The sequence below is a fragment of the Notothenia coriiceps genome, unplaced genomic scaffold, assembly GCF_000735185.1.
Source record: "Notothenia coriiceps isolate Sejong01 unplaced genomic scaffold, NC01 NC01_scaffold00011010, whole genome shotgun sequence".
Classification (NCBI taxonomy): Eukaryota; Metazoa; Chordata; class Actinopteri; order Perciformes; family Nototheniidae; genus Notothenia; species Notothenia coriiceps.
The window spans coordinates 344,865-416,953 of record NW_011343711.1 but is presented as its reverse complement, the minus strand read 5'-3'; the positions used below and the strand labels follow the sequence as shown (position 1 = coordinate 416,953).

At 41.3% G+C, this 72,089-nt stretch overlaps 2 protein-coding genes across 2 annotated transcripts in view; both read left to right on the top strand.

Moving 5' to 3' along the window:
* The window catches only part of LOC104946414 (ERC protein 2-like), a 28,451-nt gene extending 8,273 nt beyond the window's left edge, over positions 1 to 20,178 (top strand). Inside the window, exons 4-6 of the mRNA XM_010772250.1 lie at positions 7,362 to 7,517; positions 9,916 to 10,083; positions 20,113 to 20,178. Coding sequence (XP_010770552.1) covers positions 7,362 to 7,517; positions 9,916 to 10,083; positions 20,113 to 20,178 — 390 coding nt within the window. The remainder of the gene's footprint in view (positions 1 to 7,361; positions 7,518 to 9,915; positions 10,084 to 20,112) is intronic.
* Positions 20,179 to 35,742: 15,564 nt separating this feature from the next.
* On the top strand, positions 35,743 to 62,429 carry LOC104946413 (ERC protein 2-like). The gene is made up of 9 exons (XM_010772249.1): positions 35,743 to 35,778; positions 36,183 to 36,320; positions 40,150 to 40,338; positions 45,235 to 45,276; positions 46,088 to 46,281; positions 46,601 to 46,606; positions 52,884 to 52,977; positions 60,709 to 60,869; positions 62,384 to 62,429. Exons 1-9 carry the CDS (start codon positions 35,743 to 35,745, stop codon positions 62,427 to 62,429), a joined length of 906 nt encoding a protein of 301 aa, XP_010770551.1.
* Positions 62,430 to 72,089: the final 9,660 nt, after the last annotated feature.

The following is a 72,089-nucleotide window of genomic DNA, read 5'->3' as shown; positions in this document are numbered from 1 at the left end:
TGGTGGTTCCATGCACTAACTGTGAGCCTAAGATATGTGTGATGGTACACACATACACACACGCTGAGGGGCATACATCTCGGCCTAATCGGCTCTCCCCAGCCACCGTGTCCCAGTAGACCCAGTAATAACAGCCGCACCACTGGTCTGTTCCTGCCCAGCTTTGACTTGCTGCCAAGGGCGAGCACACACACATGCACACTCCCACTGTGAGATATTTTACTTGCTGATGGCATATAAACGTACATACATATCGTACCGCAGATTCCAAATATACCTTGGATGAGTACGACAGAATATGTTGCATTGCCCTGGTGTTAAGCACAAAACACCTATGGCTCCTCGTCTGGCACCAGAAGCTGCTGTTTTTTTGTTTTAGCAGGCCCTCTTCTGTCTGCCCATGCATCCTCTCTTAGACTTTGATGAAAATGTCCCTATTTAAACTTTCAGACTGTTGAGGAGAAGTGGGAGATCATGTCAGCAAATCCCCCTTTGTTGTAATCTCTTTCCTCTTTTTTATTTTTTTCCCTTTCACATGCCACCTCTCTTTTTACTGATCTGCCTTCAGCCTGTTTGTGTTTGTCCGTTCATCAGCATTTCCCACTCTCTTTTTCTTGTTCCCTGGGCTGATATGCTATTATTTGTGGTTAGGTTGATTAGTGAAAAGTCTCTCCCAGGCCTGGCTTTTTAGGGCTCCTTCATCTCAATGAACAAGACAACTTTAAAGCTGTCGGCAAACATTCACACGAACACACAAAATGCTCCCTTTGCCCGGCACACCCCGGGCACCACACACTCACCACGCTCTGCTGATCCTACAGAATGTTTGAGCGGAAAGGTTTATCGTGACAAAATTACACCCTTCACACTTCTCCTCGCCCCCTCCCTATTTCTCTTTAAGGCTTTCCGTCTGATTTTTCCTTTTGTCTTTTCAAACTGCTCTTTTAAGACATTGAGCTGATAGGAAACCCATTTTCACATTTGTGGCAAGCAAATCTGTTTTCTTTTTCGCACACTGATGGAGAAAGGATGGGAATGTGATTGATGAATGTGTGTGTATGGGAGTGTGTATGTGTGCGTAGAATGTAGTAGTCTGCACATGGCATATATGACACCCTTGCCTTCAGGCTAGAATTGAACCTTTTGACCGTATCCTTCATTCAGGATGCCGGCACTTATTGCTATAGTGTTACGTTTGATCCTATTCATTCCATATGCTCGGTCCTCTGACACATGTGGAGCAGAGAAGACAGTCTTTGATGACATGCTCTCTTGCATGACTTAATTTCCCCCATTGTACTCTTAACTGTACTCCGACCGTTGTTGATAAGGGGTTAGTACACACACTCTCTCCAGGGGATAGATAAATACTAGAGACGAACAAAGATACTGACATACACACACTCGCAGTGACTCAATATTACACATATGGTCATAGGAGATTAGGCTTGTGGCAGCAGTGGGCATACCAGTCTGTGGGAGGCATGCTCTGACAGCAGTAATCCCTCCTTATCCACAACAGACATGGACAAGAGGATAAGGCCCTTGTCATTACAACTTACTGGGAGAACTGGGAAGAATGATAGCAATGGGGAACCATGGCCTCTGACTGCCTTAATATAGATGTCCCCTCTTTATGTGGTTCCTGCCTGATTTGGTGGCTTTTCTTTACCCACTGATTGTCTGTTCTCTTTTCCAAATGTGGCCATGATGGTATTGTAGTTCCTCTTGCATTGTCCCATTGGTGAGAGAATCAGGTACTTTACTTTATTCAGTACCACTCAAACAGTTTAAATGTTTTTCAAAGAGGTGCTACATTATATATTGTTTACACATTATATTTGGAATAAGTCAATATGTGAGTGCGTTATCTATTTTATGATCCTATGTAGCTCAGTTGGTATTCCATGTTTCCATGTTTTTACATTTCCCACAGCTGCCTGTAGTTCAACCATGGAGCAGCAGCAACACACACTTACTTGTGTCTCTTACAGTGCATTTTCTTTGATATGAAGCCTATGTTCCGTCCCACTGTCTACGAACTTATTATTTTCCATCCAGCATGGCTGGATAGCTGTGTACAATCCAATGGAATAGTCCTGCAATGAAACCCCTCTGAAGCTTTAAGTGGCGGCCTAAAGATTTGAGTTGCCTGGGGGTCGCATGCCCGTGGTTCAGTAAATATATATCTGGATGGGAATTCAAAGAGCAGTGCTTGCCACCATTTAGGGCCCTTTGAGCAAGGGCGACTCCCTCACGACCACAACTGAGGCGCCCCTGACCCACAATTGCTCCGATGGAGCTGCTCTAGTGGCAAGCAGATGAGACAGTGGATGAGCTGCAGAGCTTTGGGTGTCAACATGTGTTGGTGTGAACAGGGTGTTTTTAACCCTTATGTTGTGTTCGGGTCTCCCGTGACCTGTTTCGAGGTTCAAATTATATAATAACTACGCTCTAGTTTTTTTTTATAGGAACAAGGCTTCATGATATCCTCCACAACGGCAATATAAACTCTACAAAACTGATTTTGATAATGTTTGCCAAGTCTGAAGGTCTCTAAAAAAAAGAAGTGTATAATTTGGTGTTCGGGTCTGGGGAGACCTAGCAGAATTGTTTTGGGTGACTCGAGGTCAAATTTGGCCCAATCAAGATACATCTTTGACTTTAGACACCCCTCCCCCACCCCCTTCATCCACTGCAATAATAATTTTTCGCAACATGCACCTGGTCTTCCCTCCCTCTGCCCCCCCTCCCCCCACGGGAACTCAATCTTTCTCCAAGAATATGTACACTAACACTTGAACCTGAACACACATATGCACGTGTGCAATATGTGGTGTAATGTGTTTTGGGGCCATAACACTAAATTACAACAGGATTGTACGGTTATGAATGCATTATTAGTTAGATATGATGTAGTTAAAGCAATATTGGATGATAGTCGTTTTTTTGTGTGTTTTGGACTGAGATAAATCATGGGTCACACTTACACCATGAACGGTAACAGCTTTGAACACAACACAAGGGTTAAGACACTTGTAGGCCTATACAGAATCTCATGTCAACTTCTCACTGTTACTTATGTACAGTACAGAAGCTAATGATAGCTTGTAACTGAAAATTATATAAACTTTATTTTTTTTATCGGAACAAGGCTTCATGATATCCTCCACAATAGCTATATAAACACTACAAAACAGCTTTTGACCATTTTAGCCAAGTCTGATGGTTTCTAAAAAAAAAAGTGTATCATTTGGTGTTCGGGTCTGGGGAGATTGTTTTGAGTGACTCAAGGTCAAATTTGGCCCAACAAGATTCATCTTTGACATTAGACACCCCACCCCCACCCCCTTCATACACTGTAACAATAATCTTTCGCAACATGCACCTGGTCTCCCCTCCCTCTGCCCCCCCCCCCCCACGGGAACTCGACCTTTCTCAAAGAATATGTACACTAACACTTGAACCTGAACACACATATGCACGTGTGCAATATGTGGTGTAATGTGTTTTGGGCCATAACACTAAATTACAACAGGATTGTAAAGTTATGAATGCATTATAAATTAGTTATGATGTAGTTAAAACAATATTGGATGATAGTTATTTTCTTTGTGTGTTTTGGACTGAGATAAATCATGGGTCAAAATGTACCCGCGAACACCATGAACGGTAACAGCTTTTGAACACAACACAAGGGTTAACAAAGAGAACATTACTCTTTATAACTCCTTAGGAAAATAAAGTTGAACAAAAAGTTAAGAATGTGCAGTGTAGTCAGTCAAGTAACATAGGAATGAATAAACAGGAGAATACAACACAGCCATACAGTGAACGTTTGGTAGCTTTGCTCTGACCGCACACATAGACTACGCACACAGATATGTGATAGCTGCTGTTATAGCAGATACCTTGAGCTTGGAATAGACTCGGAGCTGAGTGCGAGATGGTTGTGCATCAACAATAATATTTGTGTTAAATAGAGGATGTAAATAGAGCAGTTGCCTAAAAGGCCTTTGAGACGTTCCTCTAGATTTTTCTGTGACTCGTTTAGAGAGGTGTTGATTAAGCTTTAGGGTCCTTTTAGAGGATTTTGTCAATGCCGATTTATATTTGACTCCATCATAGGGAGGTCTTTCTCATATAGCAGATGTACAATATAGTACAACAACATAACACAACCATGAAATGGTCACTCCAGGTTTTATGATTTTATCATTTAAAATGTGTTTTATTTATCAAAAAGCATTTTTAATTATCGGAATGGACCACACTCGACAATTTTAACCTGCTCTGTGTCGGTATTTGTGTTTGTGCCCATTAGCTCAAATGTGTGTGTGTGCGTACTTGTGTGTGGGCATAGTTGTAGGTCAGAGCTACCATTAATTATTGATAGAAAAAGTGTAGCGCTCGTGCTGGTAGAAAGTGTTGCTAAGCAAGAGCTTTAGGTTGCCAGAGACATCTGCGAGAGAGTCAGAGATAAGAAGTGAGAGATAAGGAATAGAAAGACAGAGACTGAAAGAGTGATAGAGACAGACTCATATGACCTATAGCTGAGTGTGTCATTCCCGATGATGAGCAGAGAAAGAAGAAGAGAGAGCAGAGAACATATCAGCACCTGCTATTAAAGACGGAGAGAAGTCCTCGGAGAGCATCAAACGGGGACCATCTTAAAGGATGTTTTCTTTCTTTTCAATACTTTTTTCAGGATGTACAGTAGAAGATAACAGGCTTTTTTAAAGAAGGATAGAGGTTGGAATTGCTCAGACTCATCAGTCCATCTTTTTAAGTGGCTGTGAAGCTGTGGGTGTTAAAAATGATGAGCCGCCAAGCTTATTTTTACAGAGTTCCTCCTCAGGAACTCCATCGCCGGAACCATCTCCAGGCAGAGCCGGGAAAGACCAGAGCTTTGCAGACTGTTGTTGATATGAAGGTAGGACTCACAGTGGGTTTAGGAATTAACGAGAGCAATTGAAGTAATAATGTGCTGTTGTGATAAGAATTGAAGTCTGATGTTGCAGGTGTAGTTTGCTTATCAGTTGCAGTATGTTACATTACATGTCACTTGTTAGACGCTTTTATCCAAAGCGACTTACATACATTCAGTACTGTGGACAATCCCCACAGGAACAATTTGGGTTGAAGTGTCTTGCCCAGGGACACAACGACATGCTGACTGCAGTGGGACTCAAACTTGCTACCCCCTGATTCAAAGTCCAGCACTCTATCCACTGAGCCACAGCCGCCCGGTATAGTCCGGTATCATCTCCATACCAACAAAGCTTTAATGATTGAGGTGCACTGCTGTAATGTGAGCAGTGGTAGAGGAGCTGACTCACCTTGTTAATGCAGGCACAGACATACATGCACAAACAATCTAAAGAACATTGTCTTATTGTTGCCTCGTGTCCGTATGGCGGCCATGCCCATGTAAAGGCCATTATCGGCCCATGCAGAGTTGAACACTTATTCAATTTGTTTCAAATGTCACATATGGAAGCTTTCACTCTCATCTCAGCCTTTTGAAGTCGTTAGAGCTGTGAAAAATGCAGTTGACTCCACATGTGGCTGCATGCACACCCCCACACACACAGACTTTGCCCAGCAAATGCTTGTTCTAAAAGTAGTTCCTTAACAGCAAAACCACAGTTATTTTTCACACATTCTTTGTAATTTGTCTACCTATTAACAGACTGCACATGTGCAGGTCTTCCCACGCTGTTGTTAATGCTCGAGAGAGGCATTAAAATCGGACTGCATTCAAATGAATGGAAAGAGAAATAAACATTGCCAGATTAATAAGATATATGAAGGTGGGGAAAAAGAGAGGAAGACACAGCAACTGTCTAACTTTATCGTTGCAGATAATGAGCTACATATTCCCAGGAGGCCTTGTGGTTTTTTGAAACTATCATCTGTTGACGTTGTTGTGTACGGATTCAAAATTCTATATGTTCCTGATCCGTGTGTATGTTTGTTCCAGATTCTGTGATGTCTGTGCTGTTACCTTTTTTAAGTAGTGGATGTTTCCGTTTTGTAATTACAGAACACCAACCCCCCTTTCTGTTTTGATCCTGACGTAATCTGGCAGGTACAGTAATGAGTGCTCCCCCCATTATCCTTCGTTCAACTGAATATGGGGTACAAATATACAATCTCTGTTTCCTCTATCACTATCAGTATCATAATTGTTTCTGCGTTGGAATCCAGCACCGTACAGTAGTTCATGTTTCAGCGGTTTTAAGTCCCTGCTCTTTGACATGTGTTCCCTTTCTACCCAATGTTATTTTTGATATTACACTCTGTTCTACCTTTGAGTTTGCCTTGTTTCTCTTCCTCAAGGTTATGTTTTTTTTGTGTCTGTGCCCTGTAGCAGAAATAGATAGAAATCAGTTATTAAACCTAGAGCACTGTTTACAATACAGAAACCAACATGCTGAAATGGAAATGAATGAATAGCACAGTCTTTGTATGGCCAGAATGCCCCCACTTTGACTTTTTTTTTTCTTCTGGTTGTTCACTTAAAGTCTATGTCCTTGCATACACTCTGTGTGTGTGTATATGTGTGTGTTTTATATAACTTTAGCATTCTTGCTTGCCTTGTATATGTGTTTCTGGATGTTGAGGATGGTACCTGCAGCACTGTGTGCAGCACCGTGATGTCAGAGGATGTAACAGAGGTCAGATGCTGACATGTTGCCTGTGGTTTGTGCTGATGGCATCATGCAATCTGCTTCCATTTATTCAATTACCTTTCTCTTCTTTTCCAAGGTTTAGCATTTAACGTATACACTGTATGAACCTGCGCTGCTAAAAGACCTCTGGACCTGTCCATGGCAAACCCTTCCACTCTCTCATAGATACAGCAAAGGAAACATCTTGTCTCTACACAATTGTCTGCCTTGATATTTCCCCTGTTTGACATTATATTAATAGGGTATAATCTAGATAGAGGACCCTATGATGTGTTCTGTAAACTATGCTGAATTGCAGGACACAATATGTGTCTGAAATGAATGTACTTCTTGCAGAATGGCCAGCTGTTTGTAGATGAAAAAGAAGCCATGGTTTTAAAATCTCCCTTAAGTCCTCTTTACATTCTGTACAGCGTTTTCTGTCAATTCTTATGTATCAATGTGTTTCAAAATAGACTATCTGTGCCCCTATCCCTATTTTAAAATGATAGTACGTCCATTCCTTCTCTATGTTAACAATTATTTTAGTGACCTGCTCTCTCAAGTTTTTGTGCATGACATTTTAGAGGGATGAATTGAAAGGTGGATCAATCACTTCTGAGACAGGTTTTCCCTTATTAAAGTCCAGAGTTTTAAATCCATGCCTGCCTACTGTTGCTGGTGCAGGACACAAAGATCTCCTCCCTGGAGAGGAACATCCGAAACTTAGAGGATGAGGTCCAGGTGTTAAAGACCAGCGGCCTGCTGCACCCGGATGAGAGACATGATGAGCTCAAGCAGGTGGAGGTCTACAAGAGCCATTCTAAATTCATGAAGACTAAGGTAGAATGTCTCTGCATGCCACCTGAGACCACTTCGCACTGCATGAGTCATGCATGTCTGCCTCGAAACATACAACTGTTTTCTTGCATGTCACCAAGTGTGAGGTGAAATCTTACCAAAGTGCATGTTACATAATGTTGTGTCTTTTGGCTGCTGTATCCAGAGCCTCCTGTGTTGCATGAATAACAAGAACTCCTACGCTTGTAATGTGTTATTTTATATTTAGAGTGAGGTTTCTTGTTGCCTTTCTTATGTCCCATGAAATGCTTGTATGCCTTACCTGTGTGATGACCAAGCATTGAGCAGCTCTCCTATCTGTGACGGCTGAGGGAGGGAACTCAGGCCCTATCAGCTTACAGTGCACAGTGTCTATTTACTGTCCTATTCTCAGCTAGCAGGAAGACTAAGATGTCTCTCGTCCAGGCTGTATACTGGTTTATTCATTGGGACCCAGCAGTTCCCAGACTGACATAATTATTTGGAATAGGTACATACACATATCTACAGGAGCCGCATGTAAAAATGTAGTCTCAAGTTTCGTTAAGGCCTATCAGTAGCGCGCCATGTGAAAATGTTTCTCTTTTGTCATTAATGGTGCTCTTTGTAGGGCCCGTTTGTCATTGCATCAGGGAAGTTCCTGATGCAATCATAAAAGAGATGTTTTTATGAATGGGGCCCTGACAGATGAATGTGAGTTTACAACGACAGAGGAAAGAGCTCTCTATACTGACCCGGGATTATATACATCACAGTGATGGCCCTGGCTCGCTCTCCCATGTCTCATCTTTCTGCGTCACACAGAGAGTCACCATGGAAATGCACAGGCACACAGATTCATTCTATATCCTTGAAGTGTTTAGGGTCGTGGTCTTTCAGCAGGGGTAGCGACTGGTGTTGAGGTGAGACTGTGATAAGAGAAACCAGAGAGGACCGCTTCCCTGTCCTCTGGTTTCCTCTGTGGGCTTTGATTTGTTCGAAACAATAGAAAGTTACTTCTGAGAGCATGAATATTTGTTAAAGTATGATAATTGGGCATTAGAGTAGAGTTGAATTTATTTATCCACATAATCATTTCTAACTGAACTTGACAAGTGCAACATTCTGAAACCTCAGTGGTGTGCTTGAGGAGTGCAAAGTGCGGGGGAGTTGGAGGAGCAAACCGAAAACCTGGTCAGTTTCCCAGCTTGCTGTGGGCTGGAGTTTAGTGGCTTGCTGTCTTCTTGTCTTTGTGTCTCTTTAGGAGAAGGCCTTGTCCCCATGTGTGTCTTCCATCAGAACAGCTTCCACCTTCCACCTCCCCCCTCAACAACCCTGGATCACTGAACAAGCTGAAGTACTCCTCTCATTAGCATCTCTCCTCTCTCAGTATTTATTTTATTCAACCTAATATTATTGCTCCTTCATTTATCTTTAACGCCATATCACATTATCATATGATTTTTAGTCTACTCCCCGGACACACTTTCCTACTTCCATTGTCTCCCTGTCTGAATATCCTCTCACTAGTCTCACCTCACAGAGTCATTTGTTTCTCTATACCTCACCCTTTGGCTCCCTTCTCTTATTAGTCAGTCCCCCTTCTCCCTTCTCTCTCGGGTTCCTTATTTCTGAGTGAGGGTCGATTGGCCAAGCTCTGGTCCAGTCAGAATTCCCCTGTTATGAGGCGAACCCTTCTCACACAATTAGAGAAATCTCTCCTTGAATCAGCTTCGAGCATTTTTGGCACCAGCAGAGAGATGACAATCTTGTGCACATAGTTAGCCTCAGCACAGAAACCTCCCTCTGTTAATGCATTTGATTTCCTTTGTGGTTTTTTGGCCTGTTCTGTGTAGCCTCTCTTAAATCAAATCTGTAATCTGTCAACTACGTGAGCGTAATATTGCTCTCTATAACTCTGTCTGGCTGCATGCATTTTCCCTCTTTGGCTGTTTGCATTGGTGTGTCTATTGAGCAAACAACAGGCATGGGACACCCTCGAGTGAGGACTGTTAATGTAGGGCTTGTGTGACTTTAATGTATCATCTCTCCGAAAAAATGACACGATTGGCATATTATTGACTGTATATATTAAAGTTTTCGAAATGGATGAAAAATTAAGTTTTAGCAAGATGTGTCACAGCCTGACACTGTTTTTTTAAATTTGATTTATCATGGTAAAAAAGTTATTACTGTAGTAGCATTAATAAACAAAACTTGAATAATAAGTTAGCTCTGTGGCTATTATTGATGTCCATATTGCCTAATCCTAAATGATAAAGCATGTTTCAGAGCATGTGTTTTTGAATGAAGTGTGTATGTGGTTTGTGTGTGTGTTGTCGTGATCTGCTAGTTTATCAATTGACTCAATGATGATATAAGGTTTTCATTACAAATGTGTGGTTGTTTCTGTGATTTTCAGATAGAGCAGCTGAAGCAGGAGCTGAACAGGAAGGAGTCAGAGATGCAGGCCCTGCAGACCAAACTGGAAACACTGACCAATCAGAACTCAGACTGCAAACAACACATCGAGGTGCTAAAGGAGTCTCTCAGCGCCAAGGAGCAACGGGCCAATACACTGCAGACAGAGGTCAGTACACATTCACAGAAACTCACAAAGAAATGAAGCTGATTGGCCAACAGCTGCACATTGATGGTGATGATGTTCAATGTGCGCTGTTTCTGGAATACGCCACTTTTACTATCTTGCATGCACAGATACATATAATGTGACAAAGGTCTTCCCAACCTCTGCAAGAGTACACAACCTTGTGTTTTTCTGCATGGTTTCTTTCCCTTTTCTGATTCTCTAATGGACGCTGAGGTGGGTGGAGAAAATGTCTATGTGTGTGGCTCCTTTAGCCCACCAGTGGGCTAGGACATGTGGGAGGGTCAGTCAGAAGGCTTAAGAAAGAAAGCTGGCAGCATTCTTTTTCATCTTTGAAGTTTCCGAAGTCTTTGGCTCTAATGATTGTATCAGTGCTGTTAGGGAAGTAAGCGTGTTGTACTGTACAGTGTGTAGAGAGATGGAGGTGTGTGTGGGGGTGGGGGGTGACGAGCATTCATCATTTTTCTCCATCACTCTCTTAACTTGGAGCCGATACTTTAGATCTTGTTGTGCAGTTCAGAACAGCCTGTTAACTATGTCCACTCAACATTACAGGAAGCAATTTGGGCCAAATTTAGGCTTAATTGTCCATACATGTGCAAGGAATGTTGGCCCTCGCAGTCAGTAGAATACATCATACTTAAAGGAATTGGTTTTCAGTGGGTGGTTTCTGAGTGTACATGTTTTAGTTTGCGTCCTACTGAAATGGCATGTAAAGAAATGTCTGCGTGTTTATGTGTGTCCTCTGCCATATGTGTTATTGTATGGCGAGACAAGGAGACAAGTCACCCCAGTAATTAAAGATGTTTGTCCCTTAATTAAGTCTCCCTTAATTTAGTCAATCAGGTGTTTACTACACTTTTAGCCCACATAGAGAGAGGGAAGAGTGACGGGCTAAGCAGCCAGAGGTTTACACATAGCGCATCATTCATACAGAAATCATGGTGTTACAGCATATAACCAGTGTCGGGGAGGCGACTAAAAAAGTCATTTAGTCGTCTGACTTATAACTTAAAACCTGTAATCATTCATGGCTAGCTAATGTTTTCTTACTACATTTATGTGCCACTGAGGCGAAGTTTGCCATGATGCACTGGCATTAATTCAAGCAGTTTATGTTTATAGGGGCAACACATTGCACGTGAATACAGTGCATTAATTGCAGGTAAGGTTCAGTTAAAGATTCCAAACCTTAAGCTTATGAGATTTTACAAGGCATTGAATCTCTCTTCTGTTAGTCACTAATACAGCTGAAAGGAAAAACCTTTTATTCATATTATAATTATGATTTCTTTATATAATTTATCTTAACGACTTAAAGGTCCCATGTCATGGCCATTTCTACGGATCATAATTCCATTGTTGAGGTATACTAAAATAGATTTATATTGTGCAATTTTCCAAACTCACATTGGTTTCTCATACAGCATCTCTGTATGTGTATTCACTCTCTGTCCTACACGCCTTGTTGGAGCTCCTGCCCCCCCCCTGCCTGTGAGCCCACTGTGCTCTGGTTGGTCAGCTCGCCCACTCTGTTCTGATGAGTCCACCACCGTTACAGCGGAACATCGGTAATAACCGGAAAAGCATGACATGGGACCTTTAAATTTGATCATGCAAACCCCCAATAAAATCAACATAAAGCTAAAATGATCCTATGAATACACTGTTCAGAGCAGGATTCCAATGGGTAACATTATATACCACTATATAAACAACTGTATAGTGGTATAGTGGTTTATGCATATCATATCAGAGGAATATTATACCATTAGAAAATATCATGCTGTTTTTGACCACTATAATTGCTAGTTGCTTGAGCCATTCAATGTGAAGCTAAAATGATTTGCAGGCATTGTGTGTGTATCTGTGTCTGTTTATATGACATACTGTATATGTATGTTTACGCATTAACATGTGGGTTCATGACAAGGGAATTATATATAATTGAATATAATGCTCACTGGGCACTGGCACATCACTGTAGTCTCTCTTCACTTCTCATTTTCTAGGCTACTGCAGCAGGCTGTAATCCGATCTGACAGTCTTGATCACCACAAACACACACACACTCGCACAAAAAGACATGCACACGAAAACACGTACGCTGTCACTGCTGATTGCTGGACTCTCTTCTCTGGTCTAGAGTAGTTTTACCCTGCGATTGAAGTGGCATTTCCCCTAGCTTGGGAAAGGCTAAGGTTTCCTGGACTAAGTGGGCAAACCAGAGGATGAGTAAAGTTATTAAGTGTGCTCGAGGCCAGCCGTTGCCCTGCATTCCTCTACTGTCTGTCAATCATTCGGCTGAAAAAGCACAGCCATATTTACTGGAGCTCCCTTCTCACCTCATTCCTTCCATCCTCTCATTTAATACTTCATCTCCCTTCAGTTTGCTTTAGCTTTCCGACATCGCATTTAATATTCCCCAGATTTCCTCTCTGTTTTACTCATGACTACTGGGGCATCATACCCCTCCCTGTGTGTGTGTGGGCAAGGCGGTCTCATCATGAATGACAGTGATTGGTACAGTAGTCCACTCCCCCAGAGACAGGCTGGTGTCTCCCAGACCTGAGGAGCAGTTTAATCTCACATACACTTGTCTCTAAAAGCAATAGGAAGAAGGGACCAGTCAGGGAACAGAGCAGCACTGTGCGAGCGAGGGAATGAGAAAATGGAATTGTATTTATTTGTCAGTCAAAGTTACGGACAGATTCTAAATTGCCATGATTGAATGGGGCTCCAGATAACTGGAAAATGTGGAACATAATGAGTCTATGCTTCTGCCCACGTCTGTGGAAACTAAACCCTTTAATACAGTATGTGCATGTGTCATTTCTGTCCTGATCACGACAATGCAGGGCTGTAACTTTACTCCAGCCGATCAGGTAACATATCAGAGACCTTCCTGAATATTTAAGCAGCCAAGAACAAAGGAATAGGCCATGAACCCTATTGGTAAAGGGGCATGCATGTGCTTTGACTTTGAAGATATACTTGTCAATATAAAAGTTAAACTAAATGAGGCCAAATCTGACTTTTGAGATGGGGGGCTCTGTTTAGTTGATACAGCAGTGTCCACACTTGGCCATTTCCACACTTAGATGGATAGAATTGGAGGATGAAACCCTCACTTGGCCACTGATGCAATAAAATCCGAAAAAAAACGCGTATCTCTTTGTCTAAAGGACACACCCTATTCATTTTGACACCATAATAATATATATTGCTCACTGATTATTCATGATAATTAATGCACAACATGGTTATTGTCATTATAACAATGAAGAATTATTTTCTTTTGAGTGTGTTTATTATTTTAGAGCACATGTGTCAAACTCAAGGCCCGGGGGCCAAATCAGGCCCTTGGTGGATTTAATTTCAGCCCGCAGGATAATTCTTAATTACTATTAGATCTGGCCCACCGGTATATTGCACGCACACCTTCACTCAATCCTGAGGGTTTCCTCAGCTCAGAGCCTGAGCCCAAACATTGATAAACTTGCACACAAGATGAGATGCCAAGTATCTGGCTTGAACTAGCATCACAGAGCAGCACACTGAGTTTCAATGGATGTTTCCTTCTGCACTTTTTGACTGCTTGCGACAACAGGGCATGTTTGTTTTTTTCTTTTGAGGGAAATCGTTTTTTTGAAGCTGTTGTTGGCCTGTGGAAAAATGTAATCATAAGAAATGACTCCGGAAAAGCTGCAGATAGAGACATAAGAAATGAATGCAACTGATTATTTAATGTTGTTTTTATAGGCAATAATTTAAGCTTTGTTAGTCCCAGGTTTAATATGTGCAATAAGTTCATTTCAATAAGTTCTGCAATAAACATTGAACCAGTCCGGCCCTCGACTAGTACTGATTTTTATTTTGGCCCACTGTGCATTTGAGTTTGACACCCCTGTTTTAGAGCTTCTGTTTTCTCATCTATTTGCCAGTATGCATGATACAACATTAGAGGGAGCCCAAGTCCATCCCCATTAGCTCCTCCACTTTGTGATCACTAAGGAAAATGAGTTTTCAGTAACACATGATTTGTATTTGGTAACTTGAAAGCTGCTGTAAGGATGGTTGTTTAAGCGTCGTTTCAGTTCCTCCTGCTACTATATCTGTTATTGATCCTTTTCCATACTTTCAGTAAAAAAAAATAGGCTTTTTACGTTGTGGCTGACTTGTTAAAAGGAATTGCAGAGTTTAATTTGGAAATACTGACATACATGTCTTAGCAGCTAAAATAATTTATTGGCATTGTGTTATGGGACCTGTTATTTCTATTCATATGAATTATTACTTTACATTTATTGATGAAACAAATCATCTTGTATTTAGCGTCTTTGGCAGATATTAGTAAAGATTTCATTTTCTTAAGGTTGATATGCCTTGATTTACGCCTTCATTACTCGAGGCATTTGTTTAGCAGGTGGCCCCTTACCCACACAGGGGAAAACCAGACCTGACGTGGGTTCAAGGTGCTTAAATCAAAGTCTAATTCAGACACATTAATAACACAGAAACATATCATTTGATACTTTGTTCCTCACAGAGAGCCAACAAAAGTGTTGGAGCATCATAATGTTCACTTTGCAATGTGGCAACATGTCAGTGTTTACAGAGAGCAGTCTGTGGTATTTCAGTTTAACTTTCTCAGATGTGACCTCAAATATCTTGGGGTTCGCTTTCATCACAGGCGTTTGCAATGTGTTTGCCAGAAGACCTCCACTGAGTTTTGATATTGAGGTTGAGGTGTAATGACTTGAAGAAGATATAAATGACTCAAAAATGACTTGCTTACATCGACCATAACGACAGTGATGAATAGCGAATAAATCTGGAGCAGGAAACGGAAAGAATCAAGGATATTTGAAACGAAAAGAGGAAGCAAGAAGTGAGAGAATAGAGTTGCTTGATGGATGTATGAGGCTGCGGGCTTTTGTCAGTGAGTGATGCGATAGTACAGTATGCTGTGGTCCCTGTTGGACTATTTGTGTTGATCTTTCCTTGTTCTCTTGGCTGATTAATGGTTCATCTTGGTAGTGAGGCGGAGCAAAGATGTGGTCTCAACCTGGTTTCACTCCGCCCTGTTCGCTCCCCCTGCTGTGTTGTCGCTCTCTGTCTTTCTATTTGCCTCATTCCCTTTCTCTCCCTCCATTCTTATTTTCTCTTCCCTCATAGTATCTGCCTCCATCTGGCCCCCCACATTCTCTCACCTACTTCTCCTTCTTCTATATCCATTTTCATTCCTCATCTATTGGCATAACTGCAAGGAAAAGTGTATGTACACATTATTAAGTGAGAACTTGATGAACCCATAACAACAGTCAGTTGGTTGGCATAAGCAAATGGAAAGCAGTTCCTGTTTTAGGCTGATCAGTAATTCAAAACTTCACATTCAAATCCTAAGGACCAGTTACAAAATGACCTCATGTGGACCTGACTGACCGTGGTCTCCACTCTCAGACCCAACAGCATGCTCTTGGGTTCCTGGGGTGGTGCGGTTTGGGATAGTGTGCGAGTAGCAAAGCGCTGGGCCCCCAGAACAAACATGGTACCGTCCAAGATAAAGCCCCCGATAGTTATTCAGCGGCCATGTGGAAAAGCTATAAAGTGGAGTTATAGAGGTCAGAACCGGGATGAGATATATAATGGTTTACACAGGGAACAAGGTAAATATGTGCACATGAGCCAACAAACAACAGGTCTTCGCACATGGCACATTATGCATATGTGCACAAAACCCGCCCGTTTGTTCTCATGCATACAAGTCTAAATGATGCCTTACGTTTGGGTACTTTTAAGGTACATTTAATTTGTTGGATGGTTTATCCCACATGAAGGTCTTCTATTTCTGCACATTTTGAAACTAAACAAAAACACACATAAACGCAGATAGTAATTAGGGCTTTGCTTGGTCCTCTGTCAGTCAGCAGCTGGTTAACCAGTAGGCAGTGAGGTGCTGATAGAGACAGCCAAAGACAATACTCTCCTTTCTTTTTGTTCTGACCTTCTCTCTCCTCAGGGTCACCCTGCTTTGCTCAGACCACTTAACCTCTAATTTCCTACACACATATAGACACACACACATGCAGATACACAAATGTGCAGTGCTACAATAATACAGTTACAGATACCACCTACAGTTCAATCCTTGCTAATAGTAGGTTTCTCAATAGAATGCTTGAATCAGAAAAAGCCGAAACCTTTCTGTCCTTTCCTTTATGGGGGACTATGAAATGTTTTTGGCTCTAATCCAACATTTTGATATGAAAGGAATCAATGACTATGAGGTGTAAATCCTACCTTTAGGCTTTAAAGGTATTTGGGAGTGACCTATAGGGTATGTACAAATGGACTATTATCTCTGCACAGTTGGGTTGATATTCAAACCCTCATAACAATGTGCTGAAGCATTGTTGATTGGCAGCATATAGAAACAAATTACTGAATCAATATTTCTACTCCCTTACGAGTACATTTCCCCTCTGTTGGAGGAATAAAGGTATTCTGATTCTGAGCCTCAAGCTCCCTAACGCTAACCCTTTTATCAGAAGATGCACGTTTTTTCAGTTGTCTTAGAGATAGCCTACTTCACTTATGACTTAACAACCTCAGAAATAAGCTACATTGGTTGCAATTGAAAACATAAAAACATGTTGGTTCCAGAGGTTGCGCTAGACTTTTTCGCTGCCCGTCATGTTGACGGACAGGATAGTAACATTTCCGTCAAAATCCATCATCACCTGTCAGTCCGTGAATTGTTAGCGCCGTGTTAAGCATGCTCACTGCACCTCGCGGGAGCGCGCACAGCGTAAAGCAAATACTCAGACAGATTTCAATGATCTGTTCGGCAAAGTTAAGTTTGGAAACTATATAATTTCCTTTTAGGCGGGCATGCAAAACACGGCATAATACCGGAGCCCCGCTGCGGGCAAACTTTGGCGCTGTTCTGAGTTTGTTCTAATCTGTCAAAAATGACGGACGGCTTTCAGATTTTTCCGTCATTGTTAGAAAAATTCCGTCATAGACGGAAAATATTCGTTTAACGCGACCTCTGGAAGTTAACCAATTTTTAAAGTATTTACATTTTTTGTACAGGTTACTCTCCCTGTGCTTTCTGCATCAAAGATCATGAGGGTGTGTTTGACAGAGGAGCAGATTGACAGAAAATAATCCAAACATAAATCAAACTGATTTCATGTCCTTGCTGTATGCAAATGTTTGCCAGTGACTGTTCAGTGTGGTTTGATAGGAAATGGAATCCCTGGAAACAGGATGTAGAAACTGGCATGCGGTGATGGAAATGATCAGGAAAAATAATCAAAGAAGGAAGAAGTGTTAATGAGGGGGAACGCCCGCAGCTTCTCTTCCGTTATGCTGTACAGTATGTACGTGTGTGTGTTGTTTCCCTCTATAGTGGAGGAGTTAATGATGGATGGAGGGTAAAAGAGAGAATTAGGCAGATGTGAGCAGTGAGGGTTAGGGTTAGTGTGATGGGTTAGTCCCCCTACATTTTTTGTGTCATATATCCATCCTCTGGTCTGATCACAAAAGCATGACATGTTTGACTTTCATTCAATGGTAAAAAACGTTCATTCTGTTGACAAAGATCCTTTTGTCAGTGGATCCTGGGAGTTCTCCGTGTGTGCGTGTCTGTGTCCTTGTCTTTTTTTGTACATCTGCGCTTTCCCATGTTTCCTCTGTAGCCTGTGGGCAGACAGCTGTGTTGCCATGGTTTGATCCACAGATGTTGGAGCGTACAATAAAACTGCCCCAAAGTCCACCCCGCAGCCCCTGCTGTGAGGCAGCTTACATCCGCCTATTATCCTAAGGTTTTCCGACTATTAGACAATTCTCAGACTATTGCCTTAACCCTAGCTTTGATGACCCACCTCAAATGACACCCAGCCTAAGAGATGGGATAGAAAATGTCCCTCATTCCCGTAAAGCTCAGCTCCGGTGTCGTCATGTCTGGCAGCTCAGGTGGAGAGGAAGTATTTTGTGTGTGCATTTGAATTGGCTTGTATTTACAGTCGAAGTCTTATGTGTATGTATGAAAATATGAGAACCGTGAATCAGCGCCGGGTATTGGAGAAGCTCAGCCCTTGTTCACAGTTGCTCTGTGAAGTACCTAAATGTTTCATTTGACATTGCAACTTCCTCGTGAATCTGTGCACACACATACAGTATATGCCAACATAAATATGTGCGCTCATATGAAAGAAACCCTCTTTGTTCTTCCGCTGTTTAACCTCACAACTTTCAACAATGACCTCTTGACATCTATTGGAAGTTTCTATTGCCTCACATGGAAACTGGATTATTTAACACTGCTTCATCTCACATCTGGGCATATGGGACCCCACAGTCAGGTGCTTTTACACCATCTGTTAATACTGTAAACACATGTAATCATAGACTTGATTGGCAATTTTTTATTCACTTTCCACCAATTTTTGACAAAGAAGAAATAAGCCAGAGTGAAATAAAAACTAACACCAACTAGCTGTTTGAACCCAGAAGTCTGCATTCATTCTCTTACTTATTCATCATATGAGTGTTTTGGTTTCACTTTGATGTATAATTTTCAATAAAAAGAGATTTGAATAATTATAGCTGGTATGGGAGACATTCTGGTGGTCTAGCGTCATCTTGAAATTAGATTCTTTAAGCAATACAATTTGGCCACATTAATGCTCAGACAAACATAAATGAGTCAAACATTATTTCATAAATGTAGATGATTAATTTCACAGCATGCCCTTTGAATAAATGATGTCTAATGGCTGCCCTGTGCTGTATTTACACAGGCTCGCTGAACATCAGAGCCAGAGAAGTGAATAGCTCACACAGCTGTGCGCCGCGCACCGCAGCAACCCGACTTAACCCGAGTTCAGACATCCCATAATACACCATGAGACCACTCCTGGGATTCAACAACTTTTATGGTGGTGTTGTCAGCTGAAGTGACATTCATACTTATTCTTATTGCTAGAGAAAGAGATAAGAAATCATATTGGAAATGTTTTTCTGGTCACCCAAGTGGGTTGTGACAGAGTGCAACTGTCAGTTTGTAAATATGCAAGTGTTGGTGCGTCCCATGGCCTCTGCTCTGGTCTCCCCATCATCTCTGGTTTTGCCATTTTGGACGGTAGTGTACTCATATAGTCCCTGTGTTGTTAATTGCAGCCCGGAGCCGACTTTGTTCCTGATACCTTTGCGGATTCTCCTGCCAGAAAAACTTTTATGGTGAAATGAGAGATAGGAAAAAGGGAGGTGAGGACAAACAGAGAAGCTGTTTTACTTTGCTAACCAGTGTCCAGAATCCACATTCGACTATCATTGTTAGCATGAGACAGGAAGTCAAGGACAATGAATGTGTCTTTATGCATTTGTGTGCATGGTTGTATCTTTAAATGCAGGTAGAAATCTCTTGAATAAATACTTTCCAAGTAGTGATTAGCTAATAAGCATTAATTTAAAGAAATCTGACGTTTTGCAAAGGATTATTGGCTATGCAACCACAGGATCTTGAAAACATATCAGGGTCCTTTTTCAAATGATGTGGTGCTGAGTGAGGGGCTGGAAAGTTTTAGTAGGGTTCTGGGGGAAAGATGTGTTGATAAAGATGTGTTTTTAATTAATATTTTCTGAGGAACGCCTCAATGCACCTCTAATGTCCCTTTTGGATTAGAGCTGGGTCAGAGTAGACAGCAGTGGGCCGCTCGACTTCTTTTTTAAACTAAAGTTAAAAAAAGCTGTGTAATAACAAATGATAACAAAACAGTATACAATCCCCAGTGTACAATCGCATAAGCAGAATGAGTACCCCGGTTGAACTCAAGAAGTAGGAGTTCTGCTTTGTGTGTTATTGCTCTCAGATGGAAACACACATTAAATGAGCAAACTTACAAAGTCCTAGCTGGGAAACGTGGTTCTGTCCCAAAGACAACCCGGCTTGACGACTTGAGGGAATTTCTCACACCAACACATCACTTTGTCTCACCACAGGACCTGCAGCTTTTAAATGGCAATAGGAAACCTCCTGGAGAGTCCGGAGCAGGGCTGGAGTGTTGAAAAAGAGAGGTTAGAAGACAACATTGTGAAGAACGAGACTAGAAGGAATGAAAATTAGAGAGGAAATTGAAGGAGAAGCGAGAGGTTAATCACCCCGACTTGTTAGCTGTCTATCATCTCAGCATGTGTGCCAGCTGACGAAGCCATAGATCCTATAACAGACCTGCTGATGGGGTAGTAGCTTTCACCGGTGGAGGAGCAGCATGTCATTGGTGTTAATGTGCTCTTAATAATTTGACTCATCTCTCTCCACTCTCCCCTTACCTTCACCCTAACTCCCCTCCATCCTTTCATCCCTCCCTCCTCGTCTGTCCATCGCCCTCCTTGTTTTTCGTGTACTGTGCCTGGCAGCGGTGAGTGCTTTAAGAGGGTATTAGCAGTGCGTCTGTACCGTACTATCACAGCTTAGTGGGCCAGTGCAGGTGAGACAGCAGGGATTTCCTGTTAGGCCTCTCTGCTACATTCTTGCTAAATTGCTCCTTGCCAGGTGGGGTTTGAGAGGAGGGGGTTTCTCTTTCTCCATTATTCTGTCTCATACTCACAGTGACACACACACACACACACACACACACACACACACACACACACACACACACACACACACACACACACACACACACACACACACACTCTTGCACATGGGGGCAGCACAGAAGGATGTGCATGTGCAAACAAACTGTGCGTATAACGGATTAGTAGCACCATTATAGTGTGTGTGGATGTGTAAATGTGTGTGTGTCTGTGCGCGCCAGTGTGTAGTGGGGAAGACAGAGCAGGGCTCAGTATTAGACTCTGGTTGTCTGCCAGGGGAGCAATATGAGATAAATACTTCAGCATCTTACACCTGGGGGTCCTGGCCTGCTTCTAATGCTACTGCTTGAGAGGAGCCCTCTGTGTGTCTGAGACCATGCAACGGCTCTCTCATTTTACACAAGCACATACACACAGACACACAGGAAGGAACTAACTCTTGCCCAATACAGTGGTGACTCTCAATTGAATTGTGTGTGTATCTGTTGTTATTTTCCATTTTTGTAGTTATGAGTGGCAGATTATTGTTTTTTCTACTGTGGTTTGGCATTCTTTAGTTTCTAAAATACTCCAACGAGTGGCATTCACTTAAATGAAAATACTGCAATGTAAATATTGCCTACCTTTCATTAAAAAAAAAAAACGAATTAAGGTGCACATGTTGATTGTATCGCAATCAAGATAATCTTTATTTTCTTTCTTTTTTTCTTTCTTTTTTTAGTTTAGTTTAGTTTTTTGCCTGTCCTTGTTTGTCTCCCTGTAAATGTAAAGCTTCTTTGGGTTCAAGAAAAGCGCAATAGAAATACAATTTATTATTATTATTATTAAACAAATATGAATCAATCAACTTTAGTCGTGCTGGAAGGTGCTCTTGTGATTTAATATGAAATACTGCTATTGTTCAAGGTATCAGAGTTAGACACTTCTGTATAGTGAACACATCATTTTGGAAATGTATTTAGTTTCTTTCCACCACAGCTCTCTCATTTTATGAATGTCAGGTGCCTTGTGAAACAGTTGAGATGAGCTGGAGAGTACAATGTGCTTTAAGTGTTTTCACAGACTTTTTAAAAACAACAGTTAACAAGCCCATCTTCACTGTGTGTGTCTGTGTGTGTGTGTGTGTGTGTGTGTGTGTGTGTGTGTGTGTGTGTGTGTGTGTGTACTGTATGGTTGAAGTCAATGCAGGCAGCATGAATTCCTCCCTAGACACACATCTAAAGGCCAAGGATGTATTAGCTTTCCAAAGGGTGACTGCATGTTTCTTTGCAATGTTGCTGATCTGAGTGTGAACCTCGATTTATTATCTATAAAATAAATCTGTGCAATTCTTCGAGTTTGGCTTTGCAGCCGACAATTAATTATAAATTATGCCATTTTGAGAGATTGGTTATTTTCCACTGACACGGTTTAAATAATTTCGAATATGTTTTCGCTGCAGTTTCCCTCTCGGTTCCTGGAACATACTTCTTAGATCTTTTTCATCTTCATTGCAGAAAACACAGAGCAGAATTTAATTTTAAGTATATACATACAGTCAGAAAAAAATGCATACACAGTTACAAGCACAACATTTTAGTGTCCTTCTGTATATATCAGTTGGTTGCTTCGTGCATCTTTCTGGGAGCACGTGCAGTCGCCCTGTTCCTTCTTGCAGGCCCAAACGGAGATGAAGCAGAAGAAGAATTGATCTGCCTTTTTGTCGTCTGCCTTCTTTTGAATGTAGGCATTTTTTGTCTTTTCCATTTCCTCCTTTTCCACCTCAAAAGCCCTTCTCAGCTCAGACATGGCGTCCTTTTCAGCATTAAATGCCTTTCTCCTCCTGCACTTTTCCTCAAGCTCTTTCTTCAAGGCTTTTCTTTCATTTGCAATTTTCTCTTTCTCCAACTGCATAGCATCTCTCGTTCTTTGGATGCCTGTCTTGTCCTGAATGTAGGCCGTCCTCATCATTGCTATGTCTTCCTTTTTGATCTGGAAGGACCTTCTATCATCAGCCATAGCATCATTCTCAGCTTGAAAGGCCTTTCTTTTCATGCGTTGCTCCCTGATATATTGTTGAATTCTTCTCTTTCTTCTTCTCTGTCTGGAAAGCGACTCTCACGGTTTGGATGTCTGACTTTTCTTTAATGATGGCCTCTCTGGTCATGGCCATTTCTTTCTCAAATACTTTTTTGTGCTTTTTCTCCAACTGCAAGGCATTTCTTTTCTCAGTCATTAGAGCACACTCTCTCTGGAAGGCCTCTCTCTCGATGGTCAGGCTCTGCCTTTCCATCTCCAGAGCCTCCTTCATCATGTTTGTATGTGTCTCTTGACACAATAGTTTGTAGGCTTCTGCCTCGCTCTGCCACTCCAGCATGTTGTTCTCAACAGTAGGATAGAAACATCCTGCTGTTCTTTGTAAGGCAAAGACGGGCTCTGCATCACTGCAGGCTGGAGGAGATAGTATTCATTACCATCATCGGTAATGAATACTATCTCCATGCTAACTAATGTTAGCCTCGTGGTACAGAGGGATGTTGTTTCTCTGAAACTGCTGGGCATTTCCATCCAGCCAGTAATACTCTTCACCATGAGCTTGTTGTGGTTGGTGTTGTCAAAGCACATGAGGTGAATAGAGATTCATCTATAAGGGCAAGAAAATCAGTATTAACTTGATAAAAAGTTTTAAACACATTTTGTATTTAACCTAACCTTTTTGGTGAAGTTTAAACTAACAAGCAAATATTACAGTGCTAATTTTAACCATTCCATTAAAAATGGTTTCAACCTCAACCCTTTTGGAAACCTACAGTTCATTACAATTGATGTGAGCACGGGTTTCCTTCCCAACTAGTGCTTATCTCAGAGATAAAGAGATCTGTCAGGAAAAACATTGTCTTACTTTACATTTAAACAAATGAAATACTTAGCACCGAAAAAGGTGGGTCCTCCTGTAAAGGTTCCATCAAGGGAGTTTCAGGGTAATATCTGCAAGTGCAGTAGGTATTTGTTTGTCAGTGTATCAGTGTGTTTACTCCTTAAAGATCTGTCTGAAATGACCAATGTGCTGCTGAGCCTTCCAGATGCTTAGAATTCTCTTTGTTATATTTCTAAGTTTTAATCTCCAAGATATTTTGTTTCAAAAATGTTTTATTAATAGGAAAACCTGCATTTCTATTTATCATTTCACTCATACACCAACAATGAAACACATGAGCATATAATAGAGAAATAAAACGTAATCGGAGCTCACAGAAAATGCTCTGTTTTAGTTTAATACATACAGTTAAACTCACACACACTACAGTATATTATGAAAATGTTTTAATTGAAAAAATAACAAATGAACTAAAGAAAGAGAAAACCACAAAGCAAATCCAGGCAGTAGGCTTATAGATTCACATTTATAAGAGCCTACAGAACAGTAGATTTTACAAAGAAGAAATTAAATTAAATAAAACACTATATGCTCTCCTTAGTTTTTCCCTAAGGAATAATCCTTCTAATAATCCCCAATGTATTTTCTCCAAAGATGATTGATGTCATGTTAGCTATGGATCCTTGACACATGTACCCTTATCTCTCTCCCCTTGTTTCCTCGCTGCCTCTCCTTTCTAGTTAAAGCAATATGCCTAAAACCTTAAAAAATGAATACAGCAGCAAAACACTGTATGGTGGTTCACCTCATTCTGATCTTTAGCCACAACATTATGATTGTGAAATACCAGGAACAAATGAACTTGTTAACATACTGTCAACTGTTTTTATAGTAAATCTTTCTTCAGAAGACAGTAGTTCCAATGAAAACTGTTGAGGTCTGTGTATTACCCAGAGTAAGCAAGACATTGTTTCTGGAGGAATATGTCGATTTTTAAAAGGTATTGTTTCAATGTTGGGAGCACCACCAATGACATTTGATTAATCTCTACTGTATTTTGGTGGCGCCAGAAAACCTGGCCAAAACATACTGAAACTATATGTGAGAAAATATGTTCTTTGTAATTTGTGTGAACCAACCCTGTCAAGTATTATGACTTATCCTTCCATGGTAGTATTTCTTAACAGAAAAATGATGTTCTGCATGATGAATTGAAATCCTAAATCTGAGTCCAAAACACCTGTGCTTGTCAGACACGATTTGGGAAGCCACATACTCCTTTCTTATACAAAGGAAACATTACTGGCAGAATATAACCTACACATCTGTATACAAGGGGAAAGACAGAAATGTAGCTTGGAAAAGTATCTTGTTTCATCTTGGTTTTATACTGTGTAATAAATTGTATCCCATAACCAACTTTACAATAAACATTTACTGACACTGCTTATTTGATGTCTGCCCAGAAAAAAAGAAAGCTTTCCTAAATATTGACAGTACATGTTCTGAAATAAAGAAGGGCTTCTTTGATATGACATCCATTCAATATACAGAAAATAGAAATGGGATGAGAATCGGCTGATACCAGGTCAACAGAGAAGTGTATGAACATGTTTTTAATGTAAACAAGGACTGTCGTTGCTTTATTACACAATGTGAAGAGGTTCACTTAGATCATTGAATGTGGTTTGAGTGGCTGGCCTCCAGCTCATAAAATTATCAGATCCGAATGAGTCAACGAAACAGTTAAGAGGGCTATTAATCTTTTTTAAATATGTTCCTCACTGATGAGAAGAGTAAATATCTATACCAGACGCACCCTTATCCACACACACACACACGCACGCACGCACACACGCACGCACGCACGCACGCACGCACACACACACGCACACACACACACTCACGTCATCATCCTGGAGTGCTTTGAGGGTTAAGCTGATGTATCTGTGTCATTAAGACAAGCTCTCTATCTTCACTACAAACAGGTCCAATTCCCCACCACCCCGAGTGTTAGTGGATGACGCAGGATGATGACAGATCAGCTGGTGTGTCATCATGTGTTTTTCCTTCGTTTGTGTTAATGGGAATGTGTGTGTGCGTGTGTGTATGTGTGGAAGCAAACTTGCTCTTTTTCCGTCCATAAGGAATTGACATCTGGAAAGCTAATATCAACAGCAGTCTGTAGGATTTTCACGTGGGTGTAATAAAAAATGGAACAGAATTATCTGGGGGAAACAATAATGCAAATAACAACAGGGAGTCAAATTAGTATGTGACACAATTCATGTTGCAGTTTTATTTATTTCACGAGTAAATCATACCTGCCTCCTGCAGCTTAACTCACTTTGGCTTTAGCATTTACTACCAAATATTTTAAGTATCAAGAGATCTCTTCATGCAAATCAGAGTACTTCAGTTTGACCATGCTTATATCTGTTTGACTTCTCTGACATCGAAGTTTAATGTCCTTTGCGCTTTTCAAACTGTAGTACTTCTAAATGGCAAAGGGCCCCTCTTTTGCTCCTCTTCGGTGTGTCAAAAACATCTTCATCACAGAGAGTGATGCTCTACAAACCGGCGAAAGGGCTCCCAGACTGTTGGGCAGAAGAGAGACAGATAGCCCTTGTGCTAATACTTTTTGAAATTCTTTAAGTGCACGACTGCAGATGAAACCTTCGTTTACAGCATGGTTCACTTATGGGTGCCCTATTTTTTGGACTCAGGAGAGAATGAGGATTTTTATCTTTTTCTCAGGGGGCCTCTCCATGTACAGTCACTATGACTTATAGCATAGTACAATGATGTCATTGCTATAGTTTGAGCTCTACATTGATCCTAATAGTTTGAGGCTGAACTTGACTAAATATAATGAGGTCTTTAAATGAAAAACAAAAAATGCAAATGCTAGTTTTGTGCAGGCATTTTTGGTCTTAGATATCAACGCAGAACAGTGGGCGCTCTGTTCAGGACCTTGGTCTACAAGACCATGACCAATGCATAATGATGCATTTATTTATTTATTTTTTCATTTTAGGTTTTTTATTTTTTTTTGCTGGGGGGATAGGGGTGACTGAGGTACACATGCAGAGCCGGTTGTAGTGTGGTTTTGGCATACATGTGTTATTCATGTTCAAACATTGTGGTCGTCTCAATCCATATTCATGCTTTTAAAAAGGCTCGCTGTGTGCATGGAAATATAGTATCCCCTATCATGTTCCCTCCCTATAGCAACCACAGACAGAGAGGTTCGATTACCCCTGGGCTGCATCAGGCGTATGTGTGTATGTTTGTGTGTGTCTTTCCAGAAGCATTCCTTGTGAGGCTCAATGGTCTCTCTCAAGGTTAGTTATGAAAGTGTCTAGCAGGTCTCCCCTGGATCGGGGAACCCAGCTCTGTCGCAGAGCACCGTCTGCCAGACTCTTTCAGCACTTGCTCTGGCCTTGTTTCATCGGCACGGCGAGGCCTTTGATTTGGAAGAAAAGTAAAGAAAGAGCGATTTAGAGATGAAAAGGGATGTTTCCTAGCCTTCAACATTTCCTCTGTTTCCTCCCCCCTCTTCAATCTCCCTTTGTGGAGCAATTGCTCTTCTGTCTCTTTCATGATTTTAAACGTTTTCGTTATTTATTTAAAAAAAAAATCCATTTACACGTCCCTTGTTGAATCAACCCATGCATACCATCTAATGAACCAAATGTGTTAACGTTGAACAAACTAGCCCAGCAGGCTTATGGTGACCAAAACCTATGGTGCTCCTTCCTCTCCCTTTTCTCTCCCTCCTCCCACATGTTTTACACACCGCTGAAAAAACACTGGCACGTTTGAGTTTGATGCATATGGATTGAGAGGGGAAGTGCTGCATGTTGATAGAAAGGAAAATATTAGTTCAGTATTGGCACAGAGTTGAGTGGGGCATCATACCCCCTCCCTGTTTGTGTGTGTGTGTGTGTGTGTGTGTGTGTGTGTGTGTGTGTGTGTGTGTGTGTGTGTGTGTGTGTGTGTTTGTGAGTGTGTGTGTGTGTTTGTAAACAAAGCATTTCTTTATGCTTTTGTGTCCAGGCAGGTATGATAGAAGATTACTTCCTTCTCCAAATTTAAAATACTTCCTTAAAGTCATATATAATAAATGTTTGTGCCTCAAAAGGTGATAATGTTCCATGATGCACCCTTGAAATTGCTGGATGCCAGAGGTCTGGATTATTATTATGTTGAATATTATCAAGTGCAGCAGGTTGGCATCAAGTGCTTGATCAGATTCTTAATTTTTTTAACTTAATATTAATTGAGATATTTCCTGATACTGCTAAATGTAGACATATCTGTGTTCTGTATTGCTACTTCAGACAACACTGAATACTGATCAAATAATTAATACCATACCTAATCTAGGTCCATTCTAGTGTAAACTATAAGTAGTAAAGGGTAAATAATGATGTGTGTGTAACAGCTGTATTTCAGAGACCCCTCTATTTCTTCACTGAACATGTACGTTTCTGCGTGTATGTGATCTTGATAGAGCTTGTGATGAGGCCACCAATGCCTTTCATCCTAATGGATTCCATCTGACCAATCACAGTGCAGAGACACGGCCACAGATAAGCCCGTTGGAGCTGGGGAGGTTCCGGTAAAAGCCTATGATAGGCCCCCCCTACATCCCCCTTCTGCTACTATCAGCAATCAGCCTGGTTAATGGTGAGAGCCTGAGGCCGGCTGATTGGAGCCAGGCTACACATCAGTCAAGAGAAACCCAGTGTCGGGCCACATGTCAGGCTGCAGCTATTCAAGTCCGTCTTCCTCCTGACCACAACACGTGCACTGCAGTTGAAGAATTGAGACCTGTTTGATGATGAAGAAGTTAAACCTTACTGTATCTTGATGATGACACCAGCCATAACTCAGGCTGACCTGTTTCGACCCAATCTGTTGGCAGTCAAGTGTTGGTAATTCATACTTCCAGATCTGAGGCAGGCCCTTCAGTTAAAGTTTCTGTTTAAAGTGGGTCACAGTTGGACCTCTCTCATTTGAACCGTATGACTGTATGGAGTATTTGACCTGTCCGACCAGATCACTGTAGAGTGTGCCGGGGTCAAAAGCTACAGGTTGACACATGGCTGCAGTGGTCCTCGCCGGGTGGCCACCTTTTTTTTCTTTCTCTCTTTCTTTTTGCTTTCTTTCTCTCTTGCCTTCTTCCTTTTCTTTCTTTCTTTCTTTCTGGAATTATTTTGGGTTTCTTTCTTTCTTATTATGTTTTGTTCTATCTTTCCTGGTTTCTTTCTTTCATTCTCTGAGATCAAAGGATTCAAATTCCCTCTCTACATAGGAGAAGAAGAAAATAATTAATACTAATGGTGCTGGAAGCAGAGGAATAAAGTGTTGGGGTAATTACCCAGCAATCACTGCAGCATTCCGCAGCTGAGGGGGGCAGAGATAGGGTCTTGAGCCTAAAGAGCATGTACATGGATCAACTTGGCCGGCACACACACAGACACACTCACACTCACGTACAGCCTAGCTTGCACAAGTGCAATCTGTCTTCATTGAACAGCTCTGGGGTCTGCAGGAGTCTCTCCCTGCTCTTTTTGCGCTGTGGTCCACCAGGAGAAATCACTATGAAAACAACACTCGCTTTGTCTTTCTCAATGTTTCTCTGACTTTTTCTGAGTGCATGTCTGCAACTCTGTGTAAGTCTATTCCAACATAGATGTTTGTTAATCTTTGATATGTATGAATGCAGTGGAGGGTCCCTGTGTGAATGACTTTCTGGAGGAATGTGTGGGGAGAGGGGGAGGATGTCTGCTTGTCATATGTGTAAGTGCTACACACAGCCCCCATCGCTGAACCTGGCCCAACATTCATGATAATAATCTAAGCCTGATTGTGTGTGTGTGTGTGTGTGTGTGTGTGTGTGTGTGTGTGTGTGTGTGTGTGTGTGTGTGTGTGTGTGTGTGTGTGTGTGTATATTCCTCAGAGATCAGTACTGTATGTTCAGAATAAACCACATGTTACAATGGACGTACAGAATTAGATAAGTTGATACGGTTTCCTGTTTGTGTATGTAAGTGCATTATGCAAATGTGATTACACAAACAGTAGGCTTCAATTATCAAGCTACCTAAATGTTTTCTTTCAGTTACTGTACATTAGGATTGTTCAGAGTTGTAGTTTTTCACACTAAACACAAAACGTTTTTTGTAATTTAAACAGGAATTGTGAACAGTTTGTTCTCTAGGGAAGAAATGTCCTAAGGAAAGATACATTGCAGCTCATATATTCACACATATTTCAGGTGTACCTGTGGCTCGGACGAAAAAAAAGGCAATAAGGTTTTTTTGATATAATATCTTTATTACATTTTTCTAAATACAACACATAACAGAACAGCTCAGACATGATATGACAAGTAAGGTGCGTAGATAATAATAAGAAATAAAAAACAGTGCACAATGTAGGGATCCCCAACCTCCACCATTCTCGCAATAATGTTTACATTCAAAGATTATTAGTTTTTAGGAAGTTTTTTTCTGAAAAGGCAGCTGCTACTTCTTGCTTTCTGAGAAGTATGTGTTCTTTTCCAAAGGTTATCTGTGAAGCACTGTTTTGAACTTTGTGACAATATACGACTTATTTTTGTTACTGACCAGGGCAAACAGCCTGTTGAGATAAACTGGGTCTGAATTTATGCAGACTGTGACTGTGATGAGATTTTAGCCTACACACAATATTAAAATAATTCAGTTCCTCTTCAACTTAATTATGGTAGCTGCATTCATTTGTCATGGCTAGGCTATTGACAGTTTTTTGGCCCCCTATCTTTTAAGCATGCAGTGATTTGGCTTTTGATTTCCAGTTTCATTTCATACATCTGTTTTTCAAATATTTCATGTTGCAATCCATGAATAAATATGTAATCAGTTCTTGTAATCTGCAATTTGATGTTAAATTATAACCTTCGTGAAGCCGAAAGCCCAGCACTTTTGGTTACTAAGTAATTTGTGTTTTTTCTGGAGCCTTTTTTTTTTTTCAAATCTCTTTTTCCGGCCTATTTGATATAATTGGTGTGTTCTGCTTTCCTTTATTTAATGTTTTTGCTATGGTTCTTTTTTACAACTAAGGTCATGTAATGGGGTCACTTCCAAATTAGGAATTATTGGGATTTATTCTTGTATGCACACGGATAACCTCATGTATCTGAACCTATATATTAAAAGCTACTAAAGATATACAAGAAAACGTCAACGACAACAAATAATATATATATATATATACATGTGTATTTATTTAGATATATATACACATGTTTATTATATATCCATGATTGTTACTCTGTTTTCATGAAGTATGTGTATGTTTACACGCTTGTGTGCTTGCATTCAAATGAGAGTGTGTGTGTGTGTGTGTGTGTGTGTGTGTGTGTGTGTGTGTGTGTGTGTGTGTGTGTGTGTGTGTGTTGCTAATAGACACAGGGGACCTTTGTATTTCTTAACAGGCGCTGGTGGTTAGGAGCAGAATAAATGTTGGGGCGAGCTGCTGTGAGTCACAGGCTTCAGTCATAATCGTAGTGAGACCCGTAGAAAATGATGTCTCTTTCGTTTGGTCTAACTTCTGCCTCGACAAACATTTATTTCCTTTGCTGTAAGATTGGCGAGAAGCTGCCTGTTTGGCTTTTCAAAACTAGATTCTGCTTTTGCATGGCCCTTTTTGTTTTGGAGGAATAGCAGTTCAGGTAGAGAAGAGCACAGCACATATACAAAGGCATGTACACATGCAGTGGCACAATACATGTTTTTGTGCAAATGTGCCCAGTGCACTTCTGCAGGTTAATGTTGGCAAACAGTTCGAAAAGGCGTAGAAATTGGATTTCCTTTCATTATTTTATCAAACACTCTTTGACATACAGTAAAGTGTCCTTGACAGAAATAAAGAATGAGCTCTACTTAGAAAAGTGTGAATGATTTCAGAACGTGAGCGTTGTGACCCACCCTTCTTTTTCTCCCTCTCTTGGGCACCACTCGTCTTATGAAGTCATTTTGCTCGGTCGTTCTGGTCGATAACAGATGAGTAATGACTCCTTGAGCAAAGCAGCATGACATCAGGAAGGTCATTTGAGTGGAATAGGCGAGAGGTGTAATTTTCTGCTTAAAGGTCTTTGTGACACATTGTCCTTTACATTCCCAGACAGTTGAATCAAATGTCTGTAGACATTTGATGGGGACTTCGCAGCTTTGAGTAATAGTGGCAGATACCTCAGTACTTTCAGGAGCTCAGTTTATTTTTGCTTACAATTTTATTTTAAGCTACTGATATTATCTCTAATAAAAAGGTGACTTGTGGGACTTCTGGGTATCTCTTCTGTGTTATATTGCCCTGATAAAGGGGTGTCACATATATCGAGTTCACTTATTCCAAACTATGGAAATGTGAGTCTCCTCTGTGGTCTGTCCAACTCTGCTGTCCTCGTGCAGTGGATGCTTGGGGACACACACAATAACACATCACTTTTTATTTTAAATGAACTCGCCATAAGTGGATATATGAGCATGTTGCAGAAAATGACCACATGGGGGCGCCAGCTCACACAGTATCGGTGTTTTCTCAGTCTGCCAGAGTTGCCCATATTGCCCTGCTTTAGAGCCATAGAAGGGGTGGTGGTGCAACAGGGGTTAAGTGAAGTTTAGGCACACCCTCTTCACTGAAAGTCACTATCTTCCCTCAACTTCATGACCAATCTGTGTTTCTCTTTGAAGAGCCACATCTGAGTGCTGAGCAGCAGGAGGAAGCCCGTTATTAAACTCTGAATCATCACGCTCTAATGGCAGGACATGTGGAACAGTATACAGGTGTACATGTTATTATGACACATCAATATATAAACACACACCATTTTGTATCCACATGTTTTACTTGGATTGCACTATGTGGTATTGGAGTACTTAAAGTAGCTGAATGATATTTCCAGAACATGATCTTTCCTGGTGTTTCTAGGTCTGACTGACCTAGATTTCTCCGGGGAGGTTCACACTGTTACTACATATTGTTCTGTTTGCGGTTATCCTTAGTATTTGGGTGTGGCTGTATGTGTGTGTCTGGGTAAATGCATTCATATCAGTGCCAGGATCTTTGGTTTTAATTCTGTCTTTGTCATATTTTCAGAGCTGATGACAAGCGCAGAGAAATGTGCCGTTCAGAAAGGGCGACCAATTATTGTTTGGTATTTTTATTGGTCCAAAAGAGTTTTAAAAATACAAACGTTTGTATTTTTATGGTGGTCACGCTCAGTGCTGGTCTCCTTTGTGTGCTGTAGAAATGATTCCACTGGAGGCCATCGAGTTTTAGTTCCTAGTTTGGGTGGAAGACAAATGGGTTGACCGGGTTTGTGGTTCCTCTCCGGAACAAACCGTTTTTAGATCACAATGTTTCGCCAGAGACACAGGACCTGATACTGTGTCACTAACTTCTCTCCCAAAAACATTAGACCTCAGCTTGTCCTAATCATGATGATACACTACAGACTGCAACAAAAAAGCTCCAAAGCCTACTATCTGTCTCATATCTATGAATTTTACATGCCATATTTGCTTTGGTTTTGTTTCACTGGTGACATAATTAAAGCCCCCTGAAACAAGTTGGTAAGTCAATTACAATATGACTGAAGCCAGCGCCAACAAGTATATAATGGATAATCTGTTTGTTTATGTGAACAATTTGTGTTCCTGTATGTTGTATTTGTTGGGCTTTGTTTGCCATTATCAAAACAGGCTTACACAGGAAAGTGGGGAAGAGAGTGGGGATAATATGCAGCAAAAATGTTATGGGCTACTGGAGTTAAGGACTCAACGTTAATACATCAGCAGCCCTATCCACCAGGTGAGCAAGGTTGCCCATTTTTTACATAGTAATATAAATGATTCGTCAAAAATCAACTACTGTTTTGAAAGGTTAACGTCATGTCTGAAGTCACGGTTGGTAAAAGGTTATTGAGCTTCAACACATTTAAGGAAAACGTGGTCCTGTCCTATCATCTTGGTGATAAGGTTATCAGAGTCAAACCGTATGGCTGTAAACAGTGAGGAGCCATGTGTGTGGGAGACGACTGAAACAGACGTCACGATTCCTCAGGAGGATACACTCACTGAGACAGACAGTCCACACCGCAGTCCATGGCTCAGAGAGTCTGAGTAGCTGCCTATCGTAGGTGGTCTGCTTCAGCGGGAGGTGTGTGTGGTGGGAGAGTGGGATGACATATGCGCGGTGGTTTAATGATAAAAGTCTGTGTGTGTGAGAGAGAGAGAGAGAGAGAGAGAGAGAGAGAGAGAGAGAGAGATGCGGGAGTAGAGTTTGAGGGAGCCTCATACACTGAGAGATAAAATGAATGACTGCTGTTCTCATCATAACAATTGAGCTACTGGTTGGGAGGCCCCCTTTTCTCCCAGAAAACCATACGGCTGCCCTGTGTCTTGCCTGTCAACGAAAGGCCTTTCTCTCCAGAGAATGTGTTTTGATTTGGAGAATTCTGACAGAATTCCTTGCCCCTTTTTCCCATATCCATGAATCACGTGACGTGCTTTTCATATGGTGATGTAGCGTTTACGTTATGTTGAACGTTTTTTCTGCACAATTTCACAGAAGGCAGAGCGACATGGTTAGATATTTCATCGAGTGGTTGTTATTTTTTGCGACCAGGCCAAAGCAAACTTAGGCTGGTGAAGAATGTAATCATTTATCTAAGACCAGAGGCGACATGCTCAATTTGACCTGAAATAAGGCTCTGTGGTACCCGTAGGAATAGGGAGCTAGGGTGTGCATGAGTGCTTATGTATATGTTTCTGTGCGTATTTAGGAGAACAAGGTATGTCAAAGCTACTGTGCTGCTACAACTCGAAGCCAGGCCAGATACTTCGTTTGTTTGTACTTCCTCTTGTGTTTACTGCATGTGGAGATAAGCATGTTCCAGCATCAGCCTTATGTAATTTGCTCACCGGTGCTTTCAAGATGTACAGATCATGACTGGTATAGAGTGTCTTACTCAAGTGCCAAGTGCCTACGTCCTTGAAAACGTGTGAAGTGACTCTTCAGCCAACTCACATAAAATGAGAGAAACATTTGACAATAAATGAGGAAATAATATAAACCTCACTTTTCTTTCAGAGGCAGTGACCACCCTAGAATCCCATCTAAAACACTCATGGCAATCATGAATTGCTGGGAATTGTATCTGACTTTGGCAGTGTGAAACCTTCCCATCATTCCCTGAAGGGTTTAATGTCCCTATTGCCTCTGGACTGGCCTACCAGAGCCCTTAGCTTGACTATATAATGACTGTCATTAACATATCAAGATCTGCCGAGGGGTCCTGAATGCCTTTTCCCTCCATTGCCAAAACCAAGATGGCTCCTTTAAATCTTTGCTCTTGCCCTCCAGGGATCAGAGAACACCAAAGTCTACAGTCTAATTGGATTCATTTGTAAAATAGCTGTGGAGATTTGGACATTATCTATCTATGTACCCATGACTGGAATGCAGCTAATTCCCCCCCACTGGACTTTTTTTTTTACCCTGTCACCATCTCAGTTAAAATCTGGTCTCTTGATGGCCTGAAGTGCTTTTCTTGTTTTTATTGGATTCTCATGTTCATTAAATAATACATTCTTTTCAGTATATGTGCCTCTCTTTTGTACAGCACAAGCCCTGATCTGAGAAAGGTCCACTTGGGTCAAATGTCGAATTAATGCTTTGCAGAAGTTACTGAATGGAGCTTTGTCTCTCTTAAAAAAAAACATTAAACAAGAATAAGATGGAGACATGAAAATAAAAGCTCTAAGCCAGTGCATCTCAGTGAGTCTATCAACTTTGCACATTTAACTGCCTTTTAAGATGACGAGTGAAATATAGAGGAATGTTGAGTGTGCTTGCGGAAATTATAAGTCACCATGTCACCATCTCCTGTCACCAGATGTGCTCTCCCTTTGTGACTAATTTGTAGACCTCTGGAGACTCATTGCATCGTGCTGTGTCCTACCAGCTGCATCTGCTTGTGTTTTGTCTGATACAGCTCCGAGCACTTTGTGTTTGAGTGTGTGCATGTGTGTCTTTGTTTGATTGTGTTCTGTTTTACGGATGTTCATCAGATAAAGGCTTTTGAACACCACAACTGGCTATTACACCACCACTTTAGCAACATGAGGTTAGCCGCAGAAAGGCAGATGTACAGTCCTGTAAGTCAATGGGATGAATCAACTCTTAGTAGAACTTGACTAAACTGGTACTGAAGCTGATTTGGTCACACCATTTAATGGTCGTGTTGTTTACACCACTAAGTCTAACTTATTCTCTCTTCATGGATCAAACCCTAATTGTCTTGACCCAAGCCCTACAATGAGGCTTTTATTGCTAGTCATTTTTAAGCTGCCAGGTCAAATTGGAATATATCACAGCAAGAAATTGGAGAAAGTGTCAATGGGACATTTTTCTCAAGGCTAGTACAGTTCTGTACATTTTACAAATGCTAGTGTATCTTCTTCTGCTGGTGACTTTTTTTTAACCTTTTTGATTGTGAGTTGCTTCTTCAACATCAATATGCTAACTTGAGCTTTTCTTGTCTCTGTCCTTCTCTTTTCAGATTGAAAACCTGTTGGAGCAGTTAAAGGATAAGGACAAACAGCTGGCTGGGTTGAGGGAAAGGGTCCAAGGCCTCCAAACTGACTCCAGCAACACAGACACAGCGCTCTCCACTCTGGAGGAAGCCTTGTCAGAAAAGGTACAGAAAAGAAGGAGGGGTGAAGCGAGGGTACGGATGGCATTGTTGAAAAGGTTGTAAGTAAAAAAAAAAGGCAAACACCTACTGCCGAGAAGACGGACTCAAGGTGAGGGTTGAGGTTGCTATGTTAGAATAGTTGCTGGGTCGATGGTGTGAAGAATTATGCACACTATAAATGAAGAAAACTAAATCTTGGTTTGAGATGCAGACAATAAAAAACACACATAATGAAACCATTTGACCACAAGAGTCGGTAAATGTTTACCTATTGAGGCACACTGCTCTTTCTGTAAGCTGGTATCCGGCATACGGCTTAATTAAGTTGCGTGGTTTGTTATGACTCACTGCCATAATTTACTGACACAACCTCCAGATTTATAGAGCTGGGACCACAGGAGATGAGGTCCTCTTAGAAAACAGTAAGGGAGAGAAGGGATGGGGAGGTCTAAGGTGAACATAGACAGTGGATTAGTCCCTGTCTATAACCAAGCCGAACATAGGGAGGGGATGATCTATAGAATAAGAGGAGGATGGAAGTTTTGAAAGGGGGAGGAATGGAGGGATGGAAAAGCCGTATGGCAGAAGAGGCACAGCCCTGATGGAAGAGGTGGCCCCAGAATTAAGGGAGGGAGAGGTCAAGGAATGTATGGGTGGAGGCTGAGTAAAAAATTAGTAACTTCTGCTAGGCATATGAGAAAAGAAGAGAAAGAACAGAGCTAGCAAGAGGAATACAGTTTCAACGGATCAGACTGGGATGGAAATTCAATAACTGATAACAGCCACACACATATAGAAGAAAAGATTAGCAACTGGTACCGTGTGTGAACATAATGGGAGAGAGACCAAGTCTGGAAAGTCTCAATGTAATTTATACAATGCCGGTCCAATGTTAGTAAAATATCATTATAATTGATTTTTTGATTTACTAGCCTACACAGCCTAGGCAAATAGTATAATGAGCACCCATATGTATTGGACACAATGCTGCATAAAAGCTCATAGCTGAACTGCCATGTGAATCAAGGTGAACTGAACAGACTCGCTTCACATCCGTGGACGGGTGAGTGTATGATCTGGATGTTAATCGTAAACATGTTGCTTTTGTTGTTTTTTTGGCAACATGAGAGAGCAGCTGGTCTCCATAGAGCCTCACCTCAGCCTCACTATACTAAAGATGAATGGTCTTGCTGGCTACTGTGGTGTTTTGACTTAAGTCAAACGTGGTACATTTCATCACACAGACTCAGTTACCCAATATAACCCCATTGATTTTGCCATATTCCCAGATAAATAGCAACTACGGGAAACTTGAAAGCTAAACGATTTTTTTCTTTTACATAAACCTTTTGCAATGTAGTTAGCTGTCTGGTTGCCAGTGATGTTCTAATTGGAGACATGCTTGAACACAGGGTAGATTTGATAGGATATACTGAACTGTAAATGACAATGGAGATGTCAAATTATAGACTGGCAGTATAAACAGTCTACCATGAACTGACTGGCTTGATTTCAGTGTGACTCGATCTTGCTTAAGTTTGTGGTACTAAAGTCTTAAAAAATGAATGCTTTGGCGCTGCAGGCTAAATAATGGTTCCCATTTACATGTTTGTTTGCACTGCAGGCTAAAAGATGGATGCTGGTTTACATTTTGTTGGCACTGGCTGCTGCTTGAGAGTTTATAGAGTTCCCAGTTAGGACAGATGTGGGTGTCCAGCCATATATCTTGTTTTGCCCGTGGCTGCCACTTTTTTAAGTGTGTTCCCATGTGCACATAGTCTATTTTTGCATGTTTATGCCTATACATGTCTGTGTGTAAAAATAGCATGTGTTACTTGTGTTTACCCAGTCAGATCAACCAAAAATAAAACACAAAAGAAAAGGAGGTTAGGGAGGTGGAGTGTTTGGGGGCAGCAAATGGCATTAGCATGAGCTTCATCATCTACACAACGTAAGGTTATGATATCTGCTCTGTATGTCTGCTTGCTAAAGATTGGATGTTACAAGCCACAACTGAGGGAGCCAATCATTGCTAAGCGAACTGAAAACAGCTGATCCCAATTAGCCAATACAAGCGTGACTTCAGTGCTCTGCCTGAACTAGCGATATGCTTCATTACTGACATTTTGAAAGGTGGTGTTAAAGTTAGGTCAAAGTTCAAACAATTTCCAATCTAATGAAAGCAACTCTATGTTTTTTATTTTAGCAATTCTAAATTGGAGGAACATCATTAGCGCTGAGTCGGCTTACAGTGCCCACTCAATAAAAATATATGTGTTTTTGCACAATGGTAAGTGCTTTGGCTGATCTACACTGAATTAGCATCCATTGAATCAACAAGGAAAAATGCTTTGTGTTCTCAGAAATCACTCTTTTAGACAAGATCTTGGCTGATGTGTTTTTCATTCAGTACATAGATGTTTTCACTTAAAATGATCTTTTATCACCTAAATTTGTTTTTGTTGCCGACAGACTTTGAAATGAATAGCATAATGGCATTATAAACTGCAAATCCCTTTTCTGCCTTGGTCCATCTGTTTATCCAGAAACCACTTCTGATGCAGCCTACATATAATTCAGCTGTGATGAGGAGAACATTGGCGAGCTTTTCAGACTTTGTGGTCAACACAGGGTGTGTGTAATGTGTTTACAAGAGTGAGTGTGTGTGTTGCTAATCATACTCCCTGTCACAAACCTGCTCTTGGAGCCAGTCACCAGCCACAGTACTGTGGTTCTAATTAACAGGCGAGGGCATTGTGCCCAACGTGCCCTGCTCTTTGGTGCTTTTATGTGTATGTGTGTGTGTTTGTTTGTGTGTGTGTCCCTGTCTGTGATGTTATGTGTGTGCGTTTGTGTTTTGTTTATAAAGTATGCTCCATACTTAAGCCTTATAAAGACAGATTTAATTATCACATCCCGGTCTCTTTTTTCCCTGAACTCCTTCCTAGAGATATTTCAAAATGTGGGGAAAACACCCAGGCCCTATTAGCCATGTGGTCTCTCTCCCTCTGTTCGTTCTCTCTCACCCTCTCGTCTATAGCTCACTATGCAGTGCATTACTGTGCCAGTTCTAGTTAGTGGGTGTATTTGTCCAATTACCCCAAAGTTTAAAGCTGCCAATCATGCGGCGATGCCACATCGTAAAGCGTCATTGCTGAGCTGTGCTCTATGCCTAAATAAACACCTGAGTAAACACCTTGATAATCACTTCAGTCCACACCTAAACACACACACACATACACCTTAACACGACCTACTACACACACCTTGCATGCTTCGCCACCCATGGTGTGGACCTGGTCTCAGGCCAATGTCCAAATCCTTAGTCCTCTTGCTGTCCAGTGTGATTAAAGAAAAGAGAACATGATGATGTAAACACTCCAGCTTGGTTTAATAGCAGGTGATGAGAAGCCGTTAGGATGTGATCTACTGTTCTGTCCAACCTGTTTTCAATAAATCTATCTCTGTCCCTCAACCCTTCTCCTACTTCCTCCGTCTCTGTGTTCTACTTTGCTCTGATCTTCTCTTGTCCCTGCTATTATTTATGGCCCTATTATTTATGTCAGGCCTTTTATGAGTTTGTCTGTGGCCTGATTTTGCAAGACATGCTGGCAAGCCTAAGCAGCCAGAGACTGGTTCCGATTTTTTTATAATGATAGGAAAATAAAACTGTAATCACACAGGGCTGAAAATCTTTTACACACTGGGAGCAAAACCCACAGTTTTTAAATGTGAACAAACATTTATGCAGATAATAACTATTGTCCCTACTATACTCCTACTCCCATCTCTTATCAAACCTCTCTTATCTGTTGTTCTTTTACTAACTCAGGAGCGTGTGATTGAGAATCTGCGCGATCAGAAGGAACGTGAAGACAGGGTTCGCATGGAGGAGCTGGAACTGATGAGGAAGGAGAACCAGCTATTAAAGGACAAACTTTCAGTACTGCAGCCCCTGAAACTGACTCAGAGTCAGCCTGCCATCCCCGTCCTGACCACAAACCAGAAGCCTGATGAAGAGGTCAGTATGGATTATTTTGATCAAGGTAATAGAATGTGATGTTTTGTAAATAGAAAAAGGTGCGTGACATGCATTGTTGGTAGTTCAGGTAAATATGTGTTGGCTATTGTATTACATTGAATTTAAAATATCCAAAACAAACCCTGTGGTTCAAACTTTGCGTGTGGATATGAGCACTGTACACAGGATTGGTAGTCTGGTATGTGTGTGGACTGCAGACAAACGGCAATCAATATTTCATCGGCATCCACATCATAACAGAATTGCACATGCTTCCACACTTGTGTCAGTCTCTTAAATGAGCCAGACCTCATAAAACAAACACATTTCTCGAAATATTTTACTTCTGAAATCTCAAAAGGAACTTCAAGACACTTTATAATTATATTTTATTGTACATAAAGAATGAAAATAATTAACTTTACAACCACTCTGCATTGGTGTAATACCCTGCTTGCACCCTGTATTTACACTTCGTACATCTACTGTAATAGTCATTCCACTCTCTTACCTCCCTGTGCGCATCCAAAATATTGTTAGCAACTCCCTAGCAAAGGGCCTGCCTGCACTTTGTCCCACAGGATAAAGGGATGAATTAAGGGAGAGTGATTTATGGACGTAAAAGATCCCTCTATCCCTGTTCAGGTGCCAAGTCAAAGCCTGGCTGTCTTTTTTCTCCCTCTTTTTCCTCTCCAAGGCCTACAAGCCAGGACAGAATCTCGCCCTGCCAGAATTTATGAGAATGTTTTTTTTATTCTCATAAAAAGCATACACACATTTCATTCCTGTGAAATTATATCTTGTTGAATGTTGACGAGGCACCACATGAAAGCAAAGCATCTCAGTAACTCTTTGTAGCCAGCAGATTCACACTCTGACAGAAGTGTTGCCATAATTGGAATATTTTGTGTACTCGACAGCAATCAGACCTGTTATGTAAACTTGAAGATTATTCAAAAGCACAGATGTTTGTGTGTATATATTTGTTAGTATGTGTGTGTGAGTGTTTATTTCTGTGTGCCTGTGCATGCCTGCCAGCACAGACTAAACTGTTGAATGCATATTTGTGCGGATATATGAGTGTCTGCATGTGTTTAAGTTGTAGCAAAGTCTAACCGAGTCATTTAAATTGCCATCATAAAAATGTGCCTTTCCTAAAAGAAACAGTAGTCAGTAAAACCCTTATGTCTGATGAATGCAAACTGCTTTTTGTTGGTCTGTGTGTGTGTGTGTGTGTGTGTGTGTGTGTGTGTGTGTGTGTGTGTGTGTGTGTGTGTGTGTGTGTGTGTGTGTGTGTCTTTCCTAACAATGTCACAGTACAGGATTAGTCATTGTTTTAGTGAAACATATTTAGTTTGCCTATTTCAAAGAAGACTGTCTCTGTAATTTTTCTTAATGCAATTTATAATGATTTGAAAATACTGAAAAACACCTTAAAACTGTTGTTCAAGGTCTTTGTGTTACAAATGTTTACTTTTATTGAGGTTGTATATGTAATTAATTTTACAATTAAGGCACACAATATTTGTGTTTGCTTGAGATTTTTCCCTATACAACCTTTGCTAGGATATCTCCAGACTGGCACCCGATAAAATAAAAACAAAAACTAATAGTTGGACACAAAAGCCGTCACAAAGTGTGTTTGATCCTATTGCAGTGCAGTTGGAGTGTGACAGGTTGTGAGGGCTGTAATACTCAGTAGGTCAGAGGTGAACTGACATGGTGCCTGAGATTAGATTCTGATCAAACCGACTCTCCACACACACATATACGTTCACACGCGCCATTTGCTTTAGCAGGGCTCCAGAGTGTTACCAAAAGTCTGTCAAGTGCGACTAAACATTTTCATAGGTAGCACCAGAGCGCCTGACATTTAGCAGGTCTCTCTCTCTGTGTGTGTGTGTGTGTGTGTGTGTGTGTGTGTGTGTGTGTGTGTGTGTGTGTGTGTGTGTGTGTGTGTATGTGTTTGTATGTGTGTGTATGTGTGTGTGTGTGTGTGTGTGTGTGTGTGTGTGTGTGTGTGTGCGTGCGTGCGTGCGTGCGTGTGTGTGCGTGTGTGCGTGCGTACGTACGTGTGAAACCGCACCCTGTGCCCCTCAAGCAACCTCACAAGCTTAAAACATACCGGTAATTTAAAATGTATACAACTGTTGATTGTTTCTACATCAGAGAAAATCCTTTGGTACCCTTTACACCTGTCCCTGGAACTGAAAGGCCCGATCTGTCTCCCCTGTCGCCAGTAAGATGCCTAATCCTCACCAGAGCCGCCAGATTCAGAGGGGGCAGCAAAAAGTGTGTGTGACACTGTAGATTTAATACCAATACAAAACTTCACCGCTAATTTTTTCCTTTTTCTTTAAAACAGCCAGTTCAAAACAAGAATGTCGCTCAGCTTTCAATCATGGAGTAGAAAAAACGGGGCATCAGAAGTCAATAATAGTTTTGTCTCCAATCGTTTGCTTGAAATGGGCAGACATTTGTTGGCGGAAAAAAAAACGATGTTATTGTACTGCTTTAAAAAAATATTTCTGCTATAAAGATTCATCCAGTGTTGACCTAAAACTAGACAGCAAATTAGGTTTGGTCTTAATTAGCTACATTTAAAAAATCCTAAGAAAATGTGTTCAAACCATCAATCCCTTTTGTTAATTGCAATTTAAATATTGCTGTGACACTCCACAAAATATTAATAAATCTGAATAATACATTTTATTTTGCAAACCAGCTTCTTATAGTAAATGCTTTAAAGCTTCTAAAACACCTCTAAAGTTGTATTAGCAATAGCCTCAATTGACGATAATCTCATATTTCTGAAATTCATAAAAAAATTGAGGAATAAGCTTTTAGCCTGACGGCCATTTACCTCCTACAGATTATGCTGTGGCCCACACACTGTATCTGCAGATGTTTGTATTGTTGACTCAGTCGAGCAATTAGTGGATCTTTTTATCTTGACCTCACAGCTTTGTTGACTTCACTGCCTCCTCTTCCACTTCCCATAAAACAGTATTTGTTGATTCCGAAGTTAATAAAGGACTTCTGAAACTAAACACTAGTTCTTCAAAGAGAAAATTGTAAAGCACCTAAGGGAAGGCTGTGACCTTTTCAGAGAGGGTTGGCGTAAATCAGCAAGGAGGCACCACACCTCAACTCGCTTTTGTCCTATTAAAAAAACAATTTTTCCAACCAGGCAAATGTATTATCCTTATGATACATACATGCAACTTTTTCCTATTCCTTTTAAAAAAATGTATTGGAAGAAAATATGAAGACTAGATTTATCAGACATTGATTGTTTGCACTGACTTATCTTTATAGAAAGATGTCATATCTAAGATATATTATATACTCGAGACAGTTATTACCCTCAGGAGTAAAAAAGATCTAGGTGCTGGGTATCCTGTGACCCAGTTTAGATCCATGGTGGCCACACATATTTAACTTATTTGTAATATTTACAGTTCAGAGACATTTCCAGGAATGATAATAATAATTTCAGTGACCAAATATGTAATTGTATCTTTACTGGCCTTCCCCCTCCTGTCATAATATCACTAATTCCTGTTGGACCAGCCGTCTTTTAGCCCCTGCTTTTCCCCTCTCTGTACTTTCCAACGTAAGAACATAAACTCTGGTCTACTTAGCCTTAATGCATTTTGTGCAAGCTCAGATTGGGTTTGATGTGTGTGTGAGGCTAGGTGCAGAGGTAATGGGGGTGAGGAGGAGTTAAACAATGACTCTGCTTTCCTTCCTGAGGACCAATTTTTCCCCCTTTTTCACTTGTTTTCAATCTCTAGTTCACTGTTTTTAATATCCAGTAAAGGCATTCGTCTGTATACACATGCAGTACAGTGACAAGCTTATGGGGCTTTTTAGGTCACATGTGGCACATATATTGTAGAAAGTCAGTCAAACTCATATATACCCGGGGCAGGACTAAAATAAAACTAAAGTCATAGACATTATAAGTGTGTGTTTTAAATAAATGGTTAAACGGTTTTTTGCTGAGCTACCTGACTGTATCTAAAAAACATGTGCCCATGGCTGTATCTCCCATATACAGAGGCCCATTTATACAATTGGTTCATCTAGTGTTTTTTTTTAAAAATGGTAATGAATTGGCTAGCGGTATGGACAGTCATTCTTTGTTTTGTTTTTAATAACAGACTCAAGCATAGCTACATGTACAGTCCCAGACCTATGTAGACCTGACAATAAATTGCTGTGTGTGAGTGTATGTGTGTGAGTGTATGTGTGTGAGTGTATGTGTGTGTTTGTGCGCTCTCACTTGATGATGTTTAAACGAGTGGCCTCAGCTGTTTCAACAAGTTAACCAATCTTCACAAACACAGTAGACAGAGAGTAAAGACCAAGCGAAACAGAGACAAGTAGGGAGAAAGATAATTCTAGGGTACAAACTTCCTCTGGGATATTTTTCTCAGAGAAGAAAGAATTCATCAGTGTTTCTCTGTTTTTTTCAACATTTTACTTTTTCAGAGGTTTGGTGGTCTCATAAAATCGCAGCCAAACAGAGAGAGACAGTAATTTTATAATGATAATGACTGAACTCCAAACTCTACTGACAGACGCCCCAGGGAGGCAACTGATAGACACAAACCACACAAAATCAGTCAGCAGAGGAGAAGGGGGGGGGGGGGTGATGAAATGATGAAATGATGAGAGCGGATGAAGGCACAGACTGGTTCTGCTTCCGATAGACGGTGACCCTGACCACATCTTCAGGACTGACTTACCATTACTCAAGTTACATTTGCAGAAATATCTCCTAACTGACCTCGTATACAGTTACAGTCAGTCTCCAATCTTCAGTCTTAGAAAATGTAAAATTGTATATTGTACCTGGTTCTTAAACTCTGTTTTTACTTTGCCTTCTAGGTAACAGCCAAAGTAGATGGACCCCCAGCACGAAGCCCCACAGTAAGTCATGTTACTGTATTTAATGCTTCTTGGTTGTTGGTGCTCGTGTGTGTGTGTGTGTGTGTGTGTGTGTGTGTGTGTGTGTGTGTGTGTGTGTGTGTGTGTGTGTGTGTGTGTGTGTGTGTGTGTGAGGCCATTTTAGGACTTCTCAGATGCTCTGCTCTCTGTTGCCAGACTAACTTTTATCTGTCTGAGCTGTATTTTGTCACGCTTAGCTCAACGTCCATCAGTCATATCTTTCCTTTGTCAGTTTAAACCGTTCCCTTTCATTCTTAACTCTGCTTGGTCAGACTTCAGCTGCACCACAGCCTCACTTGTAGTTTATTAGCTTCAGGTGTCCTTTGTTACGCTCAGCTTTTATCCCCTAGAGTTGGCCTTTCACCTGAAACAGGATAGCATGCTAATACTTACAGTTAACAAAGTAGCAATATTTTCCATAATTCTATCATGCCATGATACAAGTACAATTTTAGTTTTTTCACTTGAAATATATAGTTTTTTAAGGTGCAACTTCATAATTGTGTTGTACATTCTATTGACTAACTAACTTAGTTAATTCATATTTTGCAATGCTGAAATTAAAATAAATATGTAGGTGGTTTATAAGGAGTACAGAAGAAGAGCGTGTTATTTGCTGACAAAGACCAGCTTAGGCTAATGTGTGTTGAAGTATATGACAAAGTTTAAACGTAAAGTTATGTCTGAAAATAATCTTTAAAAAGAGCAGCCCTTGAAAAGCCTTGTATGAGATGGCCTAAATAATCCATGCAGGATATTACTTTCTCTCATGTATCCTCTTCTTCCCCCCAAGACCCAAAACATTGAAGAAGCAGTCCGGAAGTGTCCAGACATCACAGACCGTCTGAGGCTTCTGGAGCAGGAAGTGGCTCGCAACAAAGAGGATTCTGGGAAATCACAAGTGGAGGTTGAGAGGCTAATGATGGCTCTGAGGGATGCTGAAATGGACAAATTGCTCAAGGAGAAGAAAATTGCTGACCTTGAGAGGTGAGGGTCCAAACTTCAATCATACATATATCCATAACAACACACCATGTGGGTGTCCTCAGAGAGCAGTGTCCTTCCAAGTGACCGGATCTTTCTCAGATCTCAAATCTTTCCTAAGTGGTGTATTTATAAAAGAGTAATCCATGAGACATAAACTGTCTAGATTGTGTCCTCCCTGCACTTGAAACCACTTCCACGCTGTCATGCCTTTTGCCTGATGTAATCACACTAGAAACTAGAAATGCACATTGTGACCTATGCACGTGAGGTTTTTAATCACTTGGTTTAATTTCTTATCATTTGTTTCATGTATCTGCAGACCTGGGTAAGTATTTCTTAATATCACCAACACTGTCAGTAGCCATCACTTGTGACATCATGGAATGACATTTTAGGTTATTATAAATGTTCCCAGGTATAAAGTTGGAAATTGAGGAATTTTGGCTCAAACCTAATTCCCAGGGAGAATTGACTATCCCAGTGGGACAGTAAATTACTGTAATTTACAGCAAACAATCTCGGTCCTTATTCCTGCCACCGCAATAACACAATGAGAGACTTTATATGTCACTGGAGACTTATAGCCTCTCTGTTGTGTGGAATTCCGCTAAGCTTCTTCCCATTTCATTGCTATCATGTGTGTTTTTCTTCATGTCATTCCGTGTTTTCACATACGTGGCTGTAAACCCAACAGGTAAGTGGTTTTGGGTATGTCTTTGCATTACTGTAAAGGCATTCAGCGTGTGTATGTGTGTGTGTGTGTGTGTGTGTGTGTGTGTGTGTGTGTGTGTGTGTGTGTGTGTGTGTGTGTGTGTGTGTGTGTGTGTGTGTGTGTGTGTGTGTGTGTGTGTGTGTGTGTGTGTGTGTGTGTGTGTGAATGTCTATGCGTGTGCATGTCTGTGTGTTTGTGTGCCTGCCTGTGTATGTGTGTGTTTGTGTGTATTTGAGTTTGCCAGGAAGGCAGCCAGCAGCATGCCGGTGGGAGGTGGTGTATCCAGCCCAGAAACTGGCTGTTTATACTACTCTGTTTATTACTGGCACAGTACTACTCAATTATCATCTGATTTATGGATTGGCATGTTTTGTATATATGCCCAAATGAGAGGTTAGTTAGTGCCAACACAAAGGTACTGCAAGTTGGTGTCTGTGTGTGTATTCACTTCATGTGTGCATGTGCAAAAAAGTAGGGGAAAATTATGTTTTTGTGTGTCTTGTTTCCGTACAAAGTGGATCTTGACTTGAAGCTGTTTGTGTGCCCATTGGCATGTGTGTAGATTGACAGTGGGAGCTTTCTCTATTGGTCAATCGCCAACTGCACAAAAGAAACCATGAATGTGAAAGAAGTATGTGCAAAAACATTTTATTTCAACACAAGCTGGCCCCTAAGGTTCGATATAGTTCTGAATGGCTTTTAATGCATCTGGTTAGGCTGTATGTACTGAATCCAACATAGTTTCCTGCCTCATTCATTACCCGTTTTACAGACTGCACTCTGGCAGGGATACCGTGTGCTGACTCAAACTGTGTGGGAACGCATGGGTATTAAGTATAACAGGGATACAGTAGCTCCCGCAGACTTTGTTCACACAGTTTACTCTCTGTTTCAATGTGTTTGTGCATGCGTCATAACAACCTCTACAGTACATGTCTGCTACTCACATGCACCTGTAACCAGAGTGTGCGCATGCACATGTGTGTGCTCACTGTAAGTTAGTTCCTGTGTGCAGTGTTTGGGGTCAGGAGGTTGAAGAGTTCACCTCAATGTGTCTATCGTATCGAGGTGCTGTCTCATGTCAGACAGTCACTTCTATTTGTCTGTAGGGGTCAGAGGTCAAATACATGTCAGCTGCAGGTTATCAGAGGAGGATCCACTGCAGTTAAACACTGCTGCTGTAATGTAAATAAAATACATTTTTTTTTGCATTTCGACCTTTACTTGACAGAGGACAGTGTAGAAATGGAGAGGGAGGGGCAAGGTGGGAGTTCTATGATATGCAACGAAGGCAGAACCCAAGAAATTGCTGTTTTATGAACACTTCATTTTCACTTTATGTAAGTTAAATGCCATCTGTAGAATACAGTGGAGCATCCACGTATTATAGTTATAATCTTTTTATTTTATCACTGGAAATTCTGATTAAACAAATACATTTGACACAGACAAGCTTGTGTGTTTCTGTGCACATGTTGCTACGTGACAGCATGGGTGGACAGTTGTGTGTGTGTGCTGATTGGACTTCTGTGTAAGACAGTGCAAGACGTGTCTGGGCAGAGGATGGATGTCTTTTTAATCAGACTGTTTCTGTTGGAACTCAGTCAGATGGCCTATTAACCACTATCTGAATGGAGAGAGAGAAGAACAGATGAGGGAATATACACTTTCTCATCCAGTTGGCAGTGCTGCAGAGAGAGTCAAAGATGAATGTAGTCAGCAGGTCATTGTAATAAATACCTTCCAGCACAAGGGAGGCTCACTCACAGCTCTTTCATTGCCTAGAGCTCCTCGTGATCTACTGTACTGTAAGTCTTCAGTGATAACATCAGGTAGTTTATTGTTAGTGTTTTATTTACTGCTTTGTGTGTAGGTGCAAATCCTAGCTAATCTGGCTAAGTGATCAGAGACACTGAACAGGCTTTGAGGAAAGCATCTGTATCAGCTGTTAACACTAATGCAAGTAGTTGGATTTGTTAAGTAGAGCCCTGGAAGCCGTGGTGGTTACAGATCTCTTGGAGCAGTCTGTGCACATATGGTAGACTAAAATGAAAAAGTGTCTTAGTATGAAACATTAGGAGTGAATCATTCTGATAATTTCCCTATGAATTTAATGAAGTAGTACTTTCATCAGCCATAAGTGTGTTATTATGAGTTTGGTGCTTTGAAGAATCTCCAGTTAGTTACAAAGGTTGTTCAAACATGGAAAGAAAAAAAGAAAATGTATGTGTTGGGTGAATTTAAAGCCTTTTTGTATTTTCCTTTTCTTTCCCTTACGGCTATAAATTGTAAACCAGTGGATTTATTTTGTATATTTCTTAATGCTGTTACAGTCCTATAGTTTTCACGTTGCTGTGGAAATGTGGGAGCTAGATTTCGAGAAATAAATCAGCCTCCGAGTTTCACCATGTCACAGCTATTGAAGTGGTAAGCACTCTGGTATGTAAGGGAGGGTTTCAGGAAAAAGGAGGTTTGTGTATATGTGAACTTATGTATGCACTATATGTGTGTGAGTGTGCACGTGTGTGTCTAGGCTGACACTGAGGAGCATACACGTTGATGGTGAGGGTCTGTTGGTTGTTATATAGGAATTGACGGTTAGGACAAATATTAATTTGCTAAAAAACAACAGTTTGCGCAAAAAAAGACACACATGTTATGTTGGGCCTTATTCCTATGCCCATAATCAAAACTCAGTGTATTTTTTGCAGCTGTCCATCCAATTTCTAAGTCCATTTTAGCTTTGAAAAATACCTGTCAACTTCCTGATTGACTGTAGAAAATAGAAAAGCTGCATAGGTTTCTCATTCCATACATATCAAATGTAAACACTATCCTCTTACATTTAAGCATTTAGACAAACAAGCAGACCAACCACTTCTTTATTTTTTAAACCTCCTTTTGATTTCACCCTGTCATCTACACGCAGACATGATAAGAAAGCAAGAGCTATATGGTATTATATATATATATTATATTGCAATAATACATGCCTAAGCACAATAAAGCATCTATTTGTAATAACCAGACTTGTTAGATCTCTCAGCACTGCATGACATGCGCCTCAGATAAATCCCCAGATTGCCTAATAGTACCTTGTCTCTTTTCCTTCTTTCTTCTTCTCCTGCACTTTCTTTTTTGCACAACAGAGAAAATGCATTTATTTCTGATCATATCTTCCCCTTATTCCATATATTGTGCAAACCTTGAAATCAGAGGATTTGATTTCACTCTACTGTTTATTAAAAGAGAGGAGAAGGAGACACAGTAAGAATTAAGACTTATGAAGGGGAGATACAAATCTTTTTTTCCTTTTAAGGTTATTACTACCTTTAACCTTTATTCAACCATGAAAAGTCAACTGAGAATACAGACTCTTTTTAAGAAACACCCTATTTAAAAGGCACAGTTTCCCACATTCAGATCTGGGAGAGTCCCATTGTGACCGCAGCTTCCGACTGTTGGCAACTCAGCAGCTCGACTGAAGCCATTCACCTCCTTTTTGTGCCATGCTCAAAGGCGTGTGAGCAATACTCCTTGAGGATTAATTATTCACTTTATTTGTATTTTCTCAATGTCATTCTAAAAGGATGTGAGTTGTAAGACCGGCAAGTTAGTGAAAAACAAGTAAAGGAGAGTTAAAGAGTTGATGAAAAAGAGAGAGTTGATGAGATAAGAACAACAAATAAAAATATGTATAAAGAGAGATATACAAGGTAAAAGAAAGAGCTGTGTTTTGACCGCCAGGAATAAAGCGGGGATGCTTATGTTGGAAGGCAGATGTGTGCAACGCTCCAGGTGAAAGAAGCAAGAGGAAATGTGAAAATTACTTATTACACGTAGTTTAGGAAGTGGCTGGATTCATGCACAATGCTCTCTCTCTCTCTCTCTCTCTCTCTCTCTCTCTCTCTCTCTCTCTCTCTCTCTCTCTCTCTCTCTCTCTCTCTGTGTCTCACTTCATCTTTCTTTGAAATGTCACAGCCATAAAATACTATTTTCCCTCTATGAATTTTCTCCTTCTGGTACTCAACAAATCACAGTTCTCCTTCATATTTTCCACTCGCATACAGCCCAGCCCGTCTTCTCATTATTCACACTCTACGTGCCCTCATTTGCCTTCACATTGGTCAAAACATTTACTTCATTTCGCACTGATGGGTTGATGGGGGTATATCAGCTATCAAAAGGGACCAGCGTGTCTGCTGGTTTATACACCTGTGCACGTGCTGGCTGTGTGTGATAGCTGATATGCCCTCATGGCAACTTTGCCTTCCATGGACATGCCTGTGAGCTTATAAAAACACACACTCACAGACATCAAAGTTTGAAGTATAAACAGATGATTCGCCTCCTCTTCTCCACTGGGTAAATATGTGTGCACATGTACATAATGTGTGTACCGACCTTTGATAAATAAAGCTATCAGAATTTAATGATGATCTTTATTTAAGGAGCACTTTTCAAAACCCACTCGTAAAAGTGATAACAACATATAAAATCAACAGCAAAGTCTTAAAAAAAGTAATAAAGAAGTTAGCCAGACACATGAAAATACGGGCTTAACAAACTGACCAAAGCTGTGCTATAGTACTAGGGGAACATTATCAGATATTAATATGGTGTGTGTGTGGAGATGTGTGTAACTGTATTCATCATCTATGAATGTTAGTTATAATTTACATTAATTGCAAACCAACATAACTCATAAAAACTGACACACATACCATTCTAAGCGCGCTGACAGCAAGTATTTGCCCATATGTGGGGGCAGCTTGTATGTTTTTCCCAGAGCAAACACACCCGTGTGGATATGGAATAATAATGTGGCGCTTTAAGCAGCTGCTTGGTCACAGCCTGTTTACAGTGTTAGAGGGTTCTCTTAAGCGCTAATTTGTCACTGTCAGCTTTTTCACACTTCTACGCATGTTTTTTTTTTCAAGTGTGAAGGCCAAACGAGGAGCTCGAAGAGTGTGTTTTGATTCTATTTTGAGAGTACTCGTGAGAAGATATAGATTGCGTTTGTGTAGGCGCAGCTGTGTGTGTCCTATGGTGAATGGGCTTTGTGGGATCACATGTGTTTGCACCATGGAGGGTTGTATTGAGTGTGAGTGTTTGTAAATGCATATTTGTATATGTATACACACATATTTTTATTTCGAGTGAGGGCCATACATTTCTGGCAACATAAGTTCAGTAAATGACAGGAAGTAGTCATTGTTTTGAGTTAAATATAAAGCCATCCTGGCTGGGTAATACACGGTTAGGCTCTGTTATCAGGACCTCAGCATGCACAGCACTGACAGCAGATGTATTATCCTGTGTGTGAGAGCTCCTGGCAGAGTATATAGACTTTATTTTCTAAAAGCAAATGCCCTTGTATATGTGCCCGTGTCATCCTACCTTTTGATCTGTAGACTTATTGCACATATCTGCTGTTGAGCATGTGTGTGTGCGAGAATGTGCTTGCATCTCCTGTCTGCATGTGTTTGTGTGTTTTGTTGTTGAAAGATTTACACTGCAGTGTCTCACCTCCATCAGTCAAGTCTCGTCTTGTTCCAATCTTCCAAGACTAAGACAAGACATACACACAGTACTTACCAGCTTTACTATACACACTCTATTCCTACCACCAAAAAAAATCTCTTAGTAGATATACATTATGGTCAAAAATCATTATTCAAATCCCAATAAAAGCAGAAAAAATTGTAATGGTTAAGGAAATTGTATTTTAAATAATTGTGGCTACTGTATATTGTGTATAGGCTATGTGCTTACATCTTTACCTTCAGGACTACACTATGGTCATGCACTTTCTTCTTTGTTTCAATGATTAATTAACAATTCTTTATTGAGCATCTCTTTTTGTGACATCATTTTCCTGTCTCTGAAGGCAAGTCAAGTCCCCTAACATCCAGAAGCAGACAGTGGCGGGTGAGATGAGGAAAGATGGCCTGATTGATGGACATCCACACTCTTTATCGCAGGTTTGGATATGTGTGTGCGTTCATGTGTCAATTCATTTTTACTGTACTAATGTATACTGCCCTAGTCTCTCCTCTTATTTTCCTATTCACCTCTCTGCAAGACTATTCTCTAAGTATCATCTTTTTCCCTTCATCTATTGCTCTCTAGATTCATCCTTTTTGTATAACTCTGTTCTTTTGAACAGAGAAAGACATTTTCCAGTCTTGCCTCCCTGAATGCATCTGAGAGTCAGCCCTAGGTGGAAGAGATAGGCATTTAGTCCTACAGAAATCAGCTCCATATGCTAGCAAGGAGCTGCGGCATAATGGCTCAGAAGTGAATAGTCAGAACTGACGAGTCAGGCAGGAGAGAGCATCTTGATGTAACATCATTTTCTGTCATTTTATAGTTCTTTTCAGAGGTCAACATGAGTGTCAGCTGTTCGCTTGACAGTGCATCTGTGTCTCTGTACATGCTTGTGTAAGCTTGCACAGCTATGCTGGGGTGTTAATATGCAGAGTGTAGCAATGCCAGGTTATTCCCACAGGACCAATGAAGTAGAGTACACCTCTCTGTAACTCTCTGCCAAAAAGAACCAGAGCTGCTCGCAGTATGTTTTTGGTCGAGTTATTTTGTTATTTTTGTGTGTGCTGGCAAGCAGCATCCAACATCCTATTTCCTCTTCTAAACACTGTCTGAGTAGCACACATTAATATTGCTACAACCTGGAAAGAGACATGCACTGAGTGCCAGAAAGAAAGAAGTAGGTACAGGTACGTGTGCAGGGGAGTGGTGGAACTGATGTCAGGGAGATAGATGACGTCCACAGAAATAGCTAAATGGAAAGTTCCAGAGATGACTGAAGCCTTGTTTTTTTTTTTATCCAAACGGTGTATTTGTTCATTAATGAATTGTGATCAGATGTGCTGTTAGCATTTACCAGCTTTACAGTGGAAAAATAAACCTGTGTTTTCGTTGAAATCAACTGTGTAATGGGAGAACCTCACAAACATTGGCATTTTGGTACACAAATATCCAGAACAGTATGATTAAGTACAGTGTGCATTCTGCAAATTGTGTTTGCTCGGCAGTCAGGTTGCATCGTGGACCCATATCTGGCTCTACTTGCCCTGTTTGCTCTCTCTCTAGATGTATCTCTGGTTCCATCAGGAACACAGCACGCTCCGAGGGTAAACACAAACAAACAGTGCCTTCCCTCAGTGCTCCCCCTCCTTCTCCATCCAGGAGAGTTTATGTGGGATGTGGTGATAGCATCTCTCCGCTTCATCGTCTCCATCGCGCCACGCTGCACTTCACAAACACAGAGAAAACTCTCGTCGGAAATGTTCACTTTCAAAGCCTTCACACAGGCCTTTATTTCTCTCTTATCTGTAACAAAGGGGCATCAATGACACTCGATACCCACCTCTATTTAGAGACACTAGGATTATAGAAAGGTCTTTTTTTTTTTTTTAAACCTGGGGAAAGTTAAAGAACATCGACACATTTCAGGATTTTCATTCCTTCTAAGCTTGTTCCCACAACCTGTAGATTTGACTGAAACTGTATATGAAACTTCTGGCCATGCACACATGCTTAACATGTTTTAAACATGAAATGGGACACACAGAAAGTGATGGCGCGCATTTAACGTTTTTGACAGAAACAGATGTCTGTGTGGTTTTTGTGCCTGTGTGTGTGAAGCTTAGGATCATAGGTACAAAGCTGCTGGAAATGTGCATTCTCTCACTCTCCGCTCGTTTATTTTAGTGATTATAATCCCTCCATCAAACCAGAAAGGGCTAGACTCCATAATGATCCTTCCCCAGGGCATTAGGTGATGATTGGCGCTGCAGAGGCAATTATCTTTCCATTTCTCCCCACTCTCTGAATCTCTCTATCTCTCTTGCCTTTTTTTCCATTCTTTGTATGTGAAAGCCAGCAATATTCTCTTGTTACTAATAAAACTCAAGTAACACGCAGACATGCACTGACACAGACAGACAGACAGACAGACACATATACTACACAAATGCACACACACAGAGACAGACACAGTTTTTTGGTCAGGTTTCACTTGGGGGTCCAGCGGTGGCAGCCCCATCTCAGTGGGGTGCGTGTGTGTGTGCATGTGTGTGTTTCTGTCTGTTAGGCAGGGTCAGACCAGTACTTGTTGATTCTGTTGCATCGAATTACTGCCCGTCTGTCACATCTAATTATGACTTTGGACTGTTGATGCACACAGCCTGCCTCTGTACGTGTGCGTGCGGTGTTTGTCGCTCACCTCCAGCTGTGTCGTGCTGACGTGACGAGCCACAAGTATCCGCTTGTGATTTGGCTGCATTGGCGGAATTCTTTTCATCACACTCAGGGATAATCCAACCACTGGTTTTTAAGTCTGTACCACTGAATAAGTGAGTTGATTTCTTTGGTCATCAAAAGTAGCTTTCATGAAGGAGTCAAGCTATTTCATTTTTACCATTGAATTCGAAGAGTTAGCTTCACCATTATCAGGTACAAAGTCAATATTCGCTTAATATTCACAGATTAGGGGCAGTTAAAAGGCAGTCCACATGCGTCTTGCGTGTTTCAGGCACTGTCTTGTAAAATTACTTTCACTTGACTCTTTTCTGTTTTCCATGCGTTTAGCATAATTCGTTTTTTGCCATCAAAATAGTTTCACCATGTGTGAGGTACTATTTAGCCTGGAGCTTCTTATATACAATACTGCCTATTCAGATTACTGTCAGACTTAATAATAATGTTAGACACAGGCACATTAACGTTGAACTCCACACATCAGTTCTATTCCGGCAAATCTAAAATGGTTTCTAAGCATCCTCGACTCTCAAACTAGCATTGACATGCAGAGGCTTCTGAGATTACATTTAAGAGCTCCTTGCTCCCGACAATGTGTGTTGCTCCGACACACCTAATTGCAACTTGTTGCCCGTGCCGTGTCATATTAATTATATTCATGCTTCTACAAGTGTGTTATCAAGTTTGTGGTGTTGAAGCCTCCAGTGCTGATTCTTACCCTCAACACATCATTTTTTTCATCTTCTGTTTTGTTGTGATGGCAGATATCTGCTCCGACTCATGCAGAGTATGTATGTTACCATTGTTATTCGAAATGATTACATCAGTGTTGCTACTTCACTTTATGTGCGGTGGTGCAATCAGTGGCTTTACAAGTGTTTAATTCTTCATATCAGATTGTGACTTATATAGTACCTCCTACAACATCTGATCTTGTATTTTTGGCTATTTGGGATTTTGTAAGTAACCTCTTGGCAAACCCCTAGCTTTTGTTTTGCAACAAGTACAACTGAACTCTAATTGGTTCAGTTTGAGAAGTGTCTGCTTATCCATGTGACTCCGAGGCCTCTGCACTGCTCCCAGAAAAGTGTGAACGTGTGAACTTGAAGGAAAGTCAACTATTAAGGAGCAGGAGAGAGTTTTTTGAAAAAGAAGACGAGAGAGAGAGAGAGGGGGGTTTATTATTTCAGTCCAGTGTTTTCTTTCACAGTTCCATCACCCAGTGTGGAGAGGGATCCTTTTCCCCCACTCACCGTAGGTGTCAGAGAGGCCACACACAAACTGTGCATGTGATCGTGCACGGTCTACTCCACACAGCCACACTCTCACATAAGCACACGCTGCACACTCATATAGATGTTGGCAAAGGTCACAGCACTTACACACTCTATCTCTCCATCACTTATCACTCTCTTCGTCTTGGCTGTGTCTCCTTCTTCTGAGTGAAGTCTTGTTCTTCTCTTGCCTCAGCTTTTTTACTTCCTCAAGTCTTTTCTCTTGATTCTGTTTTACATGGACTGGATTTCTCTTTTCGCAAAGGGATGAAATAAAAACACCCTTTCTTAAATTATCTTTTGCTAGTATAATATTATTCCAATGCAAAAACATTTAGTGATGATTTTTCAAAGCAAAGTATTCTCAAAGATAAACACTCTCCCTCTGCCTTTTGCTATTTGGCTTCCAACCCTCCTCCTCGACCTCCTTCTCTGAACTTCTCTCGCCCCCTTAGCTTCCTCTCTCAGCTTCCCAGGATGCCATGCGGGAGACTGCGGATCGGATCAGAGAGTTGGAGAGGTCACTGGGGGAGAGCATGAACACCTCTGCACATAGGGAGGCTCTCTGGGCGCAGGAGGAGACAGCCCGTGTCCAGTCCCAGAGACAGGTGTACCTGAAGCTTAACACATTGATGGAAGACTTAGGACCAGCATACACATACACACAGATAGTCTCATGCATCTGAGCTTGATCTACAACAGACTATTGAGAAAATGTGAAGAACTTAACTGCACCCCCATGTGGCTTAGAGTGGAACTGCAGGCAGACTGTGGATGATGAATGATCCATAATCCCTTAATATGTAGTTTTTAACCAACAAATATCATTACAAAAATGGGATCATTGTGTTTTGGTTTCTGTCTGTTATATTTATTCTCTGCCTAATTTAGTTGTATTCTCTAAACATGCACTTGTTTATTTTCTACCTCTTAAAAACTGAAACAAAATCTCCCAGCATCCTTTCATTTCTGTCTCTTGTTAAGTTTGCTATTTGCATATTGTGAGTGCATGAGCATGCAATCGGAATTCATTAACACATCTATAGACTTGTAGTCTTGATGGAGTACAGGCTGCCCTTTTACTCAGTATATCTGTCTGTCTGACTGCCAGCCGGCCAGTCTAACTCTTTAAGTGGGTCCAAAAAGTGTAATTGTGTGCGTTTTGCAATGTGTGTTTGTGTGTGTGTGAGAGAGAGCATAGGTGTGTCTGTGGTGGGAAAGAGAAACAGGGCAAGGGAGTGTGTTTCCTCTTGGTGTGAGTGTGCATTTGAATGAGAATGACCTTGCATTACTGATGAGTGCCACAAGTAATATGAGAGCAATTGGCGGTTAGAACAAGAACTAACATTTGGAGGGAGAATGGTGCTGCATTGCTTCAAACACACATTTATAGGCTTTCACCCACACAAAGGGTGCGTTCAAAGACAGAACCTTATTGAGAAAACTTTAAAGATGAAGCGAGGAGATTGCTGCACAAAACAGGCAAATAGGAGGTTTAGAAAAGTCTGTGAGAGCCAATACTAACTCTGGCTGTTTTTCTTCTTCATTTTTGCAATTTCTGGACTTTGCACGCTTGACTTACCGTCAGCATGGATACTGTGTTTATCAAACATTATTCTGATTCACAGAGAAGTCCAAAGGAAAAGTTTATTTATGTCTGTGGGACTTTTGCATGAGTAAAGTGAATGATTCAGCATTGACCAAAGTTTACCTCTGTCTAGCCAGAAAAGGTTGTTTTTTAACTTGTGTCAGGATAAACTCATTGACCCAAAACTTGTATTGAAATTGCCTTTGTTTCAAGTCAATCCACATCCTTCACATAGAGAATATAACGAGGCAGCATGCAGTCATACTAGCGACTGCACTTGACACGTATTGAGCCGGCACTGATACGAGGAAAGGTCCCCATGTGGCACTGTTACTCTCAGCATTGATGCTCACTGCTACAGTAGGTTCTGTTAACACGCTGAACTTTGTGAGCCAGAAAGACGTCACTGCACACGGAGGCAGCGAGTCAACATGCCATTAACATGCAGTTACACAGTCATCAGTCAACTACCACTCTCGCCTCAGACTGCAGAGAAACATAGTGTGTGTGTGGAAAGGGATATTGGGGGACCAGAGAGGGGGACAGGTCCTTCTGAAACATCACCTGACCCTGGCACCGTTTCAGAGCGCGCTGCCAGACTCACATTCTCACATCACCCTCCCCCCCCCTCCCCCCCCTCCCCTCCCCCACAAACTCTTTCCTTGGCTTTTCCTCTTTCTTCTCCCCTCTGTCCCGGAGTAATCAGCCTCATGATGTGTAATGCGCTGAAACAAGTCCTCCATCAGCCTGACCTGCTGAAATGGAGCATGGGTAATGCCCCGGGTCGCTTTTCTTCACACCCCCTCTAAGTCTCTCACCCCGTCTCTGCCTCTCTCTGTCTCTTGTCCTTCTCCTGCCATCATCTCCCCTGTCCACTCTTCGTCCCCAAACCTCGTTGTTTCCCATCTGCCTTCTTAAGTTGTCTCAACCAATCATCTCCACCCTCTCTATCCCTTTCTCTCAATCTAAGTTCCTGTGTCTCTCCCTCTCTCCCCCTCTTTGCCGTTTGAACTAGGCCTCTGAACCAGCAACACCGACGCAAATGGACAAGAGGGATTTGGCCCTTACCTCTGAGCCCCCAATCAGCTTAACAACTAAAGGGGCTTTGGGCCAGTCTTAGTGAGCCTTAGCCTGGCTGGCGGGCTTTGCCTTGAAGTTGAGCTAAATTAGCACGCACAGGCCCACCGCTAAGCTGATTAGGTCCCTAATTTCACTAAAATGCATTGTATTCCTTATTAATGATGTGATTGTGAAGTGCAAGCTAGCCTGGGTGGTGGACTGATGGGGGATTGGGAGGTAGGCAGTAGGTGCATGAGGGTTGATAGACATGTGGTGGGTGTAAATGGAGTTGTGTGTGTGTGACCTTTGGCTTTGAAGATACAAAGATTGGCTTTGGATTGTTTTAAAGCCTCAAAGAAAAAATCCAACATTTAAACAGGGTGTGATTTTGGACAGCTGGATGTCTTGTTGATATTGGTTATATTATCTGCTGGTTACTGCAGAGGTCAGTTGTTGTTGGCAGGGATATAGGGTGTATTATATTTAAAACAATGCTTCTGAGGGCTTCATGACTGAGAGTTGTCACTTTCCCACCATTTCAAATATCCGTATTCCCGGCTTGCTTTCACCCTTTCTTCTCTGACTCCATATGTGATATTCATGACCAGTCAGTGAGCACATTATCTGACATCTGTGAAACACACCTAGAAAACCAGCGGAGATCGAGAGTGTCCTGAAAATGTGTGAACGATTTGGCCCCTTCATAAAAGAGGCCCATTCCTTTTTGCATGTCCTACCCCATGGAGTGCTTTCCCCTAATACTCCCTTTCTTTTTTGCTTCTTTTTTTCATTTTCTTTCCCTTTGTTCATTTGAGGTCCAACACCAGAAATTATTGCTTTACTATATTATATAACACACCTACAAATCATCAAAACAAAGACACATTTAAATGTTTGTGACCTTCCATTTACATCTTACGAGCAAGACAGCCTAGTACTACATCCTATTGTAAAGTACTTGTTGTTAGACAATTAGTGACTTCCTGTCTTAGAATAATTGATGCCCTAAGGTCACATCCTGTCTTTCAGACACGCAGGTTGGCCTGCATGGCTGGAGGGCATGTGTGTGCAGAGGGAGGAGACGTAGTTGAGGGGTTGAGCATTATTCTCACCTGCTCTAAAGTAGAGCCACACTTGAGAGTGAGATCAAATGAGTGGAGAAAGGTGGGAGACAAGAGGGAACTCTTGTTTCCAGTCCAAGGGTCAGTGGACATATCATATCACCTTTAAACCTCAGTAATTTCACCTGCTCCTAGATTACATCTGGCCATTTTCAAAGCAAAATAACATCTAAAAAATACTCAAAGACAAATACAAGTTCAAATACATGTGTAATTCATTACTTTATGTCCATGTGTGTGTGAGTGAAACTGCGAGTATATAATATATCTTGTATTCTTAATATTATTATGAAATACTAAATGATTTAATGGACACAGAGAAATGAGGGCTAGTAACCTGATACATTTGGTGATGTTTTAACCTGATCATATTGTTATCCCCTTGAATAGTTGGAGGAGCTGATGGGGGCTTTAGAGAAGACACGTCAGGAGCTTGATGCCACCAAGCTGCATCTGTCCTCCACCCAGCAGTCCCTGCATGAGAGAGACGGGCACCTCAACAGTCTTCGCCATGAGCGACGGAAACAGCTGGAGGAGATTCTGGAAATGAAGTTAGTCTCAAACTCAGCTATTTTTCTTTATATAAAACATTATATCCACAAAGTATGTATATCTTATTTATTTATTTACTTTATGTTTTCCTTTCAAATTGTAAAAGGTCACATCGGATCACACTCTGTCTAACCTCATGCCATTACTTCTACATTAATAAAATGCATTTCTTATCAGTTAAAAAAAGACTTTACTACTGCAGTATTATTCATTATTTAAACAAGCGTTTTTGGTAGTGACTACACACGCAGCCTATAAAAGTATATGATGAAGGGTTTTTTATTAACATTGGCGCAGTTCGCTCAGTGCTTCATGTGCGCATTTCCATCACCCTGCACAGCAGCTTGTTTGCTGCAGCAGAAACCTGTGTCTAATACTGTATTAGGCCCTTTTCTACGCTCACCTGTTCACATGTGCATCTCTGCACATGAGTGTTATATAGACATCAGTCCTGAGGTGTGTTTTAAAGCAGGATCAGCCGTTGTCTTTAGCTGTCTCGTGAAAAGTTACATTTATTAAGGACAGGTGGTGCAGCCTTAGACAGCAGGCTAGAAAAATGTGTGTTTGGCTGTTTTGTTCATTTGTATGTCTGTGTGTGACAGAGAGAGATTTAGAGAAGGAGGAAAGTTAGCAGGACTGGCTATATTTCCATGTGTGAGTGTGTGTCAGTGCGTTTGTATGAATGTGTGAGTGAAGTTCAGTGATCTGTCAGTGGAGCGGCTACATGTGTGTTTGCTTTGAGCTCTCTGATTGAAGGAGCATGGAGCCACATATCTGGTTGTCATGTGCTGCAGAGAAATGCCTTTAATGTGAGCCACTCTGTACAGTACAAAAGGGAAGGCTGGCACACATGTATTGAAAACACAACTTTTAAAAATTCATTACGCCTCACAAAACCCTCTGATCACACTAACTCGGAAGGAATGTGTGCATGTGCCTACAATACGCATATGTGTACATTGTATGTGCCGGGGACCAAGAAAGTGAGTGCCCTGCCCGTGTATCTGCACATACACACACTTGTGATACAAACCAACTATATGTCTGTTTCAATTTCCACCATCCAAACATGACATGGGGTTGTTTAGCAGAGGAAATGTATTACATATGAAACAGACAAAATCTTTGCTCCTGGGTATGTACATTATATTAGAAAAATACTCACAGACCTACCATGTGAATGACATTCTACTTTATTGTCACTCTGGTTAAATTCATTTAAAATTATTATTATAAGGGTGTCTGAGGAAGAAGCTTAGTGTGATGCTTGGCTGACATAAATGGCAACAAAGTAGGTGGGATTATTTGCCTTTGTGTTTGAGACTTTGACTGAATGCAAGTCTCCACTAGTAAGAGCTAATGTTGGGGGCACGAGTGTGTGTGTGTGTGTGTGTGTGTGTGTGTGTGTGTGTGTGTGTGTGTGTGTGTGTGTGTGTGTGTGTGTGTGTGTGTGTGTGTGTGTGTGAGTGTGTGGTCTTTTGTGGCTTTGAACCTGTATGTGTCTGTGTGTAAGAATAGGTCAGAGGCAGGGGTTTGGGGTCACTGATGATGAGGATTAAAGGACTGTTGAATTGCGAGGGGCGAAGCTTCGTGAGACTGACTTACATCTGTACAAGCCGCAAAGATACGCATGCAGAATGTACACACAACCTCAGTGGAACTCACATATAATCACTCACGTATGTAGACATGCACACACTTACACAAACTTTGGCTTTTTGCTTTAAAAGGGGCCGTATTCCCACAGCACAGCTCTGGTCCAAGTTAGCACAGGGAAAACTAAACAGGAAAGATAAGGCAGAGAAAAGAGAGGTAACAAGAGAGAGAGAGAGAGGGAGTTAGAGTGAAGGCAAAAAAACAAGTAGACAGAAAGAGAGAATGAGAGGGAGGGGAGGATGGAATGGAGGGGCTACACAAACTGAAGTATTTCAAATCTTAGAAATCATGAGAGAAGTTTGATTGCATGCCAAGTTTCTCCTTCTCCCCGCTGTAATGTGGCATTTGTCAAGAAGACCAGCTGAAGCAAACCATGTGAGGCACGTTCCCCAATGAAATGGGGAGCTCTCGGTGTGTGTTTTTTTAATGTGTGTGTGTGTGTGTGTGTATAAGCCAGGGAGAGAGAGCAGACTCTTTGCTTTTCAACACTGTTAATGAAAGAGACAAGAGGGGAAAAAATCATTTTCAATATCCTCTCATTGCATGCTGGGATTCCTAGCTTGGGTTGTGTGTGTGTGTGTTTGTGTGTGTGTGTGTGTGTGTGTGTGTGTGTGTGTGTGTGTGTGTGTGTGTGTGTGTGTGTGTGTGTGTGTGTGGCTGCGTGTGTGTGTGTTTGTGATGAGACAGAGAGAGATGGAGAGTGCTTATTTTATATATGCCTTTTCAGATATGGAGCTGAATGCTTGATGTATAAGGAGCGGTGCGGGTCTGCTCTATCACCCCACACCAGATTGAGTTTCCAACATACTGTACAGTACTCAAACACACACACACACACACACACACACACACACACACACACACACACACACACACACACACACACACACACACACACACACACATACTAACACAGATGGCCTCTGGAGAAGCTAGCCATTAAATGAGTCTCGGGTCACGAGGTGTAGGTGCACAATAGAGAAATTATGTGTTTGGACATGTTGAATAGCTAGTCATTGAGATGTTTCCATAGGCTGAATTGGATAATACTACATGCCACAACATTGCAGTGGCTTACTCAACCCGATCCTCCTGTAGACACTTGGAATGGAGCTGATATTATCTCTGTTTACATTTTAGTGATGGCAAATGCTGATAGAGTTAAGAAAAAAGGTAGCGGCAGCTTTGAGGCATGCACATAAAGAGATGCAGAGTTGACACAGTGGAAATTTTTTAGAGGTAGAGTGGGGGGACTTGACAATTTGAGAGATGGAGGGGGAAATTGTGCAAACATCAGTAGAGAGATTCTGCAAGACAGTAAACCAAAGAAAAGAGCGTAGTCGCAGCAGGGACTTAGGGAGGAAAGAGTAAATGATGGAGAGAAAACAAAGATGATAGAATGAGGGAGTGATTGATAATGGGGGTGATGGATAGAGGAAGGGAGGAGGAGAATGATGGAGGAAGTGGTGGAAGAAAGAACAGGGAAATGATTGAGGAAAGCTGTGGGAGGGAGCAGAGTCTGTTGAGCTAGAGAGAGAGAGAAGAATGACTAAACACAACATGTATCAGCAAACACCTGCACCACATCCACCTGTTGATTCACAGGTGGATGTGCCAGACATTGAAAATAGAAATGTATTCAGAGCACAAATGACCATGCTGAGGACGCAATGGAAAAATAAATGTTGAAGATATGCTGAGGGCTTTTTTTCTTCCTCTTCTTTTATTATGTTAAATTTCACTACTTTAACCAAACCACATGTTGGAACAAAATACCTCATAAAATAAAACTTATTCCTCAGTGTAATACTAAAGCAGGAGCTTTATCAATTATACACTCTTATGTCTTGCATGTTTTGCTGAGCAGTTATTCATAGAAAATCCTGCGTTTCATGTGTTCACACTTTCTTTCGCCAGAGATTTGGACATTTGCTCAACATGTGTGGACTATTTGGATATAATCATACCCTTTGTGTCATATGGCAAAAGCTAAATATCGGCTATATAATGCTTACATGTTTTTATCATTACTCACAACTCAGCCTACAAACTTAAATGAGCTATTCTTCATGGTGTAAATGTTATAACCCATGACCTGTAACCCTTAAATTCAATTCTGTCCGTGAAGTGTGTTCATGTATCCGTTTGTTGGCTAGTTACAGTAATCCATGGCATAATGAAGCTTAGAGCGGCAGCAACGTTATGACTTTCAAATCCCAAATGTAGACATTGTGTCTGCACTGCCATTGCCATGGTTACATTGACTAAACACACAGAAAGACCAGCTGTACTGGCAAGGTCATGTCCCTGCTCGCTGATCTCTCTGAGGGGCCTGGGCACACACACATACCAGCAGATATAAACGCATATACGGCATGTGCACTCACACACATCATTGGAAGACATTTCACCCCCAAAAAAGTATATTTACACATTCATCTATTCAACCGAGCAGCATTGCATTCACCCATTTTTGAAACGACACTCACATACTGGCGAAATCTGCAGACAGGTATGGTGTGACAGTGCCATTGTTGTGATAAGTAATGATGAGACATAGAGGGTATAGGTGCAGTGTGTGAATGGGATTCTCTGTATTGCAGTGATGAGGAGGGGCTGACCACACATCACCTTCCTTTCTCGCCGAGCAAGTTTGTATGTGTGTCGCCTCGTGGGAACTTTGGGCAATTCATCATGTCTGTCTGTGCTCCCGTGCCCTCTGACACGCGTATTTACCTTCGACATGTGTGTCGGCTGTCGGGCCTGTAGGTGTGTTATTATGTCAGGGCCTAGGCATGCTCCACCCTAGTCCTCCTCCTCCTTTGAGGTTTTGTCAATGGAGGGCTTCATCACATGGAAATCCCTGCTTCTAAGTCCTTGTTCAGTACAGTGAGATAATGACAGTCTACCTGGCAGGGCTTAACACAATCTGTTAAGAGCAGTAGCTTACATTAAAAATATTAGTCACGTTATATTTTAAGTCATTAAGACTTTATCCGGTTATACTTCAACTTAATGATGAAAATATGTTAAAGGTAGTTACCAATGGTGGGAACCAAAGCAAACAATTGGTTGCCAATTTTTCATAAAGGTTACGATTGGTATCCAAGCAACTCCTGTCAAGCCCTGTCTGGGTCCCATGAAATAAGCTTTAAGCAGGGAGAAAGTGTGCATAGTATAGCCAGATTTGAAATTGTACATTGCACCGTTCAGCCGTTCAGCTCACGCAATTGAAGGTTAGGTGCCAAACTTTTTTGACCCATTTTTCCCAGACCATGTTTTTCATTTGGACTGCAATTTGCAAACGTCATACCTTGAGCTCACTTCTCTCAGGGTTTGGGCTGTTCTAGCATAAATTATGGTTATTTTGTATCACTTCTTATTAATATTTGACTGGTGCATTTATCCGCATAGTATTTTGGCAAGCATTTACTGTAACCGCCCAGTACCTATGAATTGGAGGTTTTTTTCTCCTGTACGTTATTTAAACCCTTGAGTTCTTTTTCAAATGACACTCTGTTTGCCTGCTGTATGGATACTGCTGTGTTGCTGACATAGCAGAGAGGATTTGTGAGCCATGTAATGGCCAAGGTGAAGTGGCATTGTCTCCTAAAGTCAGTGTGAATGACTAAAGGCTAGAGCTGTCTTATGAAGCTGATGTTGAACTGAAAGATGAGTTTATGCTCGGAGGACACTGGTGAATAGAATAAAGAGGAGAGTATGTGTACTGTATGTGTGTTTGGTTAAGCTGATAGACAGCAATAGAAGAGTCTTTCCAGAGACAGAAAGAACGTCTTGTCTTAATCTGAAGACTGACATATGAAGATGTGTCACACAAAAACAAAAACAATGCAATGATTGACAACTAAAAAGGAAAATAGTGAGGCCAAGTCAAGGAGGGAATATCTTGCAAATGGAAACTGCTTTCCCCTTTGTCCTATGGGAGTTTGCACCACTACAGTAAAATCATTCTTCCATAGTCTCTTCTTACTCTTTTAACCGTGACCTCCTTAACTTCCTCTTAGTATTGAATGCTCGCTCTCCCTCTCCTTGTCTGTTTCTCTCTTGTTCTATCTCTAGACGGGTGGAAGAAGGCCTGGAATTTATCACACGTACCTAATAATTACTATCACAGGAAATGGTCCTGAGGAAATAGGTGCACCAGCTCCGCTAATTAGTGTCAGTCGTAAACACACATGCACATACCTGCACGCACACACACATACACACAGCTAATTAGTGTCATTTGGCTGGGGTAGAAGTCTCGAGAAAGCCCAATCTGATTGGCCTCAGGGAGACTAACGCCCGCAAGTTTGAATACATCTCAAGACTAATTGAATGGAAGTTGTTTTGTGTACGAGTGTTTGCTTGTCGTAGATTTTAAGAGTGTTCATGAGTGGGCAATTGATTAGGTGTGCCCTGCGGCCATAAAGAGGCAGCCCGGGACACAGGAGCCAGAGGTGACCAGTGAAGGCCTCTTAATGACGGTCCTGCCCTCAGGGTCACTATAGGAATGAGGAGAGAGAAGGGGAGGTCAAGGGAGGAGGTGTTGTCAATGCAAAGATAGATTTTGTCATGAAAGTAAAGCAATTTGGAATTCAAATAATACATATTCATATATAAATATTTATGTTCACATGGATATATTGATAGCAGCAGAGATGAAGCACACAGAGTTAACTAAAAGCCCAAAATGGTTGCAGCAGCAAGTGGTTTAGAAGAAAACAAACTGCTGGGTTATTTTAAGTGCAGCCAGTAATATGTTGTTGGATGTGCTGCATTGTAAAACAGTGGCCTAGTGAAAAGCTCTCTTGGTTTACCATTATGGGCACATGAAATGGTGGTATTCCCTCACAAGTGAGTCAATGGGGCTTACTGGCATATATTCTCACACTGTAAACACCTCCAAGCCTCTGTGGTTGGCACAAACACCTGAGTGCTGGCTCCTGGTTTTCTCCTCTGTTGCTTTTCTGGCTACGTCTGTCCGTCTGTCTTTATCTGGGTATACAGTAAGTAGGTCTCTCCGTCTGTGTTTGCCTCTTACTCTTTGATTAGCCTTAATGGTAGAATCATTTGAGCTCTCACTGTGCTCTCAGTTTCACTTCTATACATTTTCTTCAATCAGAGTAACATATTGTTACATGAAGTCCTCAGTAAGGACTTTCTGACTCTTTTTAAGTTTGACTGGAGTTGTATTGGCTCTGCACATCTCTCTTGCTGAGATGGTTTCCAGGAGGTTTTAATAGAACACAATAGAGGAACGGACCATTTCTGAGCACAGGGCTGCACAACAGTCAGCACACACCACAGCAGCCCCTGGCACTTCTGGATTGTGTGTGTCTGATCTGGTTAATTCAGGGATGTAGACCCAAACTGTAATTATCATTATGTACTTCTCGGCAGTGGCAGGAAACAGCCCAAGCAAGTTTGGATGAGCATGTGTATCCTCAGTAATGCGCAATGAATGTGTTTGTGTCCAAGTAAGATCAACATGTGCGTACATGTTTTTGTGTGTGTGTGTGTGTGTGTGTGTGTGTGTGTGTGTGTGTGTGTGTGTGTGTGTGTGTGTGTGTGTGTGTGTGTGTGTGTGTGTGTGTGCACGTGCATGTGTGCACATCGAAGCAATGATGTGAAGAGCATGAGAGCTATTAGCAGTGAAAGATAAGCAGATTGTGCCAGTGGCTGTTTGATGATTTTTCCTGCTCTTGTCTTGGCCATGCTCTTGTTCATTTGGTCCCTGCTAAATGGAGACATATTGGAAACATAACTGTTTTCTCGGGTGCCGGTGGGTACTATCCAGAGTTTAGGACTATAAAGGAGAGGAAAGAAAAAGAAAGAAAAAAGCGGGGAATAAAAGGAAAGGAAAAGAGAAGGGTGAATAGAAAATAAGAAGAAATACAATCGGTAGAGAAAGTATGGGTCACTGGGGTTAAGCTTACTGCTAGGATTTGAAATGTCGTAAAAATAAAAACTACAGTTTTCTTTGTTTGTGGAGAGAAATTACCGTTCACAAGCATCACAGACACTGTAAAGTTTCACAACTCTGCAATAAAACATTTGTCTCTTTTTACGATTTTAGAGTTGATGTCCATTAAAAACAAAGCAAAACCCACTGAAAAGAGCGGAAGAGAGAAAAAACACACTGAACTAAAACCCAAAGTTTATTTGGCGTGAGCGTGACGTCTATTCAAGATGGCAACCACAGTTTAATCTGTGTAGTCCTTCATCCCTAAAGCTCCCATCAATAAGACAGAAAAGGCCTTCATGTGGGCGGACAGACTGCGCAGAGACAGGACTGGTCACCACTAAACAAACAACATAGGATTCATGCAGGGACAAGAATGGCTAGAGGGAGTGTGAGCAAAGACAATGGCATGAATATCAGGCCATAGATGAAATCCAATATAGACAGTGCATGCATGATTGAGAATGTGACCATTCATGAACGTCTTGATATTAAGTTATACGTGTTTATGTCTTGAATAATTTACATCAAGATCAGAAAACTGAGGAAATAGGTTGTGTCATTTCAGAATATAATATTCAAAGCATAACAAGACTGTATGTCTACACTGACATTACTGTAACCAAAACCCCAGTGAATATTTTATCCGTTATTATGGAGTGTAAAGCATTTGGATAAAGGATGAGGTTGACATTACTGTTACAGAGGTTGTGGTGGTGTGTTTCCTTTCATTTCCCTCTGTGTTTAGGCGGAACCTGAAGCACCCAATGACGCATTTTGAAACAAAATACACACTTTTTCACAATTCAGTAAACTGTAATGCACTGTGCGTCATTCGTACAAAGCAGGAATCGCCTGAGCTTCCTCTTTCAGTAGCAACTGTTTCTACCAATAGATAATAGATGTTTTGGTTATGATTTCAAAAAGCAGTCCTTGTAACCTTTTTTCCCACATTATCTATCCATAAATGTTTACCTTTTCTACAGTATACAATGTGTATAAAATGAAAGCTTTGGGCTAAGGCTTCCTACAAATATCTAATAAGGATGTTTTTCTAAACAAATTTGAAACAGATATTGTACACCTGATAAATTATCAGGTGAAATCATTTCACATAATGAAGGTCTTTCAAACTATCCAATTGATTTATTTGTAGCATTAAAATACCCAATATTTATTACTTTTTTTTCCTCATTTCCTTTTGTATGTAAAATGAAGAACCAAATAATCCTGCAAACAACATATGGTACACCTAGCTAAGAACTAACTACACCTTTAGTATTTTTCTTAAACTTGCATAAAGTAACACATTATATGATTTCAGTTAAAATATTTTAAAGTGAAATCCCTTTTTTCTTTACTCTGTTGCACCCTCCCTCTGTCACACACACATGCACTCACCATAGCGTTCCCTGACATATCTGACATGTCTCTGATCCACTCAAGCCACAGGTCTCTGGGTTAAGCATTTACTGAAATCAAATGTGTGTGTTTAGCCTTGGGTTACACACTCGATTGAATTAGAGAAAAGGTACGCACGCACAAAATTACTCACACACACGCTCACACACAGCCTCACAGGGACACAGATCTCTATTAAGTTAAAAAAAAAAGCTGAGTGTCTTCTTCCATTGCAAGGGCTTTTATGTGATAAGATCGGCTTGAGGTGCTCTCCTATGCAGGATTCCTGAGCACATCAAACAACAGTAAACCACATCACAGAGGCAGGAAGAGCTCAGCTCCATTAGCCAGCCCATAAAGAACATGTGTATGTGTAACAGGAGAGCTACGCAAGCCACTACAAAAGGTTTACACACATAGGACAAACATACAGAGGTATGCAGTCCCCTGTCATACTCTTTTGCTCATACGTGCTCTTACGCTTACACCACAAACATCACTGTGCATGGTGTAAGTGGGCAACAAAGACTGTGTCATTGTTTATAGTTCTTGTAAAGGCACACACGCACACACACCACACACACAACTGGGTCTGAAGTTTAAAGTCATGCTCAGATTTTCTTTAAGTGGCACAAGAGCAGGAATGGAATAATGGCTTTGTGACATGAAAAAACAGGAATTCAGGAATCTGTTTGGTGGCCAGATGGCAATCATTAGCTTTATTAGTACACAACTGGTACAGACATACCCCCAGCACACACACACACACACACACACACACACACACACACACACACACACACACACACACACACACACACACACACACACACACACACACACACCCACACCACCACACACCACACACACACACACACAACACACACACACACACACACACACACCACACACACACACACACACACACACACACACACACACACACACACACACACACACACACACACACACACACACACACACACACACACACACACACACACACACACACACACACACACACACACACACACACACAACCACCCAACTCTCTCATTACAACTACAGCACTGCTTCATCTCTCCATCCTGTCCTTTTCCCCTTTTTGCAGAAAAGTGACGTCTCTCTTATGAGGTGTTAAGTGACAAAAGGCCAAAGAGATACCCAAATACGGCAAAAGAGAACCAGGAAGACAAAGAAAAGAGGAAAGGGCTCTTCAGGGGGTAGAAGGAGAATGCAGTTGACCCAGATTGAATCTACCAGTTTTTCTTACATTGATTTGAAACAGATCTTCACCATGTCTGCTGTCCAAGCCACAGACAGTGAGATATCACCCTCTACTCCGGCTCGAAACAATTCAAAATGGATGTCCATCACTCACTATGACTGGCCTTACTCTGCTATGACAGGATGTCTTAATCATCTCCCGTGCAGATGTGGGTTAAAACGCAAGATGAAAAATGTAGAAATTGCATGTTTTAAACTGCATCAAACAATAGCAGGAAGAGTAAGTGGGTGTCGTGAAATGTGGACTGCGTCAAATGTAGTCCAATGACAGAAGGAAATGGAGACACAGGGCCCACCCTGCTCTCTGCTAAACCGTCGTAATATGAAAGAATCCAGTGGATTAGGCCGACTGCTAGCATTACAGGCATTCTCGTGCCAGTCAGCAAAGTTCTGCCCACCGAGGTTAGCATGTAATCCTGAAGATGACATACACAGAAACAGTTTTATTGCCGCTGATGCCACACAGGGTACCAGCGCAGAGTGAGCATGCAAATGTTTCTGGGAACGATATGTGAAAGAGTGTGTGTTGTGGATGGAGGCTCATGGTAGCGCTATCCTTGTGTGGTAGAGGAGAAAGGGACTGGTGCATGGGGAGGGGGAAACAGGGGGTGTTCAGAGAGGAGTTATGCACTATGGCAGGCCCTAATTGCTTGCGGCTCCCGTTGTGTGTTTGGCTTTGTTTGAGCATGTCCAATACAACTAGTCATAGGGGAGCCTCTGCCAGAGCAAACACACAAACACAGTGCTGAACCATGGAGAAGGCTTTTATGGTGTTGGAGACTTCAGTAACATGACACCTAGGGCAAACACTGAGTAATAAAGCAATTGTGGCCCATTGTTTCGATCCTCCTGGCATGGTGTGTTTGTCGGACATGGAGTGTCTCAGTTTCCTGACATCAGTGTCACTTTG

Bases quoted from the DNA above. Each gene is read 5' to 3' on its own strand.
- LOC104946413 (XM_010772249.1), top strand. From the start codon at position 35,743: ATGAGGTTAGCCGCAGAAAGGCAGATGTACAGTCCT. The intron at 52,978-60,708 runs GTTTGGATATGT...CCCCTTGAATAG, and splicing joins ATCCACACTCTTTATCGCAG to TTGGAGGAGCTGATGGGGGC. The intron at 60,870-62,383 runs GTTAGTCTCAAA...TCTGTGTGTAAG, and splicing joins GAGGAGATTCTGGAAATGAA to AATAGGTCAGAGGCAGGGGT.